This window comes from Stegostoma tigrinum, unplaced genomic scaffold (genome assembly GCF_030684315.1).
Source record: "Stegostoma tigrinum isolate sSteTig4 unplaced genomic scaffold, sSteTig4.hap1 scaffold_290, whole genome shotgun sequence".
Lineage (NCBI taxonomy): Eukaryota > Metazoa > Chordata > Chondrichthyes > Orectolobiformes > Stegostomatidae > Stegostoma > Stegostoma tigrinum.
In genome coordinates, this window is record NW_026728218.1 from 141,591 (window position 1) to 213,679 (window position 72,089).

The following is a 72,089-nucleotide window of genomic DNA, read 5'->3' on the forward strand; positions in this document are numbered from 1 at the left end:
CAGGCAAAAATGATGTGATTCATGAAAACCATGGAGCCGCGCCTGTGAAAGACGTGCTGCATGAACCATCGGTTCAGGTGATCACCAGTTGACATCCTGATCCTTGGCCTTGCTGTTTACACACTTGACAAAGGAGACAAGCATTCTTGAGCAATGATTTGCGGACCTTTGCTGCCTCTGGATTGCATGGTGTAGTGGTGAGCTCTACAGACTCTGTATTCAGTGATCTGAGTTCAAATCTCCGTGGGAACCTTTCTTTTCCAGCAGTGGAAGTTATCATCTTTGATGAAGTTGTCATTTTCAGAAACACCGCAGCCTGGAGTGAAGTGGGCAAATTTTCACCTCACAGATATCTGATCAGACACAGTATTTGTGATGGCCCGCGTGCCAATCTAGCCCTCTCCAGCGCCATCTCTGGTTCTACAGCAGTGAACATTTGAGGCCGTTTGGAATTCCCTTCATGAAAAGGCAATGGATTTGTGGAATCTTTAAATATCTTCCAAGCAGAGGTAGATTAAGTTTGGATGACTGAGGGAATGAAAGATTGCAGGCGGACATACAGGAATGTCGAGGTGAGATCAACCAAGATCATATTGAATGGTGGAGCAGATTTGAGGGGCTGTCTGGGCTACTCTTGTTCCTATGTTTAAAACTAGAGGGTAAAGCGTTGATATGGCAATGAGCATGATTGGGTCATCGGTAAGGCTGCATAGCTTATAGGGAATGTTAGCAGTATCTCTGAATATCACCCAGTTAAGAGGCAACACACCCGCCATTCATGCTTCAACCTAGGATGGGGTTAACCTCTCTGCCAGATCAGTGAGGCACTGTTGGTGGCTACAGTTTACATGGGGTCATCGAAAGAATCTCGCTGGAGTGGCAGAGGCCTTAGATGACCTCTCAGAGTCTGCCAGGGCGAGTATCTAATGGCTTTAAAAATGGGGAAGTGGCTCATACATTGGGCTGCCCATTGAGTTTCCCAAGTGCTGTGGGCGATATGGCACAACATGCTGATGGCAGCAGGTGAGTTGAACGTTTTGAGAAGAGACAGGGATGGTGGAGGGTGGGGTTCGTGTTGGGGAGGTGGAGTTATTGAACTACAGGAGCCCATGGCTGCATCACAGAAATTGGGACACATTGTCTGTTGGCAATGGGTGCATGTTAGCTACATGCCTGAAGGTCCCCCTGGAGAGTGGCACAATCATCGCAAAGTTCCTTCTCGTTCCCAGGAGAAAGAGGACGCGCAAATGAGATGGAAAGGGCCAAGACTGGAGATGGCCTCCATCAGCCTGTCCAAGGATGGCCATGGAAGGTCCCAAAGCTGGTGAGATTCAGGGCCCAATCGACCCCTCCTGCAAACTGCCCTGATGGCCAGGCAGAGGCAATCCAGGCTAATGCTCCAGACTCGCAAGTTCGAATCGCACCATGACTCAGGGTGAAATTTCAATACAAAGAGGACCGGGTGCTCTTAATTGTGAAATCCCATCTGGTAAAGCAATGGCCTTGAGGGAAGGAAACCCGTTATCCTTACTCCAGCGTGACCCCATGTGACTCCAGATCCAGAACAAATGAGATTGACTCTTAACTGCCTTCCTGTCAACTTGAGATAGGCCATAATTTCTGGTCTTGCCGATATGTCCACATCTCATGAATGAATTAAAAATAGGTTCTGGTTGGGTATGTGTGTTGGTGTTTTTGTTGAGGCTTGTACAATTGGGAAGGAAGGTTTTAAGTTTCAGACAAGGCACCTTCTATGGTTCCAATATATATTTTACGGCACAGAATTTCTCTGGTCTCATCTCAAATGATGATAATTGCCCCTCCTTTGTTCTCCAGGTTTTTGTTTCCACCACAGGGCAACATCTGGATAGAAGCATCCAAGGTGCTGCAGGGAACATTGCAACCCTCAGAGGGGGAAAAGTGTGACAACCATCAACCTCACTGTAGCTCTGATTGATCGGAGTGACATAGTGGCTGTGTGGTTGGCACTGCTGTTTCATAGCCCCGGGGACCTGGATTTGATCCCACCCTCAGGCAACAGCCTGCGTGGAGTTTGCATATTCTCCACATGTCTGTGTGAGTTTCCTCCAGGTGCTACAGCTTCCAAAGATTACATCATGCTAAATTGTCCATTGTATCCAGGGGCCTTGTGGGTTAGCTGTAGGATTATGGCGATCAGGTAGTGGGCGGGGTCAGGTGGGATTGTCTTCAGAGGGTGTGTGTAGCATCGATGGGCTGAATGGCCTGCTTCCACAGTGTAGGGATTTTACGAGAGATAAAAGGAACTGCAGATGCTGGAGAATCCAAGATAATGAAGTGTGGAGCTGGATGAACACAGCAGGCCAAGCAGCATCAGATGAAGGGTCTAGGCCCAGAACGTCAGCTTTTGATGTCAAAAGCATCTTCGTCAGCAGCATCTTAGGAGCACAAAAGCTGATGTTTCAGGCCTAGATACTTCATCTGATGCTGCTTGGCCTGCTGTGTTCATCCAGCTCCACACTTTGTTATCTTGGATTCTACGAGCGTGGTTTGTATTTCAAGGTGAGTACCTGCTCCAATTTTGCAATTGTCTTGACCAGCAGCAGGGGGCATCCAACACAAAGATCTCAAGTTGGTTGATTATGCAAACTGTGTTTGAAATCGCAGAGTTGATTTGGAAACAGTTTGGTGCGTAAAGAAATAAGTTGCATCTTTCCCCTCCTAAGATCCGGATGGCATGACAATATTGAATCATGTGGATGGGGATGCAAATAATGCTGCGGTTGGTTCGCTCCACACCCTGAGTGCATCCACAACCCGTGCTACAGACCTACTCAAGAGCCTTAAAAAAAGAATAATTGTGGGGCAGATTCAGTGAGGAACCAAAGGTTCAGTGCTCAGTGGATATGTTTGCCACCTCGGGTTCAGTACTAAAGAAACAAGTACAGGGCAAGCGACAGAGTAGGCAACATTCACTGGCCTCACAAACATTGAGTCTGACAGAATCGCAGTGATGTAACAGCACGAAAAGAGGCCACTCAGCCCCTCATGTCTGCCTGAGCTCCATGTGTGGTTAAATCATCCTATGTAGTTATATCCCCTTTTCTCCCTAACCTGTACCTCTGCATGTTTCGAAAGTCCCTTCCAAGCACGTCTACTGAACCTACCTTTGACAACTCTCTCACAGTCCAGACCCAACCACACATGGCATGACAAGATTTTCGCTCCTGTCAATTTTGCTTCTTCTTGCCAGTGCCTTCGATCTGGTGCCCACTCTGTTCCTGGCCCTTCTGTCAGTGGGAACAGCTTCTCTCTCTCTGGGACGCTCAATATTGTTGAACACGTTGATTAAGTCATACAGTACAGAGAAAGTCCTTTGGCCCATCAAAAATATGCTACTACCTACATTTCTCTGCAAATGTATACACAAGATGAGGATCTTGGTGGATAAGGCCAACACTTACTACCCATCCCTAATTGACTGGAAGGATGGCTAAGAGTTAATCACATTATTGGGGATCTGGAGTCACATGAGAGCCAAACCAGGTACAGGCAACTGTTCCCTTCCTGAAAGGGCAGTAGCAAATCAGATGAGTTTTCCCAACAATTAACATCATTACACCCCAAGTTTTGTCCTGGACTCAGTACCACTGCCTTCCATAGCCAAATTCGTACCCAAGCCTACAGACCATTACCTGGGTTACCAGAGTCCAGTTGTACTATCACTAGGCCACCACCTCTCTTCCCTTTCCAGAGAAAATCCTTCCTAAAGTGTGGTGTCTGGGTATCTGGATGCAGTGGTCTGACTGAATTCTCCCTTTACGACATGCGGAATCTCTGATGCAGTGGAAGAGAACTGGAAGAATGAAGATCCTAGAGTACTCGCCAACCCACTCCAACTGGTCATCCGGGCTTTGCACTTCATTTCCCAGAGACACAAATTGATGGCGACATCTTGGACTGGCGGTCAAGCAGGCAGTGAAATCATTGATGGAGGGGCACGACACATTGGCGCTGAACTTGCCATCATTGGTGGCAATTGTGAAGATGTCCAACCCATATTCATGGGAAGGACAGCACTATATTTATAGCCACGAGGTGTCAGATTTGGTGTTGGTCCCGCCATGGCATTTTCAGAAATCCTAGTCATTCAATGGTTTTGGGGCATGGGGAGTTGTGTGTAACGAACTACCAGACAGGGTGGGAGTCAGGGCTTTAGTTAAATGCTTGAGCCAGAAGCAGCGTTGGGTGCCATCATTTCAGTTCCTGCTCCCACCAGAAACAGCTCTGCTGTAATCGTTTTGAATGGTGAAGCAGTGTGGAAGGCTCGAATGGCCTACCCCCGCTGGTATTTTGGTAATGCAAACAAGGACAGGGCTTATACAGTTACAGGGACCTGGGAAGTGTAATAGCACAAACAGGCCTAGGGGCTCAGGTACGTAATTCTTTGAAATTTGCCTCACAGGTAGACAGGGTGGTTTAGATTAGGTTAGATTCCCTACAGTGTGGAAACAGGACCTTTGGCCCAACAAGTCCACACTGCTCCTTGATATATCCCACCCAGACACATCCCCCTATAACCGACACACCCCTGAATACTACATGCAATTTAGGACAGCCAATCCACCTCACCTGCACATCTTTGGACTGTGGGAGGAAACTGGAGTACCCGGAAGAAACCCACGCAGACACGGAATAATGTGCAAACTGCACACAGGCAGTCGCCCAAGGGTGGATTTGAACCCAGGTCCCTGGCACTGTGAGACTGCAGTCTGAACCACTGAGCCACCGTGCCGCCCCAAATAAGAAGACATTTAGTATGTTAACCTATGAGACCAGTTTTTTTGACATAAGCAGCCTGGAAAAAAATACTCTCTCCACCCTATCCATGTCTCTCATAGTTGTATATACTTCTATCAGGCCACCCCCTCAACCTCAAGCACTCAAACGAAAACAATTCAAGTCTACCCAACCTCTCCTTATAACAAATATGCTCCAGTCCAGCGCTCCAGAAGAGGCCCCACCAATATCCTGTACAATCTCTACATGACGTCCCAACTCCTGTACTCAAAGGCCTGTGAAGGCAAGTGTGCTAAATGCCTTTTAACCATCCTGACTATCTATGACAGAGACTTCAAACCCCTCGGCCCATCTGTTCTACAACACTATCCAAGGCCCTACCATTAATTGTATAGCCCTACCCTTGTTTGTTCTAGCAAATGCAATCGATCACATTTATCCAGATTGAATTCGTTCTGCCATTTTTCAGCCCATTGACCCATTTGATCATGGTCCTTTTATAATCTTACAAAATCTTCTTCAGTCTACACACCACCAATTTTGGTGTCATCTGCAAACTTACCAACTATGCCTTCTATATTTTCATCCAAATCATTTATATAAATGAGAGACGGCCCGTGATTTTATAAACATCTATAAGTTCACCCCTCAGCCTCTGATTCTCCAGGGGAGAAAAGCCCCAGCCCATTCTGCTTCTCCCTATAACTCAAACCCTGCAACCCTAGCAATATCTTGTAATTTTTTTCTGAACCCTTTCAGTTTAATATCTTTCCTGTAGCAGGGAAACCAGAATTGTGTGCAGTATTCGAAAAGTGGCCTAACCAATATTTTACAGAACTTCAGTATTGCTGACAAAAGACACATTTCTGGCTCGCACTCATCAGGACAGTCTGCAAGAATACCAATTCAAGGGCAACACCATTCTCATGGCACACTGTACACTCTCTCCACATACATTGGCATTCTTACAAAGGTTCTGAGGCAAGGTGGGAAGCTGCTAAAAACATTTCTCAACTCCAATGTGGAACCCAAAGGAACAATTTTCAAAGTTGCTGGCAGTGAGGGCTATATTGGTGAACGGCAAAAATAATGTGGAAAAGGTAGCAGAGAGCAGGCTCATAAGTGGTGGCTCAGGACTGAATGAGGTGAAGAGTGAGGCAGAGCAGATCCAAATCAGGCGGCAGTTCCCATTATCACTGAGCTCAGGACTGGACATTGAGATGAGGAGTTGGCTAAGTTGGCAAAGGAACAATGATCCTCAGTGCACCAGAGTTGTTCAGAAATTTCCATTGGCTGAGGCAGCAAGAGTCGAGATACTCCGATGGTGGGATTCAAAGTCCAGGTTGCTCGTCAAGGAGTCTGTTCCTTTTCGAGGTCCCCCTTACACATGAGATACAGAGACATACCACGGAGCGTATCCCCTCTCCCAAACAAAAAGCAAAATTTCAATCTGGAGACTTCATAGTTATACTTCCAGACAGACAACCCTAAAACATCCGGAAAAAGTTCTTGCCAAAATATCAAAGTGAACTTTAATAAAGGTTTATGAGCCTGGATGCAGTTATTAATCTGATTACAGTTTTGTTGATTTGGACGGTATTGTTAATAAGGCGAAGGTAGAGTACAAGGTCACTCCCTGCGTCATGTTTGCAAGTGTGGAGTATTTTGGAAGAATCTTTTGTGTATGTGCCTGGTCATACAGAACAATCGATTAATGCACGCCCTGGAGATCATTTGTGTCCCCTGGTGGGAGACTTGAGTTTTTTTGGTGAATAGGGGATTTCTATCAAGGTTACAACAGCTCACTTTCAGTTGTAAATTGTACAGATTGTTAAGGCTGAACAGCACTGCAAGATTCAGACAAATCTCATTAAAACTAATCAATCAATATTATCACTGTGTAATACAGTCACTGATTAGCACAGAGGAAACTGGCTACTGATATTTTATCACAGGCAGGTTTCACGACAATTCACTTTCAAAATAGGAACAAGGAGCAAACTAGGCCGTTCAGCCTCTCAAGTCTGCGGCACCATTCAATACGATCCATTTGTGCCCTCACCTCTGCTTCCTCACCTACCCCAACAATAAACCTTGATGTCCCTTTTGTCACCCCCTCATTGCAGAAAGAGATTGCTGTGCCAAGTGTGTTTTTAATGATGAGGGCTTCCCTGGCTAGGCCAGCATTTGTCGCCCATCCCTAATTGTCTAGAGGGCAGTTAAGAGTCAACCACGTTGCTGTCAGTCTGGACTCACATGTAGACCAGACCAGGTAAGGATGGCAGTTTCCTTCCCTAAAGGACATTATTGAACCTGATGGGTCTTTCAAACTGTTGACTACAGGCTCATGGTCAGCAATGGACTTGTAATTGCAGAATTTATTTTGTTTATTTAATTCAAATTCTACTATTGGCCACAGCAGGATTCGAACTGGAGCCCCTGGATGAACAGTCCAGCAAGAATACCACTAGGCCACTGCCTCTCCAAAGAGGAAGGTAAAGACACCAGAGTTGTGCCACCTTTCATTAGAAAGAGATGACTGCTGCTGGTGGCTTAACATGAGTGTCAGCACACCTCAGGTGAAGGAGGAGGCCATGAGGGTAGGATCCTCTAGGTAACATCAGCAGTGTGGGAATGGAACCTATGATGTTAGCATTACTCTTGCATTGCAAACCAGCATTCCAGCCAACTGAGCTAACTGGCAGCCACTGCACTGCGCCTGCTCAAATTGTACTTCACGTTTCAGGGTGAAAGTCATGGACCCCTGCGCTCTCACTGAGCTCTTGAAAACTTTCAAGCTGTCACTTCAGAAAGGCATCGCAGCAGGGACAGCTTAGGGGGCACAGATGTAACATTTTCACTCATGGCATATCTGACTTCCCCACACCCCCATTCTCCTCCCCCTACCAGCAACCGCATCCCCCCCCACCCCGACCCCAAAACCACTTATGTCGAAGACGGCTGACAGAAAGAATTTTAACGTGGCCCAGGGGTCTTGCTGAAGGATAGAATTTACCTCACGCACTAATCCATCTTCGCCTATCTCCTGCAGCCCTGGAAGCTTTTCTGAGCACTTCCTGTTCCTTTTGACCACTGCTGGATCTGATCTACTTTCTGTCCACATGTGGAGTTTTTTTAAGAACAGGCAACTGTGTGCTTCGTTTGTTTACTCATTCCAATTTTTAAACTCGCCCACCACAAACTCTCTTTCGGGTTGAATCAGAAACATGATTTATTAAGCCTGGGGAATGATTGATATAACTCGCACACGCATCACAAGGTAGAAAATAAGAAAAGGAAGATTTGCTAATTCGGAATCACCAAAGCTTGAACATTAATGCACATGACTGTCAGAGCACAGAAAGTTAGTGTCCAGTAAGGATTCTTTCCTGGAGGAACTCAGATTCGGCAGGGATCAGTTAGCCAAGGCAGGGGTTGATGAGTTCATTAACAAATCCACAACGGCACGGCTGTGTGAGGTTGCTTTGTCCACTCTTCAGTTAAAAACGAGGTTTCTTTCTGAATTATGGTGAGACCGTTTCCTCAAGGCAGGCTTCGCTGTTAGAATGGATCCTGGCTATTTTGCTGCTTGTCTTGCAGGCTCAACTCACTTGACACAAACTGAGTGTTACCAGCAGGGAAAATACTCAGCAGATTGAGGCAAAGCTTCAGTAATGTACAACTAATGTTTATAAAGACCAGGGGATTTTCAGTGACGGGTATAGGAGTCAGTTTCACTGATCAATACATTGCTCACTTTCGGAGATTAATGGGGCTATGAGCACCATTGCAATTATACTGAGGCTTTCTAGTCTCAGATTATGGCCCAGTAGCACCTTTACAGGCACAAGACTTTTCAATAACTTTCATTGTTACCAGTTACTGCTGGAGAGACATACAATTTTAATGCTCCATCATGGTCATCACTTGGAATGTCCATGCAATTCCAAGTGTGTTAAACTCTGGAATCTGAGCTGCTAATTGCTGACTGAAACTGCCCAGAAATTGTCATCAATTTGTATCATGCAGTTGGGTGGCTATGTTTTAGTTCAGCAAGATCCATTTCAAAACCAAACAATTTTTGATTCCCATCTGGCCTTACTGATGTGATGTCAGTGAAAGTAAATGGAATGAGCTTATTGTCAGATACGTCTGACTGTCGTACAGTTATGCAGCTGGTTCAGAGCCTAAGTGCTCTGGAGGAGTAGCCACTTTGGAGAGGTCTTCCAGCAAAGTCGGTGCCTTGTGAAAGCGAATGTGAAAGGGAGTTGAATCTTTCTGAAGGGGATAGGAAGAAAACTGACAGAGAAATGCTGGACATTCTTCACCATGGAGACCAAAGGTCAGGAATGAATTAACTCATGCCTTGATATCGTGGGGCAATTTGCGACGTGCATAAAGTCCTCATCATAGAATGCCTGCAGTGTGGAAACAGGACATTCAGCCCATCAAGTCCTCACCCATCCCCCAAAGAGCTCCCTCCTTCCTTATAACTCTGGCTATGGCTATGGCTAATCCACCCTAACCTGCACATCCCCGGGCACTACAGGACAATTTAGCACAGCCAATCCACGCTAACCCACACATCCCTAGGCACTACGGGGCAATTTAGCATGGCCAATCCACCCTAACCCACACATCCCTGGGCACTACAGGACAATTTAGCACGGCCAATCCACCCTACGCTGCATATCCCTGGGCACTTCAGGACAATTTAGCATGGCCAATCCACCCTAAGCTGCATATCCCTGGGCACTACAGAACAATTTAGCATGGCTAATCCACCCTAACCTGCCCATCCCTGGCACTACGGGGCAATTTAGCATGGCCAATCCACCCTAACCGCACATCCCTGGCACTATGGGGCAATTTAGCACGGCCAATCCACCCTAACCGCACATCCCTGGGCACTACGGGACAATTTAGCATGGCCAATCCACCCTAACCTGTACATCTTTGGACTCTGGGAGGAAACCAGAGGAGACCCACACAAAACATCCAAACTCCACACAGACAGGCACCCAGGGGTAGAATTGAACCTGGGTCCCTAATAGGGAGGCAGTAGGGTTAATCATTTATCTACCCAAGGTGGGAAGATGACAAGGCAATAAAAATGTTTCCTCTTAGGGGGTGAGTCCAGCACTAGGGAGCCATTATTTAAAACTTCAGGTTGGGGTTGCTTGTTAGGACAGAGATCCGGGGAACTTCTTTCACTTCAAGGCTTTGGAAGTGCCTCATACATCAGTGGATGTTAAGGGTCAGTGGGTGTTTTTAAAGCGGAGGTAGATTTGTGTTGGGCATGGTGAATGAAAGACAATTGGGAGGGGATGAGAATGTGGAATTCAAAAGATAAAATAAGTCCATGATCTTCTTGAATGGCAATGATGAGCCAAATGACCTACTTCTACTCCCAATATGCATGTTTGTAACCACTAGCAGTGTTACTCTAAAGCCAGCAAAGGTTACTAGTTTCACTGACAGCCACTGAAACTCTGAATGTGGCACTAAACTGATCAAAGATCATTACTCCTCCAATGCACTGCTCTGGAAAACACTAACTTTTGGCTGTTCTCGTCACTGACTCGAGACTGACCTATCTCAGGCCAACTCTTCACTTCCCTGATACTGACCACCACGGTGCTCTCACCATTCTGCCCACTCTCCAACTGGACAAATACGTCCTCGCTCACATCCCCAAGGCCAGCCTCTTCGATTTCTTCTTCTCTCGGATCTCCACGTGCCCAGGTTCCTCTTCTCTGCACCGACGGCTCAGGATGGCTGTGATAACGGTTCCAGGGTTGAGCAATGTTGGTTGCCTGAATGGATTAGGGTGAGGTCTGTTCTCCTCGGAGGAGAGAATGTTGGGAGGAAATCCAATTAAGGAATCTGGACAGAGTGGAGAGGAAGAACTGTTCCTGATGTTGGAAGGATTGAGAGTCCAGAAGAAAATAGTTCTAGAGTAATTGACAAAAGGACAAATGGTAAAAAGAAGATAAACTTTTGTTTTCACGTAGTGAGTGGTTAAGCTTTGGATCAAATGGTGCAAGGATGGAAAGTGGAGATATACAAATAGACATGGGTATCCTTGTTGATAAATCACTGAAGGCTAATATGCAAGTTTAGAAATCTATTGGGAAGGCTGATGGAATTTTAGTCTCTTTTGCAAGAGGACATGAGTGCATGAATATAGGTGAAAGCTTGATTCAGTTGTATAGTGTCGTCACATGATAGACTCATTAAGGAGTCGATTTCAACTTGTTAATAAGGTTGTACCCTCTTGGCCAAGGATCCCTTGTTCACCTTCGGAAACTGATGGCAATGTTGCAATTACGTTGAGATGCCTCCAGTCAAATTCATAATGTGATCCATTAGCATCTTTGCAAGCATAATGACTTTCAATAGATTTCACTTTTACTAGCCCCAACTGGACACACATACCATTTTACTGTTCCATTGTGGTTTTCGATTGTAATGTCCACACAATGCAAGTGTGCTAGATTCTAGGAGCATGAAGTCTGAGATTAGCTAGATTACACCTGAAGTATCATGTATAGTTTTGATCTCCTCATGTCAAGAAAGGGAGATGGAGTGCAGCGAAGATTGACCAGCCTCCTTCACAGAGCTGTCCTGTGAAGAGAGATTGGACGGGCTGGCTTTTGCAAAATGATAAGTCATCTCATCAAAAGCTACAAAACACTTCCAGAGGTAGAAATGTGGATGCAGATGAGGTGTTTCCCCTGACTGGAGAGTCCAGAACCATTTAAAAATAAACAGAAATGCTATTTAGGACTGAGTTGAGAGAGCTCTTTTACTCGGAGAGTTGTGAATCTTTGCAATATCACAGAGGGCAGCAGAAGCATAGCCTTTGATTATGTTTAAAGTAGGGATTGATAGACTTCTGATGAACAGGGTTTTGTGGGTGCATTGGGTAAAAGTGCTTTATCGGCCGTGGTCAGTGGAATAGACCCAAGGGGCAGAATGGCCTACTCCTGTTCCCACATGCTGCCTGAGATGGCAGTCCAAATGGAAGCATTCAAATCACAAAGGAACAACGCGTGGGGAAGCAGACAGGACACTGTGTAGGTTTGCTCTGAGCAGTGGCACTTACACGATCGATTAAACGGTCTCTTTCAGGTTCAGTAAAGATTTCTCCTCGTGCTCCCCAGACCCCATCCCAAGTTGCAGTGAAGCTTTTGGGAGAGAGAGAGAAAAAGGCACCGGATCGTGGTTCATGCCATATCGACCAGTTTCCAGTTTCATCATCGGCCATGATCAGGTTTTCAGCAAATAGAAGCGAGAGATAAAAAATTAACCCAGTCCTGTCTTGCGAGGTGTGGAAGTAGATGCACATGTACAAGGGGGCAAATGGACACAATGATCCCCCACAGAGTAAAGGGACTGGCCTGACACTCAGTAGACTGTGAGATAACAAGATGTAGAGCTGGATGAATGATGCAGGCCATGTGGCATCAGAGAAGCAGTAACACTGACGTTTCGGGCCTAGACCCTTCTTCAGAAATCAGGGCCGAAATGTTAACTTTCCTGCTCCTCTCATGCTGCTTGGCCTGCTGTGTTCATCCAGCTCTACACCTTGTTATCTCAGATTCTCCAGCATCTGCAGTTCCTACTATCTCCAATTCAGTAGACTGTGCCCATTCACCAGACGAGTCAAGGCGCTGAAGGTAAGAGCACCCTCAAACATAAGCGTTCTTCCCGTAGTTGCTGGCATTATCCAGCTCCGAGTTCCATTTCTTGGATGCTTCTCCTGCCGGGGATCTAGTTGTCCTGTACGTGTACGTGTAGCTGCTGTAAGAAAAATAAACACGACAACGATGGACCCACTATGTCACCTGTCAACGCGAGGCCTCAGAGAGTGCCACTGTTCCTGGCACTTGACAGGGCAAGTGGGGAAGCAGGGTGGAGCTAAGAAGGGACCAGCGGGCATGGAGGAGTGATGATGAGGAAGGGGTGTGGGGTGAAAGGGGTAGTGTTCCCAACTTCCAAATGGAAGGATGTAGACTTTTGTTTTCCTCAATGAATTAGCATCTGATGCCTATTGTTCAATAGTCATGGACCATTCCATGCCCAAATCGGGGGGTTGTTGGTGTTGGGGTTGGGGAGGGCAGAGATTCAGTGCGTCCAAGGGGCAAGAAGGCTGGTGCCTGGCAAAGGGGGCTCAGTGCCTGGGGAGTCAATACCCAGGTGATGCCAGTGGGTGGCGATCAATGACCAAGGGTAGTGCACCCTCTAGAGAGGGAGGGGTGAGTTCGTGCCAATCCCAGGCCGGGGAGGTCAGTTCTCTGAGGATAGGATAATTCATGTGATAGGTGCAGATTCATCTGAATAGGAAGGGGCCCACCATCATCGCATTAATGCACTCCCATGATGGGACACCTGTGACACTTACCCTCTCACGTCCTTAGCTGTTTGACATGAGAGGCACAGGCAGATTCCACCGATCAGCTCCAGAGATCCTCCAGCCCAGCCAATATAGAGACCCGGTCCGAGCTCATACCTTGAATCAGATAGGGAGGGAAAAAGTTGGTAATTGGCACACCTAAACCCCTTCACTCCCGAACCTTTGCCAAAGGTACCCCCACCCTATCCCTTCTGTCTGACTCACTACATATGGGCCTGTGAGCGGTCATTACCTCCACTCCTGATCCAGGCAGACTGATGATTTAGGAAGAGGTGAGGGCCTGAATGCAGATTATTTATTAACCAAAACTACTCTGTCATTTGAGTCATACTGACTCTGCCCAACCCCCAGGGGTCAAATCTCAGTTCCAGACACTCAAAATGTTTGTCGATTCGCAGTCTCTGTGGTGGGGGCGCACTTGAACCCATGCTGAGGCACCCAGTAGAGAGGGAGTTACCCACTCAGAGTTGCACAGCACTGAGGGATTACTGCACTGAGAGGCTGTGCCCCCAAACAGTCGCCCACCCATTCTTCAAAGATGGTTTCTTTCTCCCCTTTCAATTTGGACTAGTTGCCATGAGAAGGTTTGACTATCAGACTATAAGCCAATCTGTCATCTGCCTGAAGAATGCTGACTCACCGCAAGGCAGTCACTTACTTGGTGCCAGGGTAGATTGGGTCATAAAACTGTACAGTGACATTGTAGGCATACCAGGAAACGGGGACCATTGCGCACAGGGCTGTGGGGGAAAGAAATACCATCATCAAACACACCAATACCAAACTCATCAATGTCAAATGCATTATTGTCACTCCTCACACACACTACTGTTAATCACAGCCTCAGAAACAGAGTATTATCAAATGCTGAGGAAAGCAGAATGAGTATGGTACCCATTACCCAATCACGGACCTTGCAAACTCATCCCAGGGACCTACACCCTCACTTCACACTCCCCCAACTGACATCCTCCTCAATCAGACACAATTTCCTCCCCAACTCACTCCTCCCCCAACTCATGCCTCCTTTCACTCAGACCATCCCTAATTGACATCTGCACCAAGTCACACCCTCCCCAAGTCACACCCTCCCCAACTCACACCCTCCACAACTCACACCATCCCCAACTGACACCCTCCCCAACTGACACCCTCCCCAACTGACACCCTCCCCAACACACACCCTCCCCAACACACACCCTCCCCAACTCACACCCTCCACAACTCACACCGGCCCCAACTCACACCAGCCCCAACTCACACCGTCCCCAACTCACACCGTCCCCAACTCACACCCTCCCCAACTCACACCCTCCCCAACTCACACCATCCCCAGCTCACACCCTCCCCAACTCACACCGGCCCCAACTCACACCGGCCCCAACTCACTCAGTCCCCAACTCACACCCTCCCCAACTCACACCTTCCCCAACTCACACCATCCCCAACTCACACCATTCCCAACTCACACACCCCCAACTCACACCCTCCCCAACTCACACCCTCCCCAACTCACACCCTCCCCAACTCACACCATTCCCAACTCACACCCTCCCCAACTCACACCGTCCCCAACTCACACCCTCCCCAACTCACACCCTCCCCAACTCACATCCTCCCCAACTCACACCATCCCCAACTCACACCCTCCCCAACTAACACCGGCCCCAACTCACACCGGCCCCAACTCACACAGTCCCCAACTCACACCCTCCCCAACTCACACCTTCCCCAACTCACACCATCCCCAACTCACACCATTCCCAACTCACACACCCCCAACTCACACCTTCCCCAACTCACACCCTCCCCAACTCACACCATTCCCAACTCACACCCTCCCCAACTCACACCGGCCCCAACTCACACCCTCCCCAACTCACACCATCCCCAACTCACACACCCCCCAACTCACACCCTCCCCAACTCACACCCTCCCCAACTCACACCCTCCCCAACTCACACCATCCCCAACTCACACCATCCCCAACTCACACCCTCCCCAACTCACACCCTCCCCAACTCACACCATCCCCAACTCACACCATCCCCAACTCACACCCTCCCCAACTCACACCCACCCCAACTCACACCTTCCCCAATTCACACCATCCCCAACTCACACCATCCCCAACTCACACACCCCCCAACTCACACCGTCCCCAACTCACACCCTCCCCAACTCACACCCTCCCCAACTCACACCGTCCCCAACTCACACCCTCCCCAACTCACACCATCCCCAACTCACACCCGCCCCAACTCACACCCTCCCCAACTCACACCCACCCCAACTCACACCATCCCCAACTCACACCCTCCCCAACTCATACCGTCCCCAACTCACACCCTCCCCAACTCACACCGCCCCAACTCATATCCTCCCAATTCACACCCTCTCTCAACTCAAACCCTGCTCACACACCCACAGCAGAAATCCTCTCAAATCTCAGCCACTCAATTCATACCTCCCCAGCTGACAGTCTGTGAATTCACAACCCCGCAACTCAACCCCCACCAATACACAACCCCAAAGCACAGCCCTTCAAATTTTACACTCAACTCACACACCACTAATTCACACCCTCTGAAATCCCGCTCTCCTTACATCACATCCACCCCCACAGCCACAATTCCAATTTTACACCCTTTGCACTCACAGTCATTACCCCCACTACACACACACACACTCATTGACCTTCCCACTCACCCCTTACACAGGGCACTGGGGCTCAGCTCCCCACCCACTCACCAGCGATTATAAACAGGACCCCTCCAGCAGTTGCAACTTTTGCCTTCACCGTGGGTTCCATGTTACCCAATAGCGTGCACTTCAATCCAAACAAACTGGTGATTCCGGCAAAAAATCCCATCAAGATAGATATGATCATCAAGGCCTGAGAAGCACGGATATAATCTAAGGACAGGAGACAGAGGTGAGAATGAGAATCCAGAGGCCAATTCATGACATTGCAATAGAATATGGAAACAACAAGCCAGTCCCAATGGGGCTTTCTAACAGTCAGTGAAATAATCAACCCACCACATCAATATCCAGCATCCACTCAAACCATCACACAGACACCCAGTGACCAATCAATTATTGTCATCGGTGTTATCGCTAGACCATTAAGCCAGAAGATCATCTAATTTTCTGGGGACACAAGTTTGAATCCCGTCATGGGACATGGTGGAATTTGAGTTCAATAAAAAAAATTTGGAATTACAAATTGATTGTCAGAAGAAGTCCATCTGCCTCACTAATGGCCTTCAAGGAAGGAAATGTACCATTCTCAGCTGGTCTGGCCGACATGTGACTCTAGTCCATATAGTTGACAATTAACCACTCTCTAAAATGGCCTAGCGAAGTTACTTATTTGTATCAACACTACCAACTCTCAATAAAGTACTGAAACCGGCAGACTACCTGGCATGGACCTCGGCACCAGAACAGCTAATGCCCTGTCAACCCTGCAAAATCCTCCTCACTAATATCTGGGGTTAGGGCCAAAATTGGGAGAGCTGTCTCACAGACAAGTCAAACAACAACCTGACATAGTCATACTCACAGAATCACACCTTACAGACAATGTCCCAGACACCAGCATTACCATCCCTGGAAATGTCCTGTCTCACCGGCAGGACAAACCCAGCAGAGGTGGCAACATAGTGGTAGACACTCAGGAAGGAATTGCCCTGGGAGTCCTTGATGTTGACTCTGAACCCCATGAAGTCTCATAGCTTTGGTTTAAACATGGGCAAGGAAGCCTCCTGCTGCTTACCACATACCGTCCTCCCACAGCTGTTGAATCAGGACTCCTCAATATTGAGCAGCACGTAGAGGACGTACTGAGGACACAAATGTACTCTGGGTGGGGGATTTCAATGTCCACCTCCAAGAGTGGCTCGGCAGCAGTACTACTGATTGAGCTGGTTGGGTCCTGAAAGATATAACTGCTAAACTGGATCTGCAGCAGTTGGTGAGGGAACCAATGATGGAAAAACATGCTTGACCACTTCCTTAACAATCTGCCAGTTGCAGATGTATCTGTCCATGACAGTATCAGTTAAGATTGACTACTGCACAGTACTTGTGGAGACAAAGTCCTGCCTTCACATTGAGAACAACCCCCATAGTGTTGTGTGGCCCTATCATCGTGTTAAATGGGACAGACTTCATACAAATCTAGCAACTCAATACTGAACATGTACAAGATGCTGTGGGCTATCAACAGCAGCAGAATTGTACTACAGCTCAAGCTGTAGCCTCATGGCCTGGCATATCCCCCACTCAACCATTACCATCAAGCCAGGGGATCAACCCTGGTTCAATGGAGAGTGCAGGAGGGCATGCCAGGAGCAGCACCAGGTATACCTGAAGATGAGGTGTCAACTTGGTGAAGCCACCAATCAGGACTACTTGCCAAACAGCTGAAACAGCAAATGATCTAAGAAATCCTACAACAAACAGATCAGATTTAAGCTCTGCAGGCCTGCCATATTCTGTCATGAATAATGGCAGACAATTAAACAACTCACTGGAGGAGGAGGCTCCACAAATATCCTCATCCTCAACGATGGAAGAGCTCAGCACATCAATGCAACAGGTAAGGCTGAAGCACTCAAAGTGATCTTCAGCCAGGAGTGTCGAGAACATCTCGGCCTCATCCAGTGGTCCCCAACATTACAGATACCAGTCTTCAACCAATTTGATTCACGACACATTGGAGACTCTTGATGCTGCAAAGTTTATAGGCTCTAAGGACATGCCAGCAATAGTACTGAAGACTTGTGCTCCATGTAGACAGTGGGTGGATGACACTGAAAGCAAAGATCTCCATGGTCATGCAAGGCAGAGCTGGCTCAATGGGCTGAATTTCCCACTCCTATTTCTTATGTGTCTTACATTTGAACATTGCAGCATGCTCTGATACTCTGTAAAGAGGTACTGAGCTTTATTGCATGATAGGATCAAATTTTATGACAGTGCATGATAGTTTGATGCTCATATTAGTGACTGGTTGTAAGACAGTCAATTTTAATTTGATGTGAAACCTGTTGCTGATCACCACCACCAATGTCAAGGATTAGTCATGAAATCAACAAGGCTGCCTTGCATTATAAAGCAGCTACCACATCCCTGGGCACTTGAACTGGAACATTACTGAAACTAGGTTGATGCCAGGGCTGTATATGAATATATCTGAGAGCACACGGACCAAAACTTCATTGGAGAGGTAAGTTTAAAGTGCATTCGAAAGGAAGAATGACAGACTGGGTGTTGGCGGATGTACAGAGAGGTTCAGGGAGGGAATTCCACAGCGAAGAGCTCAATCAACTCTCAGTCTTTATATAACCCTGTGCTGTCCTGTCCTGGGAGTTTTGTTTTATTCATTCACAGGATGAGGGCATCACTGGCTCGGCAGCATTTATTGCCCATCCCTAACTGTCCAAAGGGCAGTTCACAGTCAACCACATTACAATGGGTCTGGAGTGACATGTAGGCCACACCAGGTAAGGATGGCAGTTTCCTTCCCTAAGGGACATTAGTGAACCAGATAGGTTTTTATGATAATTGACAATGGATTCATGGTCATCATTAGAGTCCTAATTCCAGATATATATTGAATTCAAATTCCACCATCTGTCATGGCAGAATTCGAACCCAGGTCTCCAGAATGATATCATCATCAGTTTCATCAGTTGCAAATCTCCTTTAGCACATTGGGAATTATCAGTCCAAGTTGTGGGCTTCCCCTAAGAGAGAACCTCAGGTTAAATCATCACCATTTGCCTCTCTCCAATGAGAGAGAGAGAGAGAGAGAGAGAGAGAGAGAGAGAGAGAGTAGTCCTTAGTAACACTTTTATTTTGTTATGTTGAGCCACTTCACACGGCTGTGTGAAGCCCATGGTGTTGCAAGACTCACCAGTGTTTATCTGCCTTTATCTTACATTTTATATTAACTTGATGTCCTCATTCTGCAGTTAACAATCATAAACCAATTATCAACTATCAGCCTGATTGTATGATCTATCTATCACCAGAGAGATTTAGTAGAACTTCCAGCTCATCCTTTTCACTGCTTGCTTTATTTGCTCCCGGCCAGGCACTTACATATAAAGCGATTCCATTTTTAGTATAGCACTGACTTCTTTTCCATTATGGGATGCAGTATTCAAACCCTGCACTTTCTCTATGATCTTTCTACCCTTTTGGCCTGAAGTGTCTACCAGCTCAGTGCAAGGCTTAATCTGCTCAGTGATGAATTTCTCTATCTGCTGATTTTCAGCCTCAATTCAGCACATCAATTTCTTTCCTGTGAGTAAGTTTCTCCTCTCTCAGGAGACATGTTCTCACAATGGGATCTCTCATGCCTAATGAGATCATTAATGACATTATCTTTTAGTTGCACACATTCACAGGATTCTGTGAGCTGTGTTAATGCAGTCACGTATTGATCAATGTACACTTTTTCACTTTAGGGTCTAATATTAGGCACATAGCATTCAGAAATTCTGTTCTCCTGCAGTGCAAATCATGCCTTTCAAATTTTTTGTGCTCTGATTTTCTCTTTCTCGAAGAGATTTAGGGTCAGATGCACTTTGAAACACTTCGACCCCAACAATGATAAATGTGTAACTATTTGTAACCAGTGTGGCTAGTTAATTAAATCTGTTGCAACCTCATAGTTTTGCTATTGCGAGTGGACATATTCTTGTTTATCAAAACAGGGTATCAGAAGAAAAACATTTGCAGCCATTGAATTTTACCCAGTAATTCAACCCGGACCTGTTTCTTCCTTCTTTGCCTTCACAGCTTCCAGTAGTTCCAAACATTCCTGCATTCCTCTTTTAGTAGCTGTGCATCTACAAAGCTCTTCAGTATTCAACCTTAGTCCCTGACACCACATATGAGTGCTCAGTATAACAGTCTGGCTTGAACTGTATCTTTATGGAATTAGTTATAAGATGTATGCTTGGAGTGAGTGCCTCTTGGCAAAGATTGCCTGAATATGGAAGCCAGGAACCATGTTAGCACTGTATTGCTCAAAGAATAAGCGATTACAGAGGAAATTAGCAGTTTAATTATGAGTTAATAAAGTCATAGAGTTATACAGTATGGAAACAACGCCTTCAGTCTATGCCAACCATAAGTCCAAACTAAACCAGTCCTGTTTGTGCTTGGCCATAATCCTCCAAACATTTCTTATTCATCTACTTATCAAAATGTCTTTTAAACATTGTAAATGTATCCACGTCCACCACTTTCTCTCTGGAAGTTCATCCCACACACAAACCGCCCTCTGTGTAAAAATGTTGCCCTTCACGTCCTGTCAGCTTAAAAATATGCCCCATGGCCTTAAAATCTCCCACCAAAGGGAAAAGACACCTAACGGTCACTTTATCTGCGCTCTTCATGATTTTAAAAACCTCTAAACGTTCATCCCTCAACCTCCTATGCTGCAGTGAAAGAAGTCCCAGCTTATCCAGACTCTCCTTATAACTCAAACACTCAGCCACATCCGAGTGAATCTCATCTCAATCCTCTCCAGCTTAATAATACCCTTGCTATAACAGGGTGACCAGAACTGGACACAGTACTCCAGGAGAGGCCTCATCATTTTGTATAACCTCCACATGGCTTCCCAACTTCTATACTCAGGGGACTAAGCAATGAAGACAGGCGTACTAAGCGCCTTCTTAACCACTCTTTCTACATTTGACAAAAACCTCAGGTTCTACAACATTACCCAAGGCCCCACTCTAAATTGTATAAATAATTTCACATTATCCAAATTAAAATCCTTCTACCATTCCAATTAGGAATGCTGAACAATGCATGAATGAATGAAAAGCAGTTGTGAAATTATTGAGGAATTGTGTGAGGAAGGAAAAAGGTTCAATTCTGCAGAGGTGAATTATTAATTCAGATTGGAATCGTTGCCATCTCGTATTGGGCTATAACCAGCACAAGGTCTTTTGCGTTCCCTCACAGCAACAGAGTTTACTCTGCAACGGAGGGCTTTTCATGCTGCATAAAAGGGTGACAGCTCTTGAGGCAGACAGAAAAGGGCAAGAAAAGTACCGAAATACAGAGCACGTTCAACCTGGAAGCTGGGTTCGTATCGGAAGGCTGTCTTTTTGTAATCTAATCTCTTGGTGATCTCAGCCCAGCTTCAAAGTTCACACATTATGCCAGACTACAGTTCACATGGAGCTGATAAAACACGGACTGTGATCTGAGCGGTGATCCAGCCCATGGTCGGCCATCAAGAACACGTTGTTCAACTCAATCTTCTGATCTGAGCCTTACTGGCATCTACATGGGATGCCTAACTGCCCTTCAGAAGGACTCTGCCCCTCTTGACCTATTGCAGTTTGTTTATTATAGTGCTGGTAGGGAGGGAATTCCGGGATTTTGACATGCGACACTGAGGATTGGCGATATATTTCCAAGTCAGGATGGTGAGTGGCTCGGAGGGTAACTTACAGGAGGTGATGTCCCCATATATCTGGTGCCCTTGTTCTTCTGGGCAGTAGACGCTCCACTGCTGTTGAAGTAGGCTTGAAATATTGCTGTCATGCATCTTGCATAAGGCCTGTACACTGGAAATGACAAAAACAAACCCAGCCCTCTCTCAGCTTATAAAGCTCTTCGAATTGACATCTGCAGAAATGGGAGAGCTGTCTTGCTGACTAGTCAAGCAACAGGTCTGACACATCATGCTCATGGAAATCAGCCTTATAGACCATGTCCCAGACACCACCATCACCATTCGAGGAAATGTCCTGTCTCACTTGGAGAGGTGATGGTAGGGAGGGAGTTGCCCTGAGGAGGGAGTTGCCCTGAGAGCTTTCACCATTGGCACCCAAACCCATGAAGTCTCATGACTTTAGCTTAAACATGGGCAAGGAAGCCTCCTGTCGGATATCAAATACCATCATCCCTCAATTGGTGAATCAGTACTACTCTGTGTTGAACAACCCTGGGATGAAATAGAAAGAGTGGCAAGGGGACAAAATGTGCTCCCAGTGTGAGATTTCAATGTCCACCACCAAGAGTGGCTCAGCAACAGTCCTATTGATCAAACCATTCAGGCCCTAAAGGACATAGTTGCTAAACTGGATCTGCGGCAGATGATGAGGGAACCAAGACAGAAAAACATACTTGAGCTCACTGTTATCAATATGCCAGATGCTCATGCATCTGTCTATGTCCAACCACCACATAACCATCATGGAGACAAAGCTCTGCCTTCACATTGAGAAATACCTCCATGGCCGCACTATCACTGTGATAAATGCGATTGGCATCAGACAGACTTACTAATATATTAGCCATTTGAGGCTTCTTTCCTTCTACCCTGAATGTTTTGGAGGCTGTTAAACTGCACAGCTGATGTTACAGGCTCTTAATTCTCTCTGATTCCTCTGAATCTCTCCAGAAGATACTTGCACAATCACTGAGCTAGTGGGTGGTACTCTCTTTCTGAAAGGCAACCTGTCTCTCCCTGGAGTTCGGCCATAGGTTAACCATGATCTCATTGAATGGCAGAACAATGGTGGTGCGATGGCCTAGTGGTAATTATCACTGGACTGTTATTCCAATTACCCAGATAAGGTTCCAGGGATCTGAGTTTGAACTCCACCATGGTAGAATTTGAATTTAAAAAAACAGAAATTAAGAGTCTCATGATGACCGTGAATCGAGTGTCAATTGTTGGGAAAAACCCATCCGGTTCACTAACATCCTTTAGGGAAGGAAACTGCCATACTTATGTGGTCTGGCCGACATGTGACTCCAGACCCACAGCAATGTGGTTGACTCTTAACAGCCCTCTGAACAATTAGGGGTGGGCAACAAACGATAAACCAGCCGAGATGCCCTCATCCCATGAATTAATAAAGGAAAGAAAACAGGCCTGTGGAGTCGAACGGCCCATTCCCATTGTTAAGTTCTTATGTCATATGATACTGGGTGGCAGGAATTTTTTTTTTGTTGAATATCTTCTATCCTGGTTTTCAAAAGCTATTCATGTCAAAGCTCTTTAAAGGCTTCAATGCATATTAACAAATCTTTGGACAACCCAGCTACACTTGCTTCCCAAAGAATAGATTCTGTGTCTTTGCACTCCTCAGTGTTTCTTTAAAATGGTTTTTACCATGGGTAGTAGGAACTGGCAATGCTGGAGAATCTGCAATAACAAGGTGTAGAGCTGGGTGGACACAGCAGGCCAAGCAGCATCAGAGGAGCAGGAAGCTGATGCTTCGAGTCTAGACCTATTCCTTAAGAAGGGTCTAGACCCAAAACATCAGCTTTCCTTCTCCTTCTGATGCTGCTTGGCCTGCTGTGTCCATCCAGCTCTACACCTTGTTATGTCATTTTGGATGCCTTGGGAATGGGACGGTTACAGTCGTGCTCCATGAGAGGTTGCCCATCCCACATTTGAACTGAGCCCCTGCATCTAAGATCATTGCTGAGCTCCCAGGTTAACTCTGTCCTGACTGCGTTCCAATATTGGGTCTGTCCTGCTCTGTAGACATGACATAGCCAGGGATGGTGATAGTGGTGCTTGGACATTGCTTGCCCAGCCATAGTGAGAGGAAGGAGAATGTGATGGGAAGTCATAGTGGGGATTTTAGAGAGGTGTACAATGGGGCATCCATCAATTCTTCCATCAAACATTGTCAGCATGAGGACAGCATAGACTTAGATACAAAATATATCTCAGTCTACACTTTTAAACTGACAGTTAAGTTCTTTCTACACAGTCCCCCATGAAACACTCCCCAAATAGGGACAGAATGAGCTTATACACAAAGTAAAGATCTCTCTACTCTTTTAACATGAAAGGAAAACTGCCTTTACAGTTTTAAATGGGAAGTAAAGCTTCACCAGTATTGGTCCCATCAAACACTCCCAGGACAGGGATACCAAACAGTTACATGCGAATGCCTTCTCTACACAATCTCCATAAAACATTATTGGAAGCGATACAGCACGGGGTTAGATATAGAGTAACACTCCCTCTACACAGTCCCCTTCAAACATTCCTAGGACAGGGGCAGGACAGGGTTAGATACACAGTAATGCTCCCTCTACGCTGTCTCTATCAAACTTTCCCAGGTCAGGGGCAGCACGGGGTGAGATGGAAATACAGAACAAAGCTTCCTCTACATTGTCCCAATCAAACACTCACAGGACAGGGACAGCACAGGGTTAGATAGACAGTTAAAGCTCCTCTACCCTTTCTACTTCAAACACTCCCAGCACAGGATTAGATCCAGTATAAAACTCCCTCTCCAGTGTCCCCCATCAAAAACTCCCAGTACCGATATAACACAGGCTGAGATACAGAGTAAGGCTTCTTATATACTATTCCTTTCAGGTGCTCCCAGGGCAGAGATAAGAGGGTTAGAAACAATGTAAAACTTCCTCTACACTGTCCTCATTGAACCATCGCTGGACAGGAACTGCAGGGGATTATGTACAGATAATGCTCCCTCACTGCTATTAAATCAAACACTCCCAGGACAGGGACACCACGGGGTTACATACAGAGTAAAGCTCTCTCTACGCTGACCACTCACTCCCCATCTAACACTACCAGGACAGGGACAGCACAGGGTTAGATGCAGAGTAAAGCTCTCTCTACACTGCCCCCCCGCTCATCAAACACTGCCAGGACAGGGTCAGCACAGAGTTAGGTACAGAGTAAAGCTCTCTCTACACTGTGACCCATCAAACTCTCCCAGGAAAGGGACAGTGTGAGGTTAGATATAGACTAAAGCTCCCTTTACACTGTCCCTCCAACACTCCCAGGACACAGGACCTGTGTCCTTTCTAACATTCATGTCATTTGGGGACATGTGTTTGTACTGACAGAACTGTGTCTCAGGGAATAACTGTCCCAGAGACACCAAAGGGCTTCGAACTGCATTGAGTGGTCCCACCTCCCTGGGGGTCCTCATCAAGCTGTACAATGGCTCCTGCCCAAAGCAGTCTCTGGAAGTGTGGAGCTGACTTGCCCTGGCATCTGTAAGCAGGCTGTGGGCATGTAGGTTTGAAAAGTTCACGGGCAATGGTGGGGAATTGGCATGGAGTTGGTGTAACCAGACCACCAGACTGGCCTCAGTCTTATTGAATGCCTCTGCCTGCTCCTAATTCATCTGAACGTAAGAACAGGCCATTCAGCCCTTCTGAGCCTGTTCCATCATTCAATGAGATCATGGTTGATTTGTGGCCATTATGCCCCAGGCTCATATCCCTTCACACATTTGCTTAAATGAAAAATAACTACCTCAGATTTAAAATTAAGAACCAACACAGCATCTATCATTTGTGAAGGATGATTTCAAACCTCTACCATCCTTCATGTGTAGAATTGCTTCCCACTGAATGATCTGGCCCCAATTTATAGACGACACTGTAGTTCTAGAATTTGCTACAAGTGGAAATAGTTTATCTTTATTGCCCCTCTCTTCTCCTTGAAGACTTTGACCAGATCACCCTTTAACCTTCTAAATTCTGGAGAAAACAAGCTTAATGTGTAAGATCGTTGCTCATAACACCTACAGTCCAGGTATCATTCTTGATACCATGCACCATACTCCCTCCAAGACCAGTATATCCCTCCAAAAGTGCAGAGCTCACATCTGCACCCAGCATTCCAAGTGAGGTCTAACCAGGGTTTTGAAAAGCTGCAGCATAATTTTTGCATCCCCATACTCCAGTCCTCTAGATTTAAACGCCAGCATTTCATTATCTTTCTTGAATGCAAGCATTTGCTGATTGATAACACAGAAAACCTACATTTCTGAAGCGCCTAATGAAATTCCCCCAGTGGCTTCACAGGAGCACGAGTCTGAAACCGCTCCACAGCAAAAGGTATTGCACCGGATTGTTAGAAATCTCAGTTGTGGAGATGGGCTTGAAGGGAGTAGGATGAAGTGGGTGGATGGGAGTGGGTTTACTACACCAGGTGAGAAATTCAAAGCTTGGGATTCGGGGGAATTTGGGCAACTGAAGGCACAGATGAAGAAATTAAAACTGGAGATGCACAAGATGGCAGGATTAGAGGGGCATAAAGAACAGAAGCAGGAGTAGGCCGTTCAGCCCCTTGAGTCTGGTCCATCATTCAATATGGCTCATGAGCCAAATCAGTAACCTGTTCTAGCTTTCCTGCTCTATCGACCGATCCCTTTAACCTGAAGTGCAACATAGAACTCCTTCTTGAAATCATACAATGTTTTTGCCTCAACTGCTTTCTGTGGCAGAGAATTCAACAGGTTCACCACATTTCTCTTCATCTCAATTTTAAATGACCTATCCCATATGGTTAGATTGTGACCCCTGGTTCAGGACTCCACGATTATCGGGAACATCCTTCCAGCATTTACTTTGTCTAGTCCTTTAGCAGACAGTGGGGCAGTGAGATTAGCTTGGGGGTTGATACAGGGCTATGCGGAGAGAGTGGGGCAGTGGGATTAGTTTGGGGGTTGATACAGGGCTATGCGGAGAGAGTGGGGCAGTGGGATTAGTTTGGGGGTTGATACAGGGCTATGCGGAGAGAGTGGGGCAGTGGGATTAGCTTGGGGGTTGATACAGGGCTATGCGGAGAGAGTGGGGCAGTGGGATTAGCTTGGGGGTTGATACAGGGCTATGCGGAGAGAGTGGGGCAGTGGGATTAGCTTGGGGGTTGATACAGGGCTATGCGGAGAGAGTGGGGCAGTGGGATTAGCTTGGGGTTTGATACAGGGCTATGTGGAGAGAGTGGGGCAGTGGGATTAGCTTGGGAGTTGATACAGGGCTATGCGGAGAGAGTGGGGCAGTGGGATTAGCTTGGGGATTGATACAGGGCTATGTGGAGAGAGTGGGGCAGTGGGATTAGCTTGGGGTTTGATACAGGGCTATGCGGAGAGAGTGGGGCAGTGGGATTAGTTTGGGGGTTGATACAGGGCTATGCGGAGAGAGTGGGGCAGTGGGATTAGCTTGGCGATTGATACTAGGCCAAGAGGAGAGAGCATGGGGCAGTGGGATTTGTTTGCGGGATTGATACAGGACCAAGGGGAGAGAGTATGGGGCAGTGGAATTAGTTTGGTGATTGATTCAGGATGATGGGGACAGAACAGAGCAGTGAGATTACCTTGGGATTGATACAGGATTATGCAGAGAGAGCGGACCAGTGTGATTAGTTTGTGGATTGATACAGAACCAAGGGGAGAGAGCATGGGGCAGTGAGATTAGTTTGGGATGGATACAGAGTAATAGGGAGAGCATGGAGTAACGGGGTTAGTTTGAAGATGACACAGGGCTTTGGGAGATAGCGGGGTAGTGAGATTGGTTTGGGATTGTTACAGCGCTATGAGGAGAGAATGTGACAGTGGAATTAGTTTGAGGAGGTAACAGAGTAGGATTTGTTCTATACAAACACAAAATTAGAGCAGAAATATTTGGTCCCTCAGGTCTTCTCTTCCATGTATAAGATCCTGCTTGACCTGTCAGTATTCACATTCCCATTTACAACCAACAACCTTTGTGTCACCATTGTCCTTAGAATTCCAAATTCACACAACTCTCTTCACTCTTTCCAAATATGGGTGACCCGACATTATAAAACAGTGCATCTTTGTCCTGCACATACCCAGAAGGAGAAACATATTTCGCTCATTCACCTTGTCAAGGCTGTTCAGGGTATTATACATTTCAGTTGAGTCACCTTTCACTCTTCTAAATGCTGGCAGATACAGATTAGTCTGTGCAGTCTTGTCCCATAACATGATCCACTCATTCTCAGTGTTAATCTCATTAACCTCCACTGAACAACCTCCAACACTATCTTATACCTAATTGGACAAGGAGATTATAAGGGCACACAGTATTTGCATCGATGCCCTGTATGAGTGATGGTTGGGATGATATACGACTGTGGGGATCAAGTAATGAAGTACAATTAATTTGAGATTGATACAGGGCTATGGTGAGAGAGTGAGGTTTTGAGATTAGTTTGGGGCTATGGGAACAGAACAGGGCCGTAGGATTAGTTTGGGGGTCTATACAGGGCAATGGGAAGAGCGTGAGGAGCAGGAATTAGTTTGGGGATTGATATCGGACTACGGGGAGAGACCAGAGCGGTGGGATTAGTTTTGGAGATTGATATACAGCTATGGGAGAGTGCAGGAGAGTGGGAATTTTGGCGATCGATACAGGACTATGGGGAGAGTGTGGTGCAGAGGGATTAATTTGGGATTGATACAGTGCAATGGGGAGAGAGTAGGACAGTGACATTAGTTCAGGGAATGATACAGTTTTATGGGAAGAGTATGGGGCAGTCGGATTATTTTGGGGTTGATGCAAGCCAAGGACGGGCAGTGCGGTGAGTTTGATGCAGGAGTTACAGAGAATGAGCAGGGCAGTGGGATTAGTTTTTTTCATACAGCACTGCAGGGAGAGGGCATGGCACAGTGGCATTAGTTTGGGATGGATAAAGGGTGATGCAGAGAGAGTGGGGCAGCGGGGTTAGTTTGAAGATGTAACAGGGTTATGGGGAATGCTTAGGGCAGAGAGATTAGTTTGGGGTTGATACAGGGTTATGGGGAGAGCTCAAGCCAGTGGGATTAGTTTGGGATTGAAAGAGGGCCATGGGGAGACAGTAGGGCAGTGGGATTAGTTTGGGTTTGATACAAGGCCATGGGGAGACAATGGGGCTGTGAGATTAGTTTGGGGACTGATACAGGACTACAGGGAGAGTATGGGGCTGTGGGATTAGTTTGGGATTGATTCTAGTCTACAGGGAGAGTGCAGAGCAGTGGAATTAGTTTGGGATTGATTCTAGGCTATGAGGAGAGTGGGGAGCAGTGGGATTAGTTTGGGATTGATTCTAGTCTACAGGGAGAGTGCAGAGCAGTGGAATTAGTTTGGGATTGATTCTAGGCTATGAGGAGAGTAGGGAGCAGTGGGATTAGTTTGGGATTGATTCTAGTCTACAGGGAGAGTGCAGAGCAGTGGAATTAGTTTGGGATTGATTCTAGGCTATGGGGAGAGTGGGGAGCAGTGGGATTAGTTTGGGATTGATTCTAGGCTATGGGGAGAGTGCGGAGCAGTGGGATTAGTTTGGGATTGATTCTAGGCTGTGGGGAGAGTGCGGAGCAGTGGGATTAGTTTGGGATTGATTCTAGGCTGTGGGGAGAGTGCGGAGCAGTGGGATTAGTTTGGGATTGATTCTAGGCTATGGGGAGAGTGGGGAGCAGTGGGATTAGTTTGGGATTGATTCTAGGCTATGGGGAGAGTGCGGAGCAGTGGGATTAGTTTGGGATTGATTCTAGGCTGTGGGGAGAGTGCGGAGCAGTGGGATTAGTTTGGGATTGATTCTAGGCTGTGGGGAGAGTGCGGAGCAGTGGGATTAGTTTGGGATTGATTCTAGGCTGTGGGGAGAGTGCGGAGCAGTGGGATTAGTTTGGGATTGATTCTAGGCTGTGGGGAGAGTGCGGAGCAGTGGGATTAGTTTGGGATTGATTCTAGGCTGTGGGGAGAGTGCGGAGCAGTGGGATTAGTTTGGGATTGATTCTAGGCTGTGGGGAGAGTGCGGAGCAGTGGGATTAGTTTGGGATTGATTCTAGGCTGTGGGGAGAGTGCGGAGCAGTGGGATTAGTTTGGGATTGATTCTAGGCTATGGGGAGAGTGCGGAGCAGTGGGATTAGTTTGGGATTGATTCTAGGCTATGGGGAGAGTGCGGAGCAGTGGGATTAGTTTGGGGAGAGTGAAGCAGTGAGGATGGGGGCAATTTCACTGCAGAGTGTCCAGATCCAAGTGCCCAGTGTCAAACTGATAGCGCCAACATCATGTGGACTGTAGTCACTCTGCATTGTGCTGGTCACTCACGGAAGCCGAGCAGCTTCATCACCATCCTCGTCCTGCACCTTTTCCTTCCTCTCGCTCTTTCACTCAAACACACGCACACACATATTGTCTCGAAGAGCTGCTAGAACGTACCTGAGAGGCCAAACAGGCTGAGGAAGTCCCTACAGTTGTAGACTCCAGTCGAGTCGCTGGCGCAGCTTTTCCACAGGTTCTCGTAGATGGTGGAGGTGGTGATGACACTGCCGTCCAGCGTGGAGACCCTCCACTGGTCCACCCCCAGGCACACTCCGATCAGAATCCAGCCCAGCAGGGCCAGCACAAAGCCGGCAGCGTCCAGCGCTGACATTCCCGTAAATCAGAGGCTGGCTCAGAGAGCAAGGAGAGAGGGAAGGCTGCGACCCACAGCCAGCTGGGCACCGTCCCACTGCAGGATTATAGACCGTCCCAGTGCAGACCAGGGTAATAGACTGTCCCAGTGCAGACCCGGGTAATAGACTGTCCCAGTGCAGACCAGGGTTATACACTGTCCCAGTGCAGACCCGGGTAATAGACTGTCCCAGTGCAGACCGGGGTTATACACTGCTCCAGTGCAGACCCGGGTAATAGACTGTCCCACTGCAGACCCGGTTTATACACTGTCCCAGTGCAGACCGGGGTTATACACTGTCCCAGTGCAGACCCGGTTTATACACTGTCCCAGTGCAGACCGGGGTTATACACTGCTCCAGTGCAGACCCGGGTAATAGACTGTCCCACTGCAGACCCGGTTTATACACTGCTCCAGTGCAGACCCGGGTAATAGAATATCCCAGTGCAGACCCGGGTTATAGACTGTCCCAGTGCAGACCCGGCTTATACACTGTTCCAGTGCAGACCCGGGTAATAGATTGTCCCAGTGCAGACCCGGTTTATACACTGTCCCAGTGCAGACCCGGCTTATACACTGTTCCAGTGCAGACCCGGGTAATAGATTGTCCCAGTGCAGACCCGGTTTATACACTGTCCCAGTGCAGACCCGGGTAATAGAATATCCCAGTGCAGACCCGGGTTATAGACTGTCCCAGTGCAGAGCCGGACCATACGTTGTCCCAGAGCTGTTTCGAATTATAGACTGACCCAGAGCTGATCCAGGTTAGAGATTGCCCCAGCCCTGATTTGGAGTAGAGACTGTCCCAGTACGGATGCAGATTATGGAGCAGCTGTGCGAGGATCCAGACTATGGACTGTCCCAGAGCTGACCCGGCGGAGCGGACTGATTAAGAGTAGCGGATTGCTGGTCCACCGCTGCCGCCGGTTAGTTGATTCCCGGCCGGTCCCAATATTGCTGACCCGTTTGAGCTGAGCGAAATTCGTTCACTTGGATTGGTAGAGTCGGGTTAATTGACTCGTCTCTGTGTTGCGGACTCAACTTTTGCTGACTCAGATGTAGTCAAGTCTACTCTCTCCTGCGTGAATCTTCCGGGCAAAGTGTTATAAATATTGACGTCAGATTACTTCCTACTCAAATCCATAAAAAATTAAACTGAAGAAAACTGGGAAATTTCCAACAAAATTTCCACGTCCCCAGGTCTTCAAAGCTATAATCCACACCTCAAAGTACAAACTTCCACATTCCGCGGCATAGTGTTTCAGACAACAAAAAGTCCCTTCTGCAAAACGAGCTGCGTTTGCAGCTTCAACAATGAAATACTGCCGATGCTGCACTTAAAATAAAAATGTTGGAGATAACCGAGAGGATGGAGAAGCAGCATTAAACATTTCACTTCTTTGACCTTTTGCCACGAACTTTTCAGACGCCGTCAGTCACCCTTCTCCAACCAACGAGCGATCAGAGGGGACCCGGACCCATCCCAACCCCCAGTGATAACGCTGGAAACCTGAAGGGATTGTGGCGAGTGCCAGATGTGTCTGTGACAGTGTCTGTGAAGAGACGGAGCTTCAGCCCTGTCACTTTCACAGGAAGCATCAAGTCACTTTCTCGCTCCGCATATGATGCCAGACCTGTTCAATATTTACAACATTTCCTGTTATTTTTCTAGTTTAGATTTCGAGGATCCCCATTGATTCTTGTCTTAAATTTCTCTGACTCTCCACTCTTCTGTTTCCCTTTCTTCCTGTCTTTGTGTTATTTTTCTCTCTCCCCTCTATTTCTGTCTGTGTTTTCCTCCCTGTCTCTTCCTTGTCTGTCTTCTCTATCTCCCTCTTTCTCTCCTCTCTCTAATCAGGTATCTTTTTCATTATCCTCCATTCTCTCTCTGTCCTTCTCTCTGTATCTATCTATCTCTCTCCCTAACTTCCTTAGTTCTCTGTCCCTGTGTATCCTTCTCTCTCTATCCTTCTACATATTCTGTTTTTCTGTTAATCTCTCGGTCTCTGTCTTTCTCTCTCTGACTCTCTATCCTTCCGTGTTTCTGAGTGTGTCTTTCTTTCCTTGTCCCTATTTCTATCTCTCTGTCTCACTCTCCCTCCCTTCTTTTCACTGTTTCACTTTTTTTGCTGTCTTTTGTCTTTCCATCACCAGCTCTTTCTCTCTATCCTTTCATCTCTCTGTCCTGCTCTGTTTCTGTGTGCATCTCTCTCTCTTTCATTTTCTCTGTTGCCTCCATCTTTCTGTCTGTCCCTCTACCCCTGTGAACCTATGTCCTATCTCTGCTTCTGTGTGCCTCTCTTTCTCTCTCTCACTCGCCTGTTCTGTTTTGTATTTTGTTCTTCTTTCTGTGGCTTTCCTACAAAATCTCTGTCTCTCCATCTCCCAGTTTCGCTCTCAAACGTTCTGTCTCCCTCTCCCCTCTATCTCTGCTTCATTTTGCTTCTCTCTCTCTCTCCCCTTTTCCCATTAACTCACTGTCCCTCTCTTTCTTTACTCCTCTCTCTGTTTCCATTTCTGTCTCTCACCACCTCCATCTATTTCCCAGCCGATCTCTCCCTCTCATGCATAACTTGTTTTCTGAAACTTTCCATCAATTACTTCTTCCCTTCACTGGGAAATCTCCTCAGAACTGCACCAGTCAGAGGTTGTGATGGAGAATGCAACAGCAGTAGCATTTGGAAGCTGTACCCTGCTTCCAAGAACTGGGACAGCAAGAAATGTGATGGCAGGCTGGATACCGTTAGTCTCAGAAATATAACCTATCTAGCTTGGCCCGTGGGTGTTTAGTCATGCAATGCTCAGCTGTTGGCTGTAAGGTGGGAATTGGATGCTTGTTTTGCAATTTCTTCTCAATTTAAGGTCATTATGTAAGGATCCAATCGATTCTGAAATCAGAGGTTGTTTATATTATCTCAGCCATAATTGTCTCAGAGTTCACAAAAATAAGATTACCAGAACCGTAAATCAGAGTTTCATGCATGCTAGGAAACAAGGAAAGGGCAGGGAGTTTTATTGTGTTGTCAGGTCAGTGAGTGAAGTTAAACTAAATTAATAAGTATCGGGCTGTAAAGTGGTGCTGTGATAAAAATCTCAACCTCAAAAAAAACTTCCAGTGTCATTCCAGGGAAAGATCATTTCCACCAGCCCCTGTGGTGCCCTGTGGTTGTGGAACGCCTCTAATATGCCACAGTATGCCATGTGTCCATTAACCACACAGTGAGAGGCAATCACCCAGGACTAGCAACCCCTCCATGGCCTGCAGCTGGAGCTGGTCTGGTATTTGTGTGACTCCAGGCACAGAGCAATGCGTTTGAATCTTTACAACCGTATGAAATGGTCCAAAAAAAATCAAGGGCCTGGGAGTAGAACTGTTTAGTCTGTGGACACCTGAATGTGGGGACCCAGGATGTGGCAAAGGCTATGAGTCCACAACAAGAACTGGGTAACTGAGTGGGATGGTCAGCCACAATCATATTGAATGGCACAGCAGGCTCTAAGGGCTGAATGGCCTAATCATGTTTCTATTTTCTCTGCTGCTATGCTTTGGAAGCATTTTGCAACCAACAGATAACTTCTGAAGTGCTTTCATTGAGGGAGCTTTGTGATGTGGCACTCAAGGAGGCAATTCAACTCATTATTCCTGTGTCAGCTCTTTGGTAATTCTTTCGGGATCATTCCAGTCTCTTGCTCCCGAGGTGTATTTCTTTACTATTCATCCACGGGATAGGGGCATCATTGATCAAATCATCATTTGTTATCCATCCCTGGTTGTCCTGAAGGAGCTGATGGTGCTTTCTTGAACTGCTACAGTCCATGAGGGGTAGGGACGCCCACACTGTGCCATTCCGGAGGGAATTCCAGGATTTTGACACAGTAATAATGAAGGAACGGCGATACATTTCCAAGTCAGGACTGTGAGTGGCTCAGAGGGGAACTTGCAGGGGATGATGTTTCTTTTCTTTTCTCTGCATATCCTTCTACGTGGGAGAGATTATGGGTTTGAAAAGCACTTTGGCTTGGATTTGGCTTCCAGTCCAAGATAGCAGCAAAGTAGGATGCTCCAGCCGTTCTTTTTCCATCTTTTCTTCTTTTTTGTTTTCTTCATTTATTTTCTTCTTCACTTCTAGCCTCTGGCAATGATTTCCGATGACTGGTGATCTCCTGGCCTGGTGCAATGGCCTCCCGGCATGATTTCCCACCCTCCCGTAGCAGCCTCCTGATGTGACTTAGCAGCCTCCCGGCCTGTTGTAGCAGCCTCCCAGGGCGGCCTCCCGGTGGGTGTTCTCGGCCCAGTTTGGTGGTCTGAAGCGATCTGCCAACCTCACAATTCCCAAGGTGACACCTGGCGTACCAGAGGCTAAGTGCCAGTATGGTCTGAGTTAAAAGGTGGTTGTTCTGAATGTTGATTTCTGCAAAGCTGGCCATTTTATTTCTCTATTTTCTAAGATCTTGTAACTAAAAAAGCTGTACCTAGGCTCCTTTGTACCTCAGTGGTGCTGTATGGCAATGCATAAACTTTTCACTGTAATCATTGGGTATCTGTGACAATAAAGGCTATTGTTATTCTAATTCTAATTCTAATGAAAAGAATTACACCATCTGAGAGGATATATCAAACTCTGCTTCACTGCATGTTGCTCAAAGCAAACGTTTTAACGTTCCCCTTTTGCTTTATAAATACCAGAGTTTGTTGGCTGTTTGTGGCATGGGTGTACAGTTTTTTTATTTTGTCTGGGATTAAAGGGTACTAGTATTAATTCTGGATGACAGTTTTGACCACTGTTTAAGGAACCAGTTTATTTATAACAAACAGATTTGAAGCCATCAAGGATAACTCCATTTAGAATCTAATAACAGCGAGGAAGAAGCTATTCTTGAGCCTGTTGGTACGTCTGTCTAAGCTTTTGTATCTACTGCCTGATGAAAGAGGTTGGAAGAGAAGATCATGAATAATGTTTCCTGCCTTTCCACAGCAACGAGAAGAATAGATGGAGTCCATGGATGGGAGGCTGGTATATGTGCTGGTCTCGGCTGTGTTCACAGCTCTCTGTAGTTTCTTACGGCCCTGGACAGAACAGTTGCTGTACCAAGCCATAATGTACCAGGTAGAATGCTTTCTGTGGTGTGTCTGTAGAAGTTGGTGAGGGACCTTATGGACATGATGAATTTCATTAGCCTACAGAGAAAGAAAAAGAGTTGTTGTGCCTTCCTGACCATCGCATCTACATGAGTGATGCAGGAGACTTTGCTGGTGATTGTCACATTTAGGAACATGATGTTGCCTCCCTCTCTACCTCAGATCAGCTTATATGTGAGACTGGATCTCAGATTGAAAGAACAAGATACAAACTCAATTTGGGACAAGCGAAGAAGCAGCAAGGAGCAGCAAACGTTGTGAAGTTATCCATAACAAACTAAACAGTAGTGATGATATAGGGCATGGTATAAATGAGGAAATCAAAGGTGCATACAGTAGTCATGGCAGACTTCAGTCTACATTTAATGGGTATATGTAATTATCTCTAAGACATTTTCCATTCATTCACAGTATGAATATTCTTGAGTTATTATTGCTGGATTGTTATCCCAGAGACACAGATAATATTCTGAAGACCTGGGTTTGAATCCCACCATAGCAGATAATACATTAAAGAATTAAGACTCTAACAATGACCATGACCCCATTGTCGATTGTCAGAAAAGCCTCAAGACTGGAAGCATTCCAAAACTCAGCAAAGGAGAAGCAGGAAAGAAACATGGAATACAGAAGTAACCAGGTAAAATGTAAAAATGAACCGCCGGTGTATAAAAATGAAAGATTGGCAAAGCCAAATGTGAACCAATTACAGGTGATAACAGAGAGTTTATAATGGGAAATAAGGAAATGGCAGAAAAACAAAAGAGATACTGTGTGTCTGTCCTCATGGATGAAGGCACAAAAAAAATCTGGAAATATGAGAGCACCTAGGCCTGGCAAGAATGGGGAACTAAAAGAGATCAAAAGGAGTAAAAGGCCAAACTGAAGAATAATTGCCTGGTGGTACAGATCTCAAGTGTTGCTAAAAGAGGCATTCAGTTGAAAAAAAAGTGCTAGGTAGGGAGAGGTCAGCAGCACAGGGGCTGGAGTGTATTTTACCCCCCAACTGTCCCATCATAGTCATTTTGATTTTGCTCTCAATTGGTCACATGGCTAATTCAGTGGTGGTGATCTTTGTGGTGCAGTGGTAGGATCCTTATCTCTGAGCTGGGATTTCAAGCCCCATCTCTTCTGGACATAATTTCAGTGGAAATGTCCATTATTTTCCAAAATGAACAACTTGTTTATGGAGTTGAGAGACAGAGAAGGTGGTTAAAGATTGGACAGTTGCTTGATGGAACATAGCCATTCCTTTCATTTCAGGAAAATTTTGATAAGGCAGTAACACAGTAACACGCCAAAGGATTCAGTGCCAAATCTGTGTTGAATTGTCAGATGGACCGATGATGCCTGAATTATCATGCTAAATAGAACTCCTCCTGCCTCGGGGAAGTAATGGTCTAGTGGTATTATTGCTGGACTGTTAATCCAGATACCCAAATAATGTTCTGAGGACCCGAGTTCAAATCACACCATGGCAGATGGAGAAAATTGAATTTAAGAAAAAAGAAATCTGGAATTAAGAGTCTAATGATGACAGTGAACCCATTGCCAATTGTTGGAAAAAACCATCTAGTTCACTAATGTTCTTTAGGGAAGGAAAACTCCCATCCTTACCATGTCTGGCCTACATGTGACTCCAGACCCACAGAACTGTGGTTGACTCTTAAATGCCCTCTGGGCAATTAGGGATGGGCAATAAATGCTGCCTGGCCAGTGATGCCTTCATCCTGTAAGTGAACAAAGGAAAACTAGTGTCGCATCTCTTTAGCTATCTGGGCATTTGCCTAGGGATGTGCAGGCTAGGTGGATTGGCCATGGGAAATGCAGAGTTACAGGGATAGGGTAGGAGTTTGGATCTGGTTGGGATGCTCTTTGAAGGGTCAATGTGGACTTGATGGGCCCATTGGCCTGCTTCCACGTTGTAGGAATACTATGGTTATATCTCCGAACAGATATAAAAATAAAAGAGTTGGCCTCGTCCCCATTGGGGAATTGGTTTCAGGAAAGGGAAAGGTGGAAACTGGTGGAGGCCTTGGCATTTTCTGTAATGTAAAAAGTTAAGCTTCACAGTGTGAAAAGCGAAAGAGGCACAATTAACACCAGCTTAGGAAAGGCTGCATTCATACAATCTTGCTCTCCCTCACAGCCTTGTGGCAGGATGAAGCTGCAGGGAGATGCGTCTCAAATAAAGTGAATGCTTCTGCAGCCTACCCACCCCTCTGAGAGCCAATGGTCGCGGCTGGCCCTTTAATCATGTCATCAGTGCCTTCCTCTAGCTCATAGACCAGACCTCACACCCTCACCTGGCCTCTGACCCTCTGTGGGAGAAATCTTGATTATTTTGAAACAAAATGTCTGCAGTTGAATTGATTATGTTTAAACAAAATGTCCACAGTTGAATATATATTGTACAAGTCACTTGAGGGGAAAATAAGAAGTAGAAACTGTACAGGTGCAGAAAGCACAGATAGAATTTCTAGCAACTAAAATGGCAAGTACCCTGGTCCTTGAGTAAGATGACTGGAGGAAAGTAATGGGGGAGAGTGTGAATATAAAAGTTTGACAATGTGAGCCCTGGAAGAGGGGGTACATTGGAGTCGGAAGGAAAGGGGTAGAGATCAACTGCTCATGTAACATTTGAAGTTTGACCAAAAAAAGAAATAACTAATCATCCCTGGTGGCCTCATGTGTGCTTCACTATGAACATTTCAGACCGAACACCTTCCTGCACCCAGCTCACCAACTCACAGGCTGCAATGTCTGTCAATCACATTTGCTTGCAATGGGAATAAGATGGGATGGATCGGACACACTTTCATCCTTAACATGTCAAAGCTTATTGAATTCTGGCTGATGTCTTTCTCCATCTAGCTGACTCTCCATCTCTGTCTGTCATTCCTTCAGACCTTTCAGCTTCCCCAGCACCTTCCCCTCAGTGATGGCCACTAATCTCTCCTCTGCCTGTAAGTCGCTTGAAGTTTTGGTATCGCTGCTGGTGTCTTCCATCACGAAGACTGATGCAAAGCACCTATCCATTTCTTCCTCCTTTTCTTTGTTCCCCATTACTACTTGTCAAGCCTCATTTTCCAACGGCCCAATGTTCACTAATGCCTCTCTCTCACCTTTAATATTTCAAAAAAATTATATTAATGGCCAATTTATCTTCATATGTAATCTTCATCCCTCTTGTTGCTGTTTTTGTGTTATCCTCTGCTGTTTTTTAAAGGCTCCCCAATCCTCCAGCTTCCCACTAATCTTCAAAACATTACATGCTTTTTCTTTTGCTTTTTGCTGCCCTTAACCTCCCTTGTCAGCCACTTTTCCTCGTCCTCCCCTTAATCTGTTTCTTCTTCCTGAGGTTGAATTTCTGCTGTGCCTCCTGAATTACCCCCAGACACTCCTGCCCTTGCTGCTCTACCGTCTTCCCTGCTAAGCTCCCCGCCAATCAACTCTGGCCAGCTCCTCCCTCATGTCTTTGTAGTTGCCTTTGCTCAATTGAATAGAAGAATCCCTACAGTGCAGAAACAGGTCCTTTGACCCAACAAGTCCACACCGATCCTTGGAGCATCCTACCCAGGCCCATCCCCCTATAACCCACATAATCTGCAGACCCCTGAACACTATGGGCAATTTAGCTCAGCCAATCCACCTAACCTGCACATCTTTGGACTATAGGAGGAAACCCACGTGGACATGGGGAGAATGTGCAAACTCCACACAGACAGTTGCCCGAGGGTAGAATCGAACCTGGCCCCCTGGTGCTGTGAGGCTGCAGTGCTAACCACTGAGCCACTGTGCCGCCCACAACATTGTAACACTGTTGCATCTGATTCAAGCTCTGCCTCTCAAACTGCAGGGTGAATTCTATCATATGATGGTCACTGCCCCCAAAGCAGTTCCTACACCTAAGCTTCCTAATCAAGTCTGCCTCATTATATGTCAGCAAATCCAGAACTGCCTGTTCCCTAGTGAGGTCCACCACAAGCTGGTCCAAAAAGAAATCTTGGCATCCCCTACCAAACTGATTTTCCCAGTCCACCTACACATTGAAGTCCATCATGTTACATGCCTTTTCTACCTTTTGATTTATATTCTTCCCCACATCCTGACTACTGCTAGGATACCTGTAGATAACTACCATCAGGGTCTTTTATCCTTTGCAGTTCCTCAACTCTACCCACACAGAATCTGCACCTTCCCACTCTATATAATGTCTTGCTACCAATTTATTTTAATCTCTTTCTAACAAGGTGACCGCACTCCCTCTGCCTTCTCAATAGCACATGTATTGTTGGATAGTTAGTTCCCAGCCCTGATCCCCTAAGCAGCCACGTCTCTGTGACACCCACAACATCATACCCGCCAATATCAACCTAAGTATACAAGCTCACAAACCTTGTTTTGTTTACTGGATGTGTTGACTGCTGTTCTTCTGATACTTATCCCTTTATCTGCTGTGCCTGAAGTTAGATTCCTGAGCCTTTCTATACTTTCTGTCCTATGATTTGTTCTGGAAACTTTAATAATCTCTGTGGTGTCTTGCCCCCTTTTAACTCTTGTGTTCCATGTTCCATGCAACTGAATCCACTCACCCACATGTCCCACTGCCACATTTAGTTTAAAGCCCCCATTCACAGCCCTAGTTGTGCAATTCCCAGGAGTCCAGTCCCAGCATGATTCAGGTGGAGTCCATCCCGTCAGAACAGCTGCCTCCTTCCCCAGTACTGACGCCAATGTCCCATGAATTTGAGTTTCATAGCATCATAGAATCCCTACAGTGTGGAAATAGGTCCTTTGGCCCAACAAGTCCACACTGACCCTCAGTGCATCCCACCCAGACCCATCCCCCTATAACCCACCAAATGTACCCATCCCTGAACACTACAGGCAATTTCCCAAGGCCAATCCACCCTAACCTGCACATCGTTGGACTGTGGGAGGAAACCTGAGTACCTGAACCCATACTCCCACATCAATCTTTGAGTCATGCATTTGCTTCTTTAATCTTGTTGATCCTGTGCCAATTTGCTCAGGGGTCAGGTAGTAAACCGGAGGTTATTAGCATTTTGGTCCTGCTTTTAATTTAGCACCTTGCTGCTCATAATTCCTCAGCAGAACTGTTTCCCACTTTCCACCTAAATGCACCACAATAATTGAATCTTTCTGTTTGTCTGCAGTCCATATGAGACATCCTGAACATGGGGACCAGGCAGTTACTACTGCCTTCAGGACTCTTGATCTTCACCACAGACAACAGTATCTATTCCCCTGACTATACTATCCCCAATTACAATGACATTGCTCCTTTGTCCTGGCTCTTGAACATCTCCCTGTAACACAGTGGTATGGTCAGTTTGCTCATCCTCCCTCCAGCCCCACTCTCGTCCACACAGGGAGCAAGCAATCTCAAATCGGTTGGATAAGTGCAAGGGCTGAGGCTCATCCAACACTACCTCCTGGATCCCTCTACCTTCCTCGCTCATTGTGACACCACCCTGGCCCTGATCACTGACTGATTTCAGGGTAGTTAAGCCTCCTGAAACACAGTGTCCAAGGAACTGTCCCCCTCCCCAATGTGTTAGTATTCAAATCTCAGACCCTAGGTCACCAAATCTAGTTGGCGTTCCTCAAGCAATTGACACTTGACCTAGATGTGGTCACTAGGAACCATGATGGGGTCCACCAGCTCCCACATCACACAGAAGATGGCACAATGTTCAGCACCATTCACGGCTTGTCAGATACTGAAGCTGTCCGTGTTCAAATGCAAAAAAATCTGGAAAATATCCAGGCTGACAAGTGGCATTGACCAGAAGCTCAACTGGACTCACCACATAAACTCAGCAACTACAGCAGTAGGTCAGAGGCTAGGAGTAATGGAGAAAGTAACTCACCTTCTGACTCCTCAAAGGCTGTTCCTCTAGATACAAGGCACAAGTCAGGAGTGTGATGGAATACTCCCCACTTGCCTGGATGGGTGCAGCTCTAATGATATCCAAGAAGCTTGACACCATCCAGGACAAAACTGCCCACTTCGTTGGCACCACATCCACAAACATCCATACCCTCCGCCACCGATACTCAAAGCAGCAGTGTCTCCTATCTACAAGATGCACTGCAGAAATTCTCCAAAGATCCTCAGACAGCACCTTCCAAACCCATGAGCATTTTCTCCCAGAATGACAAGCACGTCAGACATATGGGAGCACCAGCCCCTGCAAGTTCCCTTCCAAGCCACTCACCATCCTGACTTGGAAATATATCGTCATTCCTTCACTGTTGCTGTGTCAAAATCCTGTAATTCCCTCCCTAATGGCATTGTGGGTCAACCCACAGAAGGCAACTCACCACCACCTTCTCAATTAGGGGCGAGCAATAAATTCTGGCCAGCTAACAATGCCCACATCCCACAAAATGAACTTTAAAAATGGTGCAATGTATCACTTTGCAGTCCATCTCTATTTTCTTAATTTGATTTTTTAACATGTCCTAGTGATTAAGATAAGGGCCCATGGTGTTTGAGGTAAGCTACTACATTGGATAGAAGATTGGCTGCCCGGTAGAAAGCAGCGAGTGGGGATAAAGGGGTCTTTCTCAGGATGGCAGCTGGTGACAAGTCATGTTCCACAAGGGTCAGTGCTGGGACCACAACTTTTCACTTTATACAATAATGATCTAGATGAAAGAACTGTGGGCATTCTGACCATGCTTGTAAATGATACAAAGGTGGAGGGACAGGTTGTATTGAGGAGGTGGGGAGGCTGCAGGAGGTTTTGCAAAGGTTAGGAGGGTGGACAAAGAAGTAGCAGATGGAGTACGACATGGGAATGTGTGAGGTCATGCACTTTTTTAAAGCATGGACTATTTTCTAAATGGGGAGAAAATTCAGAAGTCTGAAGTGCAAAGAGACTTGGGAGCTGTAGTTCAGGATTCTCTCGAGGTAAACTTGCAGGTTGAATCAGTAGTTGGGAAGGCAAATGCAACTTTGGCATTGATTTTGAGAGGACTTGAATATTAAAACAAGCATGTACTTCTGAGGCCATATAAGGCTCTGGTCAGGCCACATTTGGAATATTGTGTGCAGTTTTGGGCCCCATATCTCAGTAAGGATGTACTGGCCCTGGAGCTGGTTCAAATGAGGGTCACGAGAATGGTCCCAGGAATGAAAAGCATATTAGGAATGTTTGAGGACTCTGAGTCTATATTCAATGGAGTTTAGAAGGATGAGGGGGTGATCTAATTGAAACTTACAGAATGCTGAATGGCCTAGACAGAGTGGATGTTGGGGAGATGTTTCCTTTGGTTGGAGAGGGCACAGTCTGCAAGTAAAGGGAAAACCTTATAGAACAGAGATAAGGAGAAATGTCTTCAGCCAGAGAGTGGTGAATCTATGTAATTCATTGCCACGGCAGCCATGGAGGCCAGGTCATTGAGCACATATAAGACGGACATATGTAAGTTCTTGATTGTCAAGGGAATTAAGGGTTACAGGGAGAAATCAGGAGAATGGACTTGAGAAACTGATCAGCCATGATTGAATGGTGGAGCAGACTCACTAGGATGAATAGCCTAATTTCTGTTCCTATGTCATATGGCCTTTTCAGTTGTAACCTGTAAATATTCTCCCTACTTGCCTTCAATCTTAAAGTAACCTACAATAGATGGTCAAATCTGCAGCTATTGCTAACCAATGATCATACGATTTTCCTGTGATGTCACTCCTTCACATGTGCTGGGCCCCTGATCCTGGGCTTCAGTTTATCCTGTGAAAAGACCTTACAAACTACAAGCCAAACAAACAGGCAAAAAGCATATGTTGCTCTCTGCATAGAATTCCCATGCTGCTTTCAAATTCCCTGAACTATGTACTCTCTTGGGCTGTAACGTTCTCCAGTTTTGATCTCTCCCATCTGACCGTGTGCAGTCTCTGCCTCACTATTCATTCATCTCCCTCTTGTTCTCCCCTCTTGTCTTTCACTGCCTATCTCTCCTTCCATCTCTGTTTCTCTCCAGAGTTCTCACTACTCTCTTTCAAGACTTCAGTCTCTCACTCTCTTTCTCTCTCTCTGTCACTCTGGGCATGTTTTGAACATGGTGGGGGGGAACAGGATTAGGTCTGGATTCAGAGATTAAGTTCTCAAAAAATGCAGGAGTCAACTCCACCCACTGGGCTCCCCATGTTTGATTGGACAGAATGAGAAGTGGCCAAACATTCCCAAGCCTCAGAATGGGATTTTAACTGTACTTTTCTGGTGGCAATCTCAAATTTAACTGTGGCTTTTCCAAATTCCCACAGTGTTGCATCTGGCCCACTTGGGTGAAGATCCCATGGCACTGTTTTGAAGAATAAGAGAGTTCTCGATGCTACATGGCTCAACATTCATCCCTAAATCAATGCCAAAGAAACTGACTATCCTTGTCTGATATTGTAGGTATATGAATGTGAGTGTCTGATATATGTGGTGTTTTAACTGTGACATTTGTAGTACGTGTTAGAGAGTCTGCTAGAAGTATACAACCAATGCAGCACAGAGCAGGGAACTTCAGTGACTTATGTGCTTTATCACTTAGGAGCAGCAGTAGACCACTTGGCCCTTCAAGCCTACCCTGCAATTCAATAAGATCCTGGCTAATCCGTTTACCCCAACTATCTCACAACAACCTTAATAGAGCAAGAATGTACCTATCTCTGCCCAAAAAATATTCAGGGACCTCTGCTTCCATTGCCATTTGAGGAAGAGAGTTAAAAAAAATCTCACAATCTTCGGTAAGAATAAACTTCACCTCATATTTGTTTGAAATAGAGTCATGCAGTATGGAAACAGACCATTCGGCCCAACTCATCTGTGCCAACCAGACATCCCAATCTGACCTAATCCTCTTTGCCAACATTTGGCCCATACCCCTCGAAATCCTTTCTATTCATGTACCCATCCAGGTGCTTCTTAAATGTTGTAATTGTACCAGCTTTCACCACTTCCTCTGGCAGCACATACCATACACACACCACCCTCTGTGTGAAAAAAATGCCCTTCAGATCCTTCGTAAAATGTTTCCCATCTCACCTTAAACCCATATCTTCTAGTTTTGGATTCCCCTACATGGGAAAAAGACCTTGGGGATTTGCTCTATCCATGCCCTTCATGATTTTATAAACCTCTGTAATGTCATTCCTCAGCCTCCAACGCTCCAGGGAGAAAAGTTCCAGCCTATTCAGCTTCTCCCGAGAACTCCAGCTCCCCCATCGATTTCCTGGTAAATATTTTCAGCACCGTTTCAAGTTTAACAATACCTTTCTCACAGCAGGGAGAGCAGAACAGTATGCAGTATTCCAAAAGTGGCCTCACCAATGTCCTGTACATAACATGACATGCCAAGTCCTGTACACAATGTTGTGACCAATAAAGGCAAGCGTGCCAAATGCCTTCGTCATCACCCTGTCTACCTGCGACTCTACTTTCGAGGAACTATGCACTCGCACTTTGTTTGGCAACACTCACCAGGACCCTACCATCAATTGTACGGGCAGCCCCTTATTTTTAAACCGTGACCCCCCCTACCTCAGTTCCAGATTCTGCCATTCCTCTCACCCATCCCTTCCTCCCACCTCAAGCCACACCTCCATTTCCTACCTACCACCTCATCCCGCCTCCTTGGCCTGTCCGTCTTCCCTGAGCTGACCTATCCCCTCCCTACCTCCTCACTTATACTCTCCTCTCTACCTATCTTATTTTCCCTCCGTCTTCGGCCCGCCTCCCCCTCTCTCCCTATTTATTCCAGTTCCCTCTCCCCATCCCCCTCTCTGATGAAGGGTCTAGGCTCGAAACGTCAGCTTTTGTGCTCCTGAGATGCTGCTTGGCCTGCTGTGTTCATCCAGCTCCACACTTTGTTATCTTGGATTCTCCAGCATCTGCAGTTCCCGTTATCACTCTCTCAAGATCTCACATGTTTCAATTATGTCACCTCTCACTCTCTAAACTCCAGTGGATACTAACATGGAAACATAGAAAATAGGAGCAGGAGTAGGTCATTCAGCCCTTCAAGTCTGCATCACCATTCGATTGGATCATGGCTGATCTTAAAATCTCAGAATCCCATTCCCGCTTTCTCTCCACAGCACCTTGATCTCTTTAGCTGCAAGGGCCATGTCCAGCTCCCTCTTGAATATATCTAATGATCTGGCCCCAACAGCTTCCCATGAGAGAGAATTCCACAGGCTCACAACTCTCTAAGTGAAGAAAGCCTTCCACATCTCAGTCCTGAATGGCTTAATCCTTATTCTCAGCCTTTCCTCAGAAGACAACCTGCCCCATTTCCAAGTAAAATTCTCCATCCATATATTATTGATAAATATTTGTTTAAAATATCTAGCTTGAGCTTATAGGAAGAACAGAAAGGCTCTCAATAAACTGATGCTTGCATCACCATCTGTGGGATCTTACAGCGCACAAATTACCAGCACGGCAAATATAACGGACTTTCCAAAGAAAACACACATTTCATTGGCTGTATGAAGCTTTGCAATACCCGGTGGCTCTAAAAGACACTGAATAAATGCAAACCACTTTTGTTATGCACTCAGATGAGTGGTAGAGCAAAGTGTGCAAAGGACACTGAAAGTCTGCAGGACATAGATAAGTTAAATGAATAGGCAAGGGTCTGGCAAATGGAGTGCAATGTTGATAAATGTGAAGTCATCCATTTTGGTCGGAATAATAGAAAAATGGACTTTTACTTAAATGGTGAAAAATTGCAGCATGCTGCTGTGCAGAGGGAGCAGGGTGACCTTGTGCATGAATCACTAAAAGTTGGTTTCTGGATGCAGAAGGCAAATAGAATATTGTCCTTCATTGCTAGAGGGATGGAGCTTAAAAACAGGGAGATTATGCTGTAGCTGTATGGGGTGCTGGTGAGGCCACACTTGGAGTAGTGTGTACAGTTTTGGTCTCCTTACCTAAGGAAGGATGAACTGGCACTGGATGGGGTGCTGAGGAGGTTCACTATGTTGATTCTGCAGTTGAGATGGTTGGCTTATGCATAGACCGGAACTATATTCATTGGAATTTAGAAGAATGAGGATGGGGGGTGGATCTTATAGGAACACGTAAAATTTGGAAACAAATAGATCAAGACAGAAGCAGGGAGGTTGTTTACACTGGCAGGTGAAACTAGAACAAGGAGGCATAGCCTCAAAATAAGCGGGAGGAGGCCTAGGACTGAGTTGGGGAGGAACTTCTTCTCCCAAATGGTAGTCAATGTGTGGAATTCCCTGCCCAGTGAAGCAGCTGAGGCTACCTCATCTAATGCTTTTAAGGCAAAGGTAGATAAATTATCAAACAGTAAAGGAATTAAAGGTTTTAGTGAGTGGGCGGGCAAGTCCACAAAAAAGATCAGCCATGATCTTATTCAGTGGCACGGCAGGCTCGATGGGCCAAATGGCCTACTCCTGCTCCAATTTCTTATGTTGTTACCTGGATTCATCTTTGTTGTATCAATCCTACTTTCCCCCAAATGCTTTCTGAGGTAGCTGGTACAATAAGGTTACTATAAATCATGGCACTATACCAGATCACACAATTTGGACACCAGAAGGAGAGATGAGACGGGAATGGGCACGTGAAGAGAGAGGTATTACATTAATGAGCGAGAGGTGAGAACTTAGTATGCACAGGTGTAAAGGAAATGTGATGGGACATAAGGAATTGAAGCAGTTTATTGAGAAATAAGGAACATGCAGCCTGACTGAATTGAATTGAAATGAATTGGATGGAATTAGATTTATTACCAGATGTCCTCACATGAGTACAGAGAAAAGTTTACAGGTTGCCACTTTTGGCACCACCTTAGGTACCAAGGTACATAGATACAGATGCTTTAATACAAATTCCTGGGGGAAAATATTAGATACACAGAGAAATAGAATGTTCAGCAATAAATGAGAAAAACAGAGAAGTAAGAGTTCAGAATAACAGTCCTTCCAAAACAGAATGCATGTGCTTCACCTCGAGACTATACTGAGGCCTGGAGTTCGACACCATACTGAGGCCGGGAGTTCGACCCCATACTGGGACCGGGAGTTCAAGTCCATGCTGAGGCCGGGAGTTCGACCCCACGCTGGGATGGGGAGTTTGAGTCAACGCTGAGGCCAGGAGTTTGAGTCCACGCTGGGACCAAGAGTTTGAGTCAACGCTGAGGCCAGGAGTTTGAGTCCATGCTGAGGCTGGGAGTTCGAGTCCACACTGGGGCCGGGAGTTTGAGTCCACGCTGAGGCCAGGAGTTCAAGTCCACATCGAGGCCAGGAGTTCAACCCCACGCTGGGGCCAGGAGTTCGACCCCACGCTGGGACCAGGAGTTCGACCCCACGCTGAGGCCAGGAGTTCGACCCCACGCTGAGGCCGGGAGTTTGAGTCCACGTTGAGGCCGGGAGTTCGACCCCACGCTGAGGCCAGTAATTTGAGTCCACGCTGAGGCCGGATATTCGAGTCCACACTGAGGCCGGGATTTCGAGTCCACATTGAGGCCGGGAGTTCGAGTCCACGCTGAGACCAGGAGTTCGACCCCAAGCTGAGGCCAGGAGTTCGACCCCACGTTGAGGCCGGGAGTTCAAGTCCATGCTGAGGCCGGGAGTTCGACCCCACGCTGAGGCCGGGAGTTCGACCCCACGCTGGGGCCGGGAGTTCGACCCCACGCTGGGGCCGGGAGTACGACCCCACGCTGAGGCCGGGAGTTCGACCCCATGCTGGGGCCAGGAGTTTGAGTCCATGCTGAGGCCGGGAGTTTGACCCCACGCTGGGGCCGGGAGTTCGACCCCACGCTGGGGCCGGGAGTTTGAGTCCATGCTGAGGCCGGGAGTTCAAGTCCACGTTGAGGCCAGGAGTTCGACCCCACGCTGGGGCCAGGAGTTCGACCCCACGCTGAGGCCGGGAGTTCGACCCCACGCTGGTGCCAGGAGTACGACCCCACGCTGAGGCCGGGAGTTCGACCCCACGCTGGGGCCAGGAGTTTGAGTCCACGCTGAGGCCGGGAGATCGACCCCACGCTGGGGCCGGGAGTTCGACCCCACGCTGGGGCCGGGAGTTCGAGTCCACGCTGAGGCCGGGAGTTCAAGTCCACGTTGAGGCCAGGAGTTCGACCCCACGCTGAGACCGGGAGTTCGACCCCACGCTGAGGCCGGGAGTTCGACCCCACGCTGAGGCCGGGAGTTCGACCCCACGCTGAGGCCGGGAGTTCGACCCCACGCTGAGGCCGGGTGTTCGACCCCACACTGAGGCCAGGAGTTCAAGTCCACGCTGAGGCGGGAGTTCGACCCCACGCTGAGGCCAGGAGTTCAAGTCCACGCTGAGGCCGGGAGTTCGACCCCACACTGAGGCCGTGAGTTCGACCCCACGCTGGGGCCAGGAGTTCGACCCCACGCTGGGGCCAGGAGTTCGACCCCACGCTGAGGCCAGGAGTTCGACCCCACGCTGAGGCCAGGAGTTCGACCCCACGCTGGGGCCGGGAGTTCGATCTCACGCTGAGGCCGGGAGTTCAACCCCACGCTGAGGCCGGGAGTTCGACCCCACGCTGGGGCCAGGAGTTCGACCCCACACTGAGGCCAGGAGTTCGACCCCACGCTGGGGCCAGGTGTTCGACCCCACGCTGAGGCCAGGAGTTCAAGTCCACACTGAGGCCGGGAGTCCGACCCCACGCTGAGGCCGGGAGTTCGACCCCACGCTGAGGCCGGGAGTTCAACCCCACGCTGAGGCCGGGAGTTCGACCCCACTCTGGGGCCAAGAGTTCGACCCCACGCTGAGGCCGGGAGTTCGACCCCACGCTGAGGCCGGGAGTTCAACCCCACGCAGGGGCCGGGAGTTCGACCCCACACTGAGGCTGGGAGTTCGACCCCACGCTGGGGCTAGGAGTTCAAGTCCACGCTGAGAACGGGAGTTCGACCCCACGCTGAGGCCGGGAGTTCGACCCCACGCTGGGGCCGGGAGTTCGACCCCACGCGGAGGCCGGGAGTTCGACCCCACGCGGAGGCCGGCAGTGCGACCCCACGCTGGGGCCGGGAGTTCGACCCCACGCTGGGGCCGGGAGTTCCACCCCATGCTGAGGCCAGGAGTTCAAGTCCACGCTGAGGCCGGGAGTTCAACCCCACGCTGAGGCCGGGAGTTCGACCCCACGCTGGGGCCGGGAGTTCAAGCCCACGCTGAGGCCAGGAGTTCGACCCCACGCTGAGGCCAGGAGTTCGACCCCACGCTGAGGCCGGGAGTTCGACCCCACGCTGAGGCCAGGAGTTCAAGTCCACGCTGAGGCCGGGAGTTCGACCCCACGCTGAGGCCGGGAGTTCGATCCCACGCTGGGGCCAGGAGTTCAACCCCACGCTGAGGCCAGGAGTTCGACCCCACGCTGAGGCCAGGAGTTCGACCCCACGCTGAGGCCGGGAGTTCGACCCCAAGCTGAGGCCGGGAGTTTGAGTCGATGCTGAGGCTGGGAGTTTGAGTCGACGCTGAGGCCGGGAGTTTGAGGCGATACTGAGGCCGGGAGTTTGAGGCGATACTGAGGCCGGGTGTTTGAGTCCACACTGAGGCCGGGACTTCGAGTCCACGCTGAGGCCGGGAATTTGAGTCCATGCTGAGGCCAGGAATTTGAGTCCACACTGAGGTTGGGAGTTTGAGTCCATGCTGAGGTTGGGGGTTTGACTCCACAATGAGGGTCGAAGTTCAAGATCATATTGCGACCAGGATATCACGTTGGCTTTCACTGTGGACATTGCTGATGCCGCCCGCGGAAGGAAGGTAAAAAGAAAAGAAAGTGAAAGTAAAGAAGGGAGAAAAAGAAGAAATGGATGGAGCAGAAGAGCTCCAGTTCAGTTTATGCTGCAGCTTTCCATTTTTGTCCAGATTAAGGCCTCAGTCTGCTCCCAAAAAGTCCTCTCTTATTTTCGCATCACTCCTGTAAATCTGCTCTGGTTTTCAATGTTGCCATTCCAGAAATTACTTGCTTACTTGCTTTTTTTTAATGGCCTTATTAAACAACAGCTCTGCTAAGATGAGTGGGAACATTATGGCTTTATTGTCTCATTTTTTCATATTGTCCAATATTAAACCACATTGTTTTGGTTTCAGGCCAACTCGCAGTGACAAAATGCAAACCAAAATTACTCCGTCTCAGTTTACCGCAACTCTCAAGCGCTGTTAACTGGGGAGGTTTAGGACTTGGCTGGGGTTGAGATCAAATATCTTGTCTGGCAAGGCAGGGTGGTGACAATGAGACAATGGTAGTTTTGAAGTGCTGGTTAATAATCATGGTTTAAGCTCATAGGGAACAGCCACACGGGTCGAAATAGCACTGAGGTAGTGAGTTGGAGAAAAGACCTGTCACAATCCCTGCACCTTGCCAAAAAAAAACTACATTAAAACTCACTGAGCCCTGGCAAATCACCCTAAGGGGTCTAAAATAGCCTGGCGGTCAATGTTTGCAGAGGCTGAGTGCTCAGCATTGAGAGACGTTTTTTTCCCTTGGCATTTCCATGTTCTCATAGAGTCATAGATTCGCACAACAACCAGTCCAAGTTTCTACGATTAAACTCGTCCCGCTTACCTGCGTTTGACCAACATCCCTCTAAACCTTTCCAATTCATGTACCTGTCCAAATGGCTTTTAGGTATTGTAACTGGACCTGCATCTACCACTTCATCTGACAGTTCATTTCCACACACGAACCACCCTCTGTGAGAAAATGTTGCCCCTCAGGTCCCTTTTAAATCTTTCGCCTGTCACCTTAAAAATATGATTTGGAACACTCCCACGCTAGTGAAAAAACCTTTGCTATTCACTTGATTTGATTTTGTTTTGATTTTAATATTGCCACGTGTACCAAAATACAGTGAAAAGCTTTGTTTGCAAGTGGACAAAGGCAGATCACAGCAAGCAAAGGATATACAGGTCAGAAAAACTTAGAAGTGTACAGGTTACATTGTTTGAGGCTAGAGACCATTCAACAGCCTGATAATGACCTGGAAAGTAACTGTTCCTGAGCCTGCTCGTGTGTGTGTTCAGGCTTCTGTATCTTCTGCCTGATGGAGGTGGTTGTAGGAGGCCATTACAGGGTTATTTAACGAAGTTGTCTGATCTTCTGTGGCAGTGGGCCATGTAAATGGAGCCCATGGATGGAAGATTGGCTTCTGTGATGGTCTGGGCTGTACACATCACTTTCTGTAGTTTCTTATGGTCTGGCAGAGCAGTTACCATACCAGGACATTATGCACCCGGTAGTATGCTTTCTACTGGGCATCTGTAGAAGTTGGTGAGGGACCTTATGGGCATTCCAAATTACCTGAGCTGCTTGAGGAAGAAGAGGCATTATTGTGCCTTCTTGACTGTCACATTTACGTGGGAAGTCCAGGACAGGCCCTCGGTTATCGTCACTCCGAGGAACTTGGTGCTCTTCACCCTCTCAAGCTCAGTTCCATTGATGTAGGTGAGGGTGTGTTCTCCTTCTTTCTTTCTAAAGTTGATGATCAGTTCTCTAGTTTTTCCAATGTTGAGAGACTGATTGTCTTCATTGGACCACTTCACCAAACCCTCTATCTCCTTTCTGTATTTTGACTTGTCATTGTTATATATCCGTCCCATGGCAGTGATGTTGTCAGCAAACTTGTAGATGGCATTGGTTCAGAATTAGGCAACACAGTCGTAGGCATACAGGGAGTACAGTAAGGGCCTGAGGATGCATCCTCGGGGTGCTCCAGTGTTGAGTGCTTTGTGAAGGAGATGCAGTTATCTCTCTTCACTGATTGCGGCCTATGGATCAGTGCTCATTTATGCCCCTCATGATCTTATAAACCTCTATGAGGTCACCTCTTAACTTCCAGTTGTCTAGTGAAAAAGGTCCCAACCTACCCACCCTATCCTTATAACTCAAACCCTCCATTCCTGATGTCCCAACTCCCATTATCAAATCTTTCCTGAACCTCTCCAATTTGATATTAGCCTAAACCAGCATAACCCAGAGCACTTGCAGGCCAGACACCCGATTTAACTGAACTCATCATCCAGTCAGGAATTGCCACCTGGTGGGCCCATCCTTTTTTTTTGGCAATGGTTCTGCCTTTATTTATTTATTTTTGTTTATTCTTTTCCTGGGTTGCAGGAAAGGCCGGCATTTGTCGCCCATCCCTGGTTTCCCTTTAAATGAGGTAGCTCATTGGGCCATTTCACAGTTGCTGTTGGTCTGGGGTATTGTGTAGGCCATATTGGGTAATATTTCCCTCCCTAAAGGACTTTAGAGAACGCATATTTCATCAAGACCCATCAGGTCTTACTTGCATCTGTTCCAATTCTCCCTGCATTATCCTGGACTGAAATGATAGAACCTATGGGTGGCTTAGTGGTATTATCAAGCACTTATTAATCCACAAAAACCCAGTAACCTTCTGAGGACCTAAGTTCAAATCAAGCATGGCAAGTGGTATAATTTGATTTCAATAAAAATGTAAGACTAGTGTCTAATGATGACTATGAAACATTTACAGATTTTTGTTTTCTTGACAAACAATGCAATTCACTAATATCCCTTAGGAAAAGAAACTGATATCGTTAAACAAAGAAAAAACATGCACAAATAGAAACAAAAGCAGAAATTGCTGGGAAAACTCAGTAGGTCTGGCAGCATCTGTGGAGAGAAAGCAGAGTTAACATTTCGCGTCCAGCGACCCTTCTTCAGAACTGCAGTGCTCACCTGGTCTAGCCTACAACCGACTCCAGATCTGCAAGGGGACTCTAAACTACCCTCTAGACAATAAATGCTGGCCTAGCTAGTGAGGCCCACATCCTGTGAATGAACATTTTTTTAAAAACCCTGGTCTCTCCCTCTTCTCCTGCAAACCAACTTCACAGAACCTCCTTCTCCCCTCACCTCCAACAGGCAGTGTGAACTGCTTTTACTCTGAGAAATTATGTGGTTAATGGTCATGTCATGCAGCCAGCAATGCTGAGGTTAATGTTCTAGAGATAGAAGCTTAAATCCCTCTCCCAGCAGCCTATGGATTTCAATTCATAGAAACATGGAAAATAGGAGCAGGTGTAGACCTTTGAGCCTACTCTGCCATTCATTCTCATCACAGTTAATCATCCAACTCAATAGCCTCTTCCTGTTTCTCCCCCACATCCTTGATCTCTTTAGCCCCATTTGCTACATCCAACTTTTTGATATGATACAATGTTTTGGCCTTGACTGTGGTAGCAGATTCCGCAGACTCACCACTCTCTGGGTAAAGAAAACATTCCTCATCTCAGTCCTAAATGGTTTACCCAATATCCGTAGACTGTGACCTCTGATTCTAGAAACCTGGTCATCGGGAAGATCCTTCCTGCGTTTACACTGTTTACTTCTGCCAGGTTTCTATAAGATCCTCCCTCGTTTTTCTAAACTCCAGCGAATATCATTCTAATCGATTCAACCGCACCTCATAATGTCAGCCCTGTCATCTTAGGGAATCGGTCAGGGAAACCTTTACTGCACGCCCTCCATTGCCAGATCATCTTTCCTCAGATAAGGAAACCCAAACTACACACAATACTCTAGATTGGTCTCCCCAAGGCTCTATATAATTGCAGCAAGGCATCACTGCTCCTGTACTCCAATCGTCTTACTCTGAAGACTAACACACCATTTGCCTCCTTCACTGCTAGGTGCATCTTGCCCACTTCTGTTCAACAACTGGTGTATGAAGCTACACAAGTATTGTGACACTTTCCCGTTTCTCAATGTGTAGCCCTTCAGATATTAATCCATTTTCCTGTTTTTGCCTCCAAAGTGGATAAGCTCACATTTATCCATTTGAAACTGCATCTGCTGTGCATTTGCTGGTTGAAAACATGCTGAAGCATTCCTGCATCCCCCTCACAGCTCACACATTGTGTCATCAAACCTGGAATTAAAACCAAGTCCAAAAATGTGCAGGTTAGGTGGATTGGCCATGCTAAAGTGCCTTTGCTTTCCAGGGACATGTAGGCCTTGTGGGTTAGCCTTAGGAAACGCAGTGCAACAGAGATAGTAGAGTGGGATTATGAGCATGGGATGGTCTTCCGAGGCTCAGTATGGACTAGATGGGCCAAATGGCCTGCTTCCACATTGTAGTGACTCTATGAATCTTGGGAATGATGACCTTGCAATGATTGTCCAATTCACTAATGCCTTTTAGGGAAGGAACATCTGGCCTACATGTAAATGCAGGCCTATTCTTAATGGACCATATAGGTTATTCAGTTTATGTGCTGCTGAAGTTCTCCTCTATTCCTTTATTCCCTCAAACTGGACTGTCTTTTCTGAGCTCCCACATTTTATTCTCTGTAAACTTGAGGCCATCCAGAAGTGTGCAGTAAATCCCATTCAACCATCATTCCTCTGCACCCTGATCTACATGGGGTCCTGTTTAAGCAAACTTTGAACTCTCAAATTCCCATCCTGGTTTTCAAATTCCTCCGCAGTCTCTCACCTCCAGTCTCTACAGTCTCTAATGACCTGCCACCTCAACAACCCTCTGAAATCTCTGTCCCCCACCAATACCAGCTTCTCCAGTTACGATTCTTCCAACAAGGGCCATCGCGGTCTCAAGACGCCTGGTCTCCGGGCTCTATCAATGCCTCGATTCACCGCCTCTCCTTCCTCTTGAAATTTGCCTGATTGACTGAAAGTTTGGCTCTTTCACTGTCAGGGGGTCAAAATCCCAGAACTCCCTGAGTAACAGTGCTGCAGGTGTCTCTCCAACACACAGACGGCAGCAATTCAAGAAGGCACCACATTCTCCAGGGGTAATTAGGGATGGGCAATAATTGCTGGCCCACCCAGTGATGTCTAATCACCATGAATGAATAAAAAGGATCTACCTCACGTTTATGACATTTTATCCAGGAATAAGATTGAATAGTTTTGCCACGGCAAAGGGTCTTGGAATGTTCTACTACATTAAAGGCACATTAAAAACTTTAGTTGTTATTATTACTGTCACTGTTTCTACAACTATTTTATCACGACTACACTATTTACTAACAATAACGGGAATGGAGGGAGAATGACACAAGGGCAGCTCAGAGCGCTCACATCAACAGGTTATCTGTGAGTCAGCACTGAATACTAAGTACAGCGGACACAATATAGTCTGGATTTACACAGTGCCAATGAGTTCGATTCATGGTGTTATCTATTAACACAAAGCCCAGGTCAATATTTGCCTTGTCGGATGATACCACCATGCCTTACTTTACTGTAACTGATTAACACGGGCAATTATCAGTTTGCAATGAATGACGTCTGTGCTAGTTTCATGGAAACTGATCAAGGCCAATTTCTTGTGAGAAAGTGAGGCCTCAGAGGCAGTTCTGTTAATGAATGACCTGGCGTCTTTGGCCGAGGTCCAAACCTAGGCTGCAGCATCCCTTCCCAGGTGAGGAACTCAGGCTACGATCACACCATCACCTTGTGGCCTCATCAATCAGTTCCTGGACACCATCCCATTCAGTGCGACACTCACTACACATCAGCTGTACTTGCCATTCTGCAAACAATAATCCTGAGGCCAATAACTATGCCAAGCATATAACTGGTCCTTTTATGATGAACATGACTTCAAGCTTGCTAAACTGTTCTTTAAGCTCCTAGAAGGGGGAGCAACAGAACAAACGCAAAGCACTGTGGTTCATAAAATCCCTACAGTGCAGGGGGAGGCCATTCAGCCCATCAAGTCTATACCAACCATCCAAACAGCGTCCCACACAGGCCCATCCATGTGGTCCTCAGTTTCCCATGGCTAATCCACTGAGCCCGCACATCCTTGGACTGTGGGAGGGAACCAGTGCAAACCAACGCAGGCACAGGGAGAACATGCAAACGCCACACAGACAGTCGCCCAAGGCTGGAATCAAGCCCAGGCCCCTCGGGTGACTGTGGGGCAGCAGCGTTCGTCACAGAGCCACCGTGCCACCCCAAATGGGAGATGCTGGTAATCTGAAGCTAAAATAAACCAGAAAGCGCTGGAAAAACTCACCAGGTCTGGCAGCAACTGTAGAAAGAGAAAGCATGTTTAACACTGAGAATCCAATGACAATACTTGGAGAGTAGCTGAAGCGGGAAGCCTCACATCCTTCAACAAGTACTTGGATGTGCAATTGAAGGTATCGTCATAGTGTCACAGAGTGATACAGTATGGAAACAGACCCTTCAGTCTAACCAGTCCATGTTGAACATAATCCCAAATAGCCCCAGTCACCTGCTCCTGGCCTATATCCCTCCAAATCTTTCCTATTCATGTACTTATCCAAATGTCTTTTTCAACGATGCCCACATCCATCACTTCCTCAGGAAAGTCATTCCACATATGAACTATCCTCAGTGCTTAAAAAAAACTTGCTCCTTATGTCTTTGTTAAATCGCTTTCCTCTCACCTTAAAAATATGCGCCCAGTCTTGAAATCCCCCATCCTAGGGAAACTACGGCTACCGTTAACCCTATTTTATAAACCTCTATAAGGTTGCCCCTCAACCTCCTGCACTCCAATGGAAAAAGTCCCCGCCTTTCTTTATAATTCAAACCTTCAAGACCCGGCAATATTACATAGAACATAGAACAGTACAGCACAGAACAGGCCCTTCAGCCCACAATGTTGTGCCGACCATTGATCCTCATGTATGCACCCTCAAATTTCTGTGACCATATACATGTCCAGCAGTCTCTTAAATGACCCCAATGACCTTGCTTCCACAACTGCTGCTGGCAACGCATTCCATGCTCCCACAACTCTCTGCGTAAAGAACCTGCCTCTGACATCCCCTCTATACTTTCCTCCAAACAGCTTAAAACTATGACCCCTCGTGCTAGCCATTTCTGCCCTGGGAAATAGTCTCTGGCTATCAACTCTATCTATGCCTCTCATTATCTTGTATACCTCAATTAGGTCCCCTCTCCTCCTCCTTTTCTCCAATGAAAAGAGACCGAGCTCAGTCAACCTCTCTTCATAAGATAAGCCCTCCAGTCCAGGCAGCATCCTGGTAAACCTCCTCTGAACCCTCTCCAAAGCATCCACATCTTTCCTATAATAGGGCGCCCAGAACTGGATGCAGTATTCCAAGTGCGGTCTAACCAAAGTTTTATAGAGCTGCAACAAGATCTCACAACTCTTAAACTCAATCCCCCTGTTATTCTGGTAAATCTCTTCTGAACCGTCTCTGGTTTCATAATATCCTTCCTGTAACTGGGCAACCAGAACTGGACACTGTACTCCAGCAGTCTGTACAACCTCAACATACCTTCTCATCTCCTGTACTCATAGCAGTCAAAGCTGTGGACCGAGTGTTGGAAACTCATGTAGATTTTAAGAGTGGTTTTTGTCAGCGCAGTCTCAAGGGACTGAAGGACTTATTCTGTACTCTGTGATTCTGTGATTAATGCTTAGAAATGACCGCAGCTGGGTGTACTGAAGCTCAATTTTCATGACACATGTGACTGCTAAATATTGGTGTAGTAGCTAGTATGATTGCCTGTTGTATGGGAAATCAGGGTTTAATTCACTGATGGTGACAGGCTGATCAGTTGTAGACAGAAAATGGTGTGATTTGATGGGCTCTTATATGTTGGTAATGTCCCTACCCAAAGTCTACAAAGACTTGGGTTCAAAAACCACCTGCTCCAGAGGTGTGCAGTAGCATAGCCATAAAGTCTAGAGAAGTACAGCAATGGAAGCAAACCCTTTAGTCCAACTTGTCAACACCAATCAGATATCCTAAATTAATCCAGTCCCATTTGTCAGCATTTGGCCCATGTCCCTCTAAACCCTTCCTATTCATTTACCCATGCAGATGCCTTTTAAATGCTGTTATTAGACCAGCCTCCACCACTTCCTCTGGCAGCTCATTCCATTAACACCAGTTAAGGGGAGGTGATGGCCTAGTGGTATTATTGCTGGGCTGTTAATCCAGAGACCCAGATGATGCTCTGGGGACCCAGATTCGAATCCTGCCATGGCAGATGGTGTAATTCAAATTCAATAAATGTCAAGAATTAACAGTTTAATGATGATAGTGAATCTATTGCTAATTGTTGGAAAAACCCCATCTGGTTCACTCATGTTCTTCAAAGAAGGAAATTCCCATCCTCACCTGGTCTGGCCTACACATGACTCCAGGCCCACAGCAATGTGGTTGGCTGTTAACTTGTCCACTGGGCAATTAGGGATGAGCAATAAATGCTGCCTGGCCAGCGACAGCCTCATTCCATGAATGAATAAAAAAGCACATATCATCCTCCATGTGAAACAGATTGTTTAAAAGATCTTCAAGATACGTCAGACCAGTATGTGACAACTTTTCTGGATTGACAGAAAAATTAGGGTAATGACATTGATTTTCGAAACTTAGAGACAGAAGGAGGCCATTCAGCCCCCTTGATCTTCTTTTGTTATTCAGTGGGACCCTGGCAGATTTGCATACCATCCCCGACTTTGTCTTTGGGTCCTACCAAGCCTAACCAAAACCTAGTGATAACAGGCTTGAAGATTTCCATGGGCAGTTTTCTGCAATGAAGAGAAAGTTGCAGACGTGGTCCAGGAGGGACATTGCTTATAATGGGTCCAAATGGGTTGAGGACCAACGTGCAAATCTTTCCAATGCACTCCAATAGCAGACAGTAAGGGAAGGAGAGATTCCTGGTCAGCCATATGATGAAACATCCTGTGATAGCTCCAGACTACAACATGCATGTAGAAGTGCATGTGGGGACAGTAACTTGGAATGTATGGTGCAAGATAAACACATTCAGGAGAATGAGATCCTGATAGCATTGGAGTAGGTCAATTGGAGTATTGCACAGGGTCATTCTGGGATGAAGAACATTGGCACAGGATGGCCTGGCACTCACTGTGTGTGTGTGTGTGTGTGTGTGTGTGTGTGTGTGTGTGTGTGTGTGTGTGTGTGCGCGCGTGTGTGTGTATGTATGTATGTATGTTTGGCTGTGCATAAATGTTTGATTGCATGTGTGTGTCTATGAGTTTATTTGTCCATGTGTATGTGTGTGTTTACACATGAGTACTGTGTCTATACTTGTCTGCGTGTGTGTGCATATATGTGTGTACGTGTGGATAAGCGCGCATGTGTGTGTGTGTGTGTGTGTGTGTGTGTGTGTTCTGTGTGTTTTGAAGGACAAAGTATCTCACCTGAGAAGATGTAGACTCCCTCTCTGATCAAAGTATGATTTGATTTCAATCAAAGGGATATCCAGACAATAACCAATACATTAATGCATAACCAATAGAAATGTGCAGAAAGCCATGCAACCCATCTAGTTTGTGCTAGCTCTTTGTAGAGCCAGCTAATCAATCCTACTGCTCTGCAATGGCCCCACAACTTATTTCCTGTTCAAGTGCTTATCCATTACCCCTTTTGAAAGGTCGTATTGAATTTGTTCCCTGTATTCTTACAGGCAGCCCCATTCCAACTCATAACTTGCTGAACATGATAATAAGAAGAGTCAGTGGACGTGAAATGTTAACTCTACCTCCTCCCCACAGTGACTGCCAGACTTGCTGAGTTTCTCCAGAAGTTTCAGTTTTTGTTTCTTCATTATATTTTTTAATGACTCTTCAAGTTGTCTTTTGATCTTTTGGTCAATTAGCTTAAACGTGTACGTCCTAGTTACTAGCCCTCAAGCAAATGGAAATGCTTTCATGCTGTTTAGAATATTGAACATCTCAATCAAATCTAAAACCATCTTGGTTCTCAAGATAATAATCTCTCAACATCTCCAATCTCTTCAGGCAAGTAAAATCCCAGGTATCATTTCAGTAAATCTCTCCTGCACTCTCTGGAAGGCTTCCACACTCATTCGAAAGAGCACAAGAATTCCTTGCCTTTGCATTCTCATTGATAAAACCAGGAATTACAGGGGGCCTTTTGTTTTTGCTGGTCATCACATCTGCTGTCTCCATCTTCAAAGGTTTATGCGCATTGTATTTTAATATCTGCCAGCTTCTGCAACTCCTTTTGAGATGTATTGTTGCTTTTTTATTGCCTCCGTTTGTTCTGACAGCCAAACTGCAGCCTTCTGCACTGAACTGACACTCATCGATCAGTGGCAAATGAAATTCCATCAGGACATGAGCGAGGTACTTGGACAGGGCCAACAAGGCAAGGGAATGCCTGGTGGATGGTAGGACCCTGGGAAGCACCGAGGATCAGAGGGACCTTGGTTTGCGTGTCTAATGGTCCCTTAAGGTATCAAGACAGTTGGATGAAGTGGTTAGGAAGCTTATGCCTTCATTAGTCGAGGCATAGAATTTAAGAGGAAGGAGGTAATGCTGGAATTGTATAAAATGTTGTCAGACCACAGATCGAATATTGTGCGCAGTTCTGGTACCCATATTATCGGACGGATGTGATTGTGCTGGAAAGAGTGCAGAGGAGATTTACCGGGATGTTGCCTGGGCTGGATTGCTTTAGCTATGAAGAGAGATTGGACAGACTGGGATTGTTTTCCTTAGAGCTGAGAAGTTAGAGAGGAGATGTGATTGAGATGTATCAGATTATGAGGGACATAGACAGGGTAGACCGGTAGGAACGTTTCCCCAGGGTGGAGAGATCAGTGACTGGGGTATCAGATTTAAGGTAAGGTAACGGGCTGGAGATTTGGCAGGGGGGGTGCGGGGGTGTGAGGAAACCATTTTCAGTGGGGGTGCAGTTGAGAATCTGGAACTCACTTCCTGGAAGGATGGTAGAGGCAGAGACACTCATAACATTGATGAAGTTTTTAGATGTGCACTTGGAATGCCAAGGCTATGGGTCAATTGTTGAAAAATGGGATTAAAATAGTGAGGTATTTGTTTTTTATTGGTGCGGAGGCTGAAGAGGACATTTTCTGTGCTATGAACCGCGACGACTCCATGACTCATCTGTCACATGTGTTCCCATTGCACCAAGCAGTCCTTGTCATGCTGACTAATAAAATGTGAGGCTGGATGAACACAGCAGGCCCAGCAGCATCTCAGGAGCACAAAAGCTGACGTTTCGGGCCTAGACCCTTCATCAGACTCTGATGAAGGGTCTAGGCCCGAAACGTCAGCTTTTGTGCTCCTGAGTTGCTGCTGGGCCTGCTGTGTTCATCCAGCCTCACATTTTATTATCTTGGATTCTCCAGCATCTGCAGTTCCCATTATCACTTGTCATGCTGAAGCCCATTCTTTCCCTAATTATTTACGATATTCCTATTATCATTAACTCTGGAATTTTGTCCTCTAAAACTGAGTCCAGGTTATTTATATTTAATGAAATGAAGCTGAATTCCTAATCACAGGCTGTGAGGAGTACAAGCACACACTCCCCTGGTCCCAACAGCCACTCATCACCATTCCCTGTCTCTTCAGCCCCCTGCCGATAGCCCCAATCGCACTGCTGTGCCCCCATACCGTGCTTGGGGTAAGGAGGCAGCTGCAGAGTCTGCAGCACCCGGAACAGGAATCGAACCCAGCGACTGCCAGCACCTACTTTCTTTCGAGTAATATTTCCTGGGATCAGGGCCATCTTTTACCTCCCCTCCCTGACACCCGTCCTGAATTGCCCCCTTCAACTGAGGAGCTCACTCAGCCATTTAGGAAGCAGGCCATATGGCCCATCAAGTCCATACCAACCCTCCAAAGAGCATTCTACCCAATCCCACTCTCCCACTTTAACCCTCTAACCCTGCATTTCCCATGGCTAATCCACCCTGCCTGCATATCCCTGAACACTACAGGCAATTTACCATGGGCAAACCACCTAACCTGCACACCTTTGGACTAAAGGGAGAAAAGAATTGATAAACTCATGGCCTGTAAGGTTGGCACAAGCAGAAACCCTCATAACTTTAAGGAAGCATTTAGATGTGCAGTTGCAGTCAAGGCTATGAGTGAAGTGCTGGGAAATGGGGATTAGAACAGTGTTTTTTGATCTATAGAGTCATAGAGATATGCAGAATGGAAACAGACCCTTCGGTCCAACTCGTCCATGCCAACTAGATATCTATAAAAATCTAGTCCCATTTGCCAGCATTCGGCCCATATCCAAATAAACCCTCGGAATTCATATGTCCATTCAGATGCCTTTTAAATATTGTAATTGTACCAGCTTCCACCACTTCCTCTGACAGCTCATTCCATATATGCATGTAAAGGTTGCCCCTTAGGTCCCTTTTTATATCTTTCCCCTCTATTTTAAACCTATGCCTTCTAGTTTTGGACCGCCCCAACCCTGTCAAAAAGGCCTTGGCTATTCAGCTTATCCATGTCCCTCATGATTGTATCAACCTCTATAACGTTACCCCTCAGCCTCCGACTCTCCAGGGAAGATAGCCCCAGTCTATTCAGCCTCTCACCATAGCTCAAACCCTCCAACCCTGACAACATCATTGTAGATCTTTTCTGAACCCTTTCTAGTTCCACAACATCCCTCCTATAGGAGGGAGACCAGAATTGCATGCAATGCTCCAGAAGTAGCTGAACCAATGTCCAGCACAGACTTCCCAGCTCCTACACTCAATGCATTGGGCAATAATGGCAAGCGTACCATACATCTTCTTCACTATCCTACTCTATCTACCTGCAACTCCAATTTCAAGGACAATGGGCCAAAGGATCTATTTTCTGTGCTCCATAACCGTATTAGTGAACCAGATTGCTATTTACAACAATCAACACGATTGCCGATAGGCTAGCCTTCAATTTGAGATTTTATTTTCAGAATTAAATCCAAATTTCACCATCTGTGGTGATCAGATTCAAACTTATAGCTGGAGGAGGTTAGACTGGGGTTTTGAATTACTAGGTAAAGTAACCATTGTCCTGGAGAGCTTTTCTCTTGTTATAGAGAGAACTGTTGGAAAGCTTCAATTTACAAAGAACTGAGGATGTTGGACACCTGAAACAAAAACAGAAATTGCTCAAGAAACTCAGCAATGGTAGAAAGAAAGCAAGTCCAGTGATCCATCCCTAGTGTCTTACAACACCGCCTGCAATCACGCTGCCAGGCCAAAGGAGTGTCTCCAGTAATTTCTGTTTTCATTAGTGGTCAGCCTCACTTGGAGAGTCCCCACACCTCAGGTGAGATTGATAGAAGTCATGAACTCGAGGGTCAAGGGGGTTCAGATTCAGTGTTCCTGGGGATTGAATCTGTGCTGTCGGCATCACTGTATGTTGCACATCAACCGAGTTAACCCACCCACACATCAGGTTACTAGTCCAGTGACATTACCCCAATAGTATTATCACCCCTGAGCGAGCACTGGTCCATGCAGCAACCAGAGGACTTATCAGTCTGAGTCCTGAGCTCTATTTAACCGGCTCCTCTGAAAATATTTCTGGGTCACTCTTATTTTGTTTGCCTTTGCAACAGACCTGCTGGTTCCAGTCCCACTGCAGGACTTGACTGCTAAGTTCCAAACAAATTGAGAACAGCCCACAAAGGTAGGGGTGGTAATAGCCTAGTAGCATTATTGCTGGACTGTCATTCCAGAGAGCAGGTTGTGTTCTGGGCACTAAGGTTCGAATCTCACCCTGGCAAATGGCGGGATTAAATTCAATCTTTTAATGAAAGCCTGGAATTAAGGGTCTAATGATGGCCATGAATCTGTTACCAATTGTTGTAAAAACCTATCTGGTTCAGTGACGTCCTTCAGGGAAGGAAACTGCCATCCTTACCTGGTCTGGCCTACATGTGACTCCAGACCCATTGTAATGTGGTTGACTCATAACTGTCCTCTGGGTAATAAGGGATGGGCAATAAATGCTGGCCCAAACAGCGATACTTTCATCCAGTGAGTGAATTTTTTAAAAAGTCCTTCCACGACACAAGCGACAGATGGTAAAAGCAGGAGAGATTCCTGGCTGTCCATGACATGGGAATAACTTAGAACTGTGACCGTCCAAAGTTTCTGTGAAAGTGTATGGTGCAACAGCAGCTCAGAAGCACAGGATCATTACAGTGCAGAAATAAGGCCATTAGGCCCATCATGTCTGGCTCCATCATCTACAATCAATGTCCTGCTTTTTTACCATCTCACTGCACACCTCACTATCCAAATAACTGTCTAATATCCCTCCTGAATGCTTCAGTTGGACCTGGTTGCACTACATTTCCAGGCAGTGCATTCCATACTCACTGATTGAAAGGGTTTTTACCTCACATCACCTTTGTTTCATCTATTTTAAACCTGTGCCCCACTTGTTTTTGTTTCGTTTACGAGTGGGGACAGCTACAGTCTATTTACTCTGACCGGGCTGCTCATGATTTTGAAAAGCTCTTTAAAATCTCCTCTCAGCCTTCTTCTCTAAAGAGAGGACAGCCCCAGCTTCTTCAACCTAAATGCATCACTGAAGTTTGTCATCCCTGGAACCATTCTTGTAGATTGCTGTGTAAGTGAACAGTAGTGCACTGCCTCATTGGCGTCATAGAGTGATGGACTCACACAGCATGGAAACAGGCCCTTCGGTCCAACCAGCCCATGTTGACCATAATTCCAAACTAAACTACTCCCACCTACCTGCTCCTGGCCCATATCCCTCAAAACATTTCCTATTCATGTCCATATCCAAATGTCTTTTGAATATTGTAATTGTACCTGCATCCACCACTTCCTCTGGAAGTTCATTCCACACACGAACCACCCTCTGTGTAAAACATTCGCCACTGTGTCTTTTTAAATCTCACTCCTCTCGCCTTAAGAAATGTACCCCCAGTCTCAAAATCCACCGCCCTAAGGAAAAGACAACTAGCATCAACTCTGTCAATACCTCTCATTATTTTAAAAACTCCTATCAGGTTGGCTCTCAACCTCCTAAACTCCAGCGATCGAAGTCTCTAATTATCCAGCCTTTCTCTATAACTCAAACCTTCCATACCGAGCAACATCCTGGTCAATCTCTTCTGAACCATCTCCTGCTTAATAATTTATTTCCTAAAACTGGGAAACCAGAGCTGCACACAGTATTCCAAAAAGTGCCTCACCAATGTCCTGTATTAGCTCTATATGACTTCCCAACTCCTATACTCAAAGGGCTGAACGATGAAGGAAAGCACACCAAATGCTTTCCTTTATAAGTGAAATTAGAATAGATTCCCTACAGTGTGGAAACAGGCCATTCAGCCCAACAAGTCCACACCACCCCTTGAAGCATCCCACCCAGACCCATTCACCTATAATTCACACACTCCTGAACACTGCGGGCAATTTAGCATGGCCAATCCACCTAGCCTGCACATCTTTGGACTATGGGAGGAAACTGGAGCACCTGGAAGAAACCCACGCAGACACAGGGAGAATGTGCAAACTCCACACAGACAGTCGCCCGAGGCTAGTATCAAATCTGGGTCCCTGGAGCTGTGAGGCTGCAGTGCTAACCACTGAGCCACCGTGCCGCCCCGCGCCATAAACTTCAAAGAATTATGGACCTGCACCCCTATGTCCTGCTGTTCTACAACACTACCTGAGCCCCCACCATTAATTGTATAAGACCTACCTTTGTTTGTTGCACCAAAATGCAATACCATGTTACGGTTTGTGGGAGCTGGCTGTGTATATATTAGTTACCACATTTCCTACACCCCATACAGTGCAAAATACTTTGAGACAAGCAGTCATTGTGTGGATTTTTTTTTCTTTTCTCTTACATAACTTGCATTTATAAAAGATCTTCCGTAAAGCCTTGGGATGAGTGCAAATTCATGAACAAGGCCAGGTTATTGGGAGTGAAGGGGTCAAATAGTTGAAAGGATAACACGCTGTAGTCAGAACAGAAAACAGAGAGAAGGGGCCCATGGAAGTTACTGAGCTTGACAAAAGGACAGAAAGTGAAATTCCACAGATATCAGTACTGTGCCCACTGTTGCACAACATGCACATAAAAATACAGTTGAGAATTGCAAAAATCGATCATGAAACCATGACAACGGGTACTAGTCAGCAGTCAGGACGGAAAAGGATAACATCAATGGACTTCTGGAATGGTTATTGACAAATTAATTTCAATACAGATGAATGGAACAGTTTGGATGGAAAGATTAGGAAATCCTATAGTCTGCAAAAAATTGATGTCGAGGTAGAGTGGAGGGGCTGTGGCTGCTCGGAGTATAGTTTCAAGGTTCACTAAGTGTAGCAATGCGGTTTAATTAATTAAGGTCATAAAAATTCAATAAAAGCATGTCCAGAGTGATAACATTTAAGAATGAGAGTCAGGCAAAATTCAATCATCAAAAGGTAACAATCATAAGAATATGTTACCAAGATAGTAGGAACTGCCGATGCTGAAGAATCTGAGATAACACGGTGTGAAGCTGGGTGAACACAGCAAGCCATGCAGCATCAGAGGAGCAGGAAAGCTTGACATTTCGGGTCGAGACCTTTCTTCAGAAATGTCAGCTTTCTAATCATGGGATTATGTTTTTTTTTAACTTTCATCCATGAGAGTTTGGAAGCCAACGGCCACACCAGCATTTTTTGCTCATTCCTAATTGTCCTGAAGAAAATGATAGTGAAGTACTGTTTCACATTTGTACCATCATTGAGTCGCTCCACGATTACCAGCCCAGGGGTTACCAGAAAATGAACTGGACTCGCCAGTTAATACAGTGGCTACAAGGAAAGGTCAGAGACTAGGGATACTGCAACATGCAACTCAGTTCCTGACTCTCCAAAGCCATCATCTGCAATACACAAGGCAGGAGTGTGAGGGAATACTCCCCACTTGCCTGGATGGGTGCAGCTCCAACAACACTCAAGAAACTCAACACCAGTCAGGACAAAGCATCCCCCACCTGAGTGGCACCAAATCCACAAGTATCTGCTCCCTCTGCCACCGATGCTCAGTAGCAGCAGCGTGTACCATCTACAAGATGCACTGCAGCAATTTGCCAAAGATCCCCAGACATCACCTTCCAAACTCATGACCACTTCCATCTGGGAGGATGAGGGCAGCAGATACATGAGAATGTCAAGCCCTTGCAACTTCTGCTCCGAGCCACTCAGGATCCTGATTTGGAAATATAGTGCCATTCCTTCAATGTCACTGGGTCAGAAGCCCTCCTGAAAGACATTGTGTGTCCATCTCAAGCACATGGGCTGCAGCAGTCCAAGAAGACAGCTCACCATCACCTTCTTAAGGGGCTACTAGGACGTGCAATAAATGCCAGCACAGCTAGCAATACCTACATCCCATGAATGAATTTAAAAAAATGACCCTCACACCTTTATCCAACCTTCACCCTCTTTTTGCATGACAGCATTATACATTTATCTAATTGTATTTAACATGACTCCACCTGTCCCCAACTCTTTAATGTTACAAATCCAGGTGGCCCAGAGGCTTCGCTATTCTCTCTGAATGTGTGCTTTTTGGGCTTGGAAGATTTGTTGGCCCTTTCAGGTGAAGACGCTTTGATTCTGTTCCTGACAGCATGAGGGCTGAATGTCCCATTTGTCTGGAATATTCTTAGTCTCTGAGATTTCCTTTCCAGGCAATTTCTTTCTTGCAGTACATTTCAGGTCCGGTGACCCTTCCTCAGAACTGATGGTGGCTGGGCAAAAGTCGATTTATTTATAGAAAAAGTTCATCTTTTCTTCGTCAAGAATGCTGCCAGACCTGCTTAGCTTTTCCAGCAATTTCTGGTTTTGTTTCTGATTTACAGCATTCACAGTTCTTTTGGATTTTTGCTTCTTTCTTGTAGTATGCTGGATGTCTGACACAGACTGATTCTTCTTGATAGTATTTGGACCCTCTGGGCATTACTCATCCCTTCCCAGTGATGGTACCCGTGGGGTTGTATGCACCACATCTTCATTTTCATTCTCAATCCGCTGGCAAATCTTAGCATCCTGGGGTAATTATTCACAGATTCCCAGGAGTTGGCAGAGCACGTGAACTGGACAATTGAGAAGGCAGACGGGACACTTGCTTTCATCGGTCATGGCATAGAGTATAGCAGCGAGGGGACATTGTTGGAGATGTACAGAGCATTGGTCAGGCCATTGATGGAGTACTGTGTGCAGTTCTGGTCACCTCCCTAGAGGAAGGGTGCGATAGCACTGGAGGGGGTTCAAAGGGGGATCACCAGGGTGTTGCACAGGATGGAGAAACTGAGCTATAAGGAGAGACTAGATAGGTTTGTTTTCTTTAGAGCAGAGAAGACTTGGGGGGAGGATGATTGAGGTGCATAAGATTACGAGAGGTAAGGGCAAGGTGAATAGAGAGCTGTTGTTCCCCTTGTTTGAGGGCTCAATCATGAGAGGGTATTGTTTTAGGTAAACGGGGTAGAAGATTCAGAGGGGATTTGGGAGAAAAGGGTGGTGGGAATCAGGAATGCACTTGATTCTTGTGCTTGTGAAGCTGAGGACTTGTGATTCCTTTCAATGGCCTTGCTAATCCTTAACAGAAGCGATCATTGCATTTGTAATCCATGTTTGCATTGGCCACAGATCAGTCATGAGCTAATTGAACGGCCTTCTCCTGTTTCTGTGCTCCTGCTAAGGCTACTCAGCTTTGTTGGCACAAACATTTATGAGTCACAGAATCTCCGGCTCAGTAGGGGATCTTGGACAAGGGCCTAAAGCCAACCCTCAAGAAGGAAATCAAGACACTGCAGCGATGTACCAGAATGGTGCCAGGGCTGAAGGATGTCAGTCCATTGAAGATAGTGGAGACATGGGAGGTCCCAAAGAAGTTTTAATTTCCCTTTTTAGTCTTTAATTGGATGTGGGCATTGCTGGCGAGGCCATCATTTTTTACCCATCCCCAATTACCCACCAACTAAGCAGCTTCAGAAAGAAAAGAGCCAGACAGGGTAAAGATAGAGGATTTCCTGCCCGAAAGGAAATTAGGGATTTTACAAATATACATACTAACATACAAATTAATTACAAGAGTAGGCCACAGCTCCCCAAGCTTGCTCCAGATTCCAATAAGACCATAGCTCAGCTGATCATGCCACATCTCAGGCTACTCTCAACAACAGTCCACTTGATGCAGGGTCAGCACTGAGGGAGAGCTGCTTGGACACAGGGTCAGTGCTGAGGGAGAGCTGCTTGGACACAGGGTCAGTGCGGAAGGAGCGCCACACTATCACAGGGTCAGTACTGAGGAAGTGCCGCACTGTCACAGGGTCAGTACTGAGGGAGTGCAGCACTGTCACAGGGTCAGTACTGAGGGAGTGCAGCACTGTCACAGGGTCAGTACTCAGGGAGTGCCGCACTGTCACAGGGTCAGTACTGAGGGAGTGCAGCACTGTCACAGGGTCAGTACTCAGGGAGTGCAGCACTGTCACAGGGTCAGTACTGAGGGAGTGCAGCACTGTCACAGGGTCAGTACTCAGGGAGTGCCGCACTGTCACAGGGTCAGTACTGAGGGAGTGCAGCACTGTCACAGGGTCAGTACTGAGGGAGTGCAGCACTGTCACAGGGTCAGTACTGAGGAAGTGCCACACTGTCACAGGGTCAGTACTCAGGGAGTGCCGCACTGTCACAGGGTCAGTACTGAGGGAGTGCCACACTGTCACAGGGTCAGTACTGAGGGAGTGCAGCACTGTCACAGGGTCAGTACAGAGGGAGTGCAGCACTGTCACAGGGTCAGTACTGAGGGAGTGCAGCACTGTCACAGGGTCAGTACTGAGGGAGTGCCACACTGTCACAGGGTCAGTACTGAGGGAGTGCAGCACTGTCACAGGGTCAGTACTCAGGGAGTGCCGCACTGTCACAGGGTCAGTACTGAGGGAGTGCAGCACTGTCACAGGGTCAGTACAGAGGGAGTGCCACACTGTCACAGGGTCAGTACTGAGGGAGTGCAGCACTGTCACAGGGTCAGTACAGAGGGAGTGCAGCACTGTCACAGGGTCAGTACAGAGGGAGTGCCGCACTGTCACAGGGTCAGTACTGAGGAAGTGCCGCACTGTCACAGGGTCAGTACTGAGGGAGTGCAGCACTGTCACAGGGTCAGTACTGAGGGAGTGCAGCACTGTCACAGGGTCAGTACTCAGGGAGTGCCGCACTGTCACAGGGTCAGTACTGAGGGAGTGCAGCACTGTCACAGGGTCAGTACTCAGGGAGTGCAGCACTGTCACAGGGTCAGTACTGAGGGAGTGCAGCACTGTCACAGGGTCAGTACTCAGGGAGTGCCGCACTGTCACAGGGTCAGTACTGAGGGAGTGCAGCACTGTCACAGGGTCAGTACTGAGGGAGTGCAGCACTGTCACAGGGTCAGTACTGAGGAAGTGCCACACTGTCACAGGGTCAGTACTCAGGGAGTGCCGCACTGTCACAGGGCCAGTACTCAGGGAGTGCCGCACTGTCACAGGGTCAGTACTGAGGGAGTGCCACACTGTCACAGGGTCAGTACTGAGGGAGTGCAGCACTGTCACAGGGTCAGTACAGAGGGAGTGCAGCACTGTCACAGGGTCAGTACTGAGGGAGTGCAGCACTGTCACAGGGTCAGTACTGAGGGAGTGCCACACTGTCACAGGGTCAGTACTGAGGGAGTGCAGCACTGTCACAGGGTCAGTACTCAGGGAGTGCCGCACTGTCACAGGGTCAGTACTGAGGGAGTGCAGCACTGTCACAGGGTCAGTACAGAGGGAGTGCCACACTGTCACAGGGTCAGTACTGAGGGAGTGCAGCACTGTCACAGGGTCAGTACAGAGGGAGTGCAGCACTGTCACAGGGTCAGTACAGAGGGAGTGCCGCACTGTCACAGGGTCAGTACTGAGGGAGTGCCGCACTGTCACAGGGTCAGTACAGAGGGAGTGCCGCACTGTCACAGGGTCAGTACTGAGGGAGCACAGCACTGTCACAGGGTCAGTACTGAGGGAGTGCCGCACTGTCACAGGGTCAGTACTGAGGAAGTGCCGCACTGTCACAGGGTCAGTACTGAGGGAGTGCAGCACTGTCACAGGGTCAGTGCTGAGGGAGTGCAGCACTGTCACAGGGTCAGTACTGAGGGAGCGCAGCACTGTCACAGGGTCAGTACTGAGGGAGTGCAGCACTGTCACAGGGTCAGTACTGAGGGAGTGCCGCACTGTCACAGGGTCAGTACAGAGGGAGTGCCGCACTGTCACAGGGTCAGTACTGAGGGAGCACAGCACTGTCACAGGGTCAGTACTGAGGGAGTGCCGCACTGTCACAGGGTCAGTACTGAGGAAGTGCCGCACTGTCACAGGGTCAGTACTGAGGGAGTGCAGCACTGTCACAGGGTCAGTACTGAGGGAGTGCCGCACTGTCACAGGGTCAGTACAGAGGGAGTGCCGCACTGTCACAGGGTCAGAACTGAGGGAGTGCCGCACTGTCACAGGGTCAGTACTCAGGGAGTGCCGCACTGTCACAGGGTCAGTACTGAGGGAGTGCCACACTGTCACAGGGTCAGTACTGAGGGAGTGCAGCACTGTCACAGGGTCAGTACTGAGGGAGTGCCGCACTGTCACAGGGTCAGTACTGAGGGAGTGCCGCACTGTCACAGGGTCAGTACAGAGGGAGTGCCGCACTGTCA

At 46.9% G+C, this 72,089-nt stretch overlaps 1 protein-coding gene across 1 annotated transcript; it reads right to left on the reverse strand.

Moving 5' to 3' along the window:
- Nucleotides 1-7,720: 7,720 nt before the first annotated feature.
- LOC125448623 (claudin-15-like) lies at nt 7,721-32,007 on the reverse strand. The gene is made up of 5 exons (XM_048524035.2): nt 30,192-32,007; nt 15,951-16,115; nt 13,857-13,938; nt 13,187-13,294; nt 7,721-12,585 (listed from the first exon to the last, which is right to left on the reverse strand). The coding sequence occupies exons 1-5, from the start codon at nt 30,403-30,405 to the stop codon at nt 12,474-12,476; spliced, it is 681 nt and encodes a 226-aa protein (XP_048379992.1). The 5' UTR covers nt 30,406-32,007; the 3' UTR covers nt 7,721-12,473.
- Nucleotides 32,008-72,089: the final 40,082 nt, after the last annotated feature.

Bases quoted from the DNA above. Each gene is read 5' to 3' on its own strand.
- LOC125448623 (XM_048524035.2), bottom strand. From the start codon at position 30,405: ATGTCAGCGCTGGACGCTGCCGGCTTTGTGCTGGCCCTGCTGGGCTGG. The intron at 13,939-15,950 runs GTGAGTGGGTGG...TTTCCCCCACAG, and splicing joins GGTCCTGTTTATAATCGCTG to CCCTGTGCGCAATGGTCCCC. The intron at 12,586-13,186 runs GTAAGTGTCACA...TTTTTCTTACAG, and splicing joins ACAGCTAAGGACGTGAGAGG to CAGCTACACGTACACGTACA.